This window comes from Apus apus, chromosome 13 (genome assembly GCF_020740795.1).
Source record: "Apus apus isolate bApuApu2 chromosome 13, bApuApu2.pri.cur, whole genome shotgun sequence".
In the NCBI taxonomy this organism is placed as follows: Eukaryota; Metazoa; Chordata; class Aves; order Apodiformes; family Apodidae; genus Apus; species Apus apus.
Genome location: NC_067294.1, coordinates 6,778,771 through 6,847,869, shown reverse-complemented (window position 1 = coordinate 6,847,869; position 69,099 = coordinate 6,778,771). Strand labels below are relative to the sequence as shown.

General features: G+C 48.5%; 3 protein-coding genes across 8 annotated transcripts; 2 read left to right on the top strand and 1 right to left on the bottom strand.

Moving 5' to 3' along the window:
- Positions 1-19,201: 19,201 nt before the first annotated feature.
- MFAP3 (microfibril associated protein 3) lies at positions 19,202-26,749 on the bottom strand. Its single transcript, XM_051631080.1, has 3 exons — positions 26,659-26,749; positions 22,261-22,722; positions 19,202-20,921 (listed from the first exon to the last, which is right to left on the bottom strand). The coding sequence occupies exons 2-3, from the start codon at positions 22,538-22,540 to the stop codon at positions 20,176-20,178; spliced, it is 1,026 nt and encodes a 341-aa protein (XP_051487040.1). The 5' UTR covers positions 22,541-22,722; positions 26,659-26,749; the 3' UTR covers positions 19,202-20,175.
- FAM114A2 (family with sequence similarity 114 member A2) lies at positions 26,506-36,466 on the top strand. Of its 5 annotated transcripts, XM_051631076.1 has the most exons (15): positions 26,800-26,839; positions 27,467-27,620; positions 27,754-27,965; positions 28,181-28,280; positions 28,721-28,816; positions 29,098-29,210; positions 30,158-30,292; positions 30,456-30,614; positions 31,224-31,347; positions 32,338-32,417; positions 33,105-33,233; positions 33,404-33,543; positions 34,324-34,396; positions 34,958-35,011; positions 35,631-36,466. In XM_051631076.1, the coding sequence occupies exons 3-15, from the start codon at positions 27,756-27,758 to the stop codon at positions 35,730-35,732; spliced, it is 1,515 nt and encodes a 504-aa protein (XP_051487036.1). In that variant the 5' UTR covers positions 26,800-26,839; positions 27,467-27,620; positions 27,754-27,755; the 3' UTR covers positions 35,733-36,466. The 5 variants fall into 5 exon arrangements, with proteins under 5 accessions (XP_051487038.1, XP_051487037.1, XP_051487035.1 ...); XM_051631078.1 differs by lacking the exon at positions 26,800-26,839 and adding an exon at positions 26,506-26,562 and having other exon boundaries at positions 27,467-27,965; XM_051631077.1 differs by having other exon boundaries at positions 26,784-26,846; positions 27,467-27,965.
- A 16,037-nt stretch (positions 36,467-52,503) lies between these two features.
- LOC127390092 (LON peptidase N-terminal domain and RING finger protein 3-like) lies at positions 52,504-66,982 on the top strand. Of its 2 annotated transcripts, XM_051631263.1 has the most exons (12): positions 52,504-52,982; positions 56,720-56,838; positions 57,295-57,417; positions 58,011-58,142; positions 58,868-59,009; positions 59,788-59,881; positions 61,527-61,641; positions 62,280-62,401; positions 62,620-62,778; positions 63,628-63,790; positions 63,882-64,028; positions 65,166-66,982. In XM_051631263.1, the coding sequence occupies exons 1-12, from the start codon at positions 52,592-52,594 to the stop codon at positions 65,361-65,363; spliced, it is 1,905 nt and encodes a 634-aa protein (XP_051487223.1). In that variant the 5' UTR covers positions 52,504-52,591; the 3' UTR covers positions 65,364-66,982. The 2 variants fall into 2 exon arrangements, with proteins under 2 accessions (XP_051487223.1, XP_051487225.1); XM_051631265.1 differs by lacking the exon at positions 57,295-57,417.
- Positions 66,983-69,099: the final 2,117 nt, after the last annotated feature.

Here is a 69,099-nt window from a genome sequence, read left to right as displayed (position 1 = left end):
AAGGCTCTGACCCACCAGGGCTCCACACAGAGACATGCCATTTTATGCCTCTCAGGGTGGATGCTGGCAGATAATTCACCAGCACAAGAAGTTCAGGTGGTTTGGGATAAATCGTGTGTGCTGTGTTTTAATGCACCTACCAAGCTGCTCTGCTTTTTTACAGAACTGCTCAGAAACCAGCATTTCTGAGTCTGCAACTCATAACTACAAAATTTCCCTAGCACAAGAATTATCAATGTAACCAACAGGAAGCTGGTGTGTGTGGCACTGCCACCAGCACCTTGTGCCATGCTGGGAAATTTCTGCTTTCCTGGAGGGTTTGCTCAGGTGTCCAGAGCTGAGGAGTTGCTCAAGGCAAGATCACTTCACATCCTGCCGTACACAAAGCTGTGGGTGTGCAACATCACTGGCATGACCTGGACTGAGTCCTCCCATCTCCTCTCTTCCACTGTCCTCACTGCTCTGCATCCACGGAGGCTCCACATCTGCCTTGAGGATGCTCTAATTGCTGCCACTGTTTCCAGAAACTGTCAGCAGGGAAGAGATCAATGCTGCTTCCCTCCCAGCATCTCCAAAGCAGCTGATGCTGCAGCCACTCTGTTATTGTGCCTAATCACATGGAGCACTGCTGAGGGGCACAGTTCCTGCTGCTTGCAACACGAGCAGCAAAACCCCTCAGATATTTATCCTACCTCCTGTATCTGCAGAGGCTGCCCTGATGGCATGTTCCTGGCCACAGGTGCCCACTCATTTCCAACAAGTGTGTGGCTCTTGTTTCATAGTCCCAAGCATGAGCTGAGCCCTTGAACATCTTATTCTTAATAAATCAAAGTACTGTGCTTTTTTGGGAGACCCTCTAACACCAAGCCTCACCCTTCCCCCTTGCTGCTTGCACGTTTCATTAGGCAGCGGGTGCAAAGGCTGCTGAGACTGTTGGAGATCCTGCAGGGCCCTTTGGGGTGGGAGGGTGAGCCATGGGTTTTATCTGGATGATGATGGCAACCAGCCTGGCACTTGCTCACAGCTCATTACATCCCTTTCCTGCAGAGGCTGCTCCCAGCAAAGGTTCTGTTTCTGCCTCTGCCTGGCTGGAGCCTTCTCCTGCCTTGGAGAATTCAGGACAATTTGCAGATTAGACTCACACACATAATTGGAAGGAGTTCAAGGCATTGATCTGCAAAAGGAGCTCCAGAGGTTTTTGTGTGCTGTTTAGTCCTCTTCTAGATAGAGCTCAGTATCTTCTGGCAGCCACTTGTGTGGCCAGGAAAATGTTGGCATGAGAGGGGTGCTGGGACAAAATGAGGGCTGAGGAGTGTGTTTGGGACATAGACCTGCATCCCACTGGCAGTAAATAGGCCCTGGGCAAACTGAGCACACAGCACTGAGTCTCACCTCTAACTCAGGATAAATCCAGGCTACTGACCCTAAGGTCTTAAAAAATATAAGCAGATATAACCTCATCTTCCTCTCTTCTCTGGCTTCCAAATACCTCAGGAGCACAGGAGTGAAGGGCTGTGCTGTACCTACAGCAGAATCCACTACAATGATTTGCTCTGTGATTAGTGTGTTATGCTCCATTAGGAGCAGGTAAGTACTTTCAATGACCACATTAGGATTTGCAACCTGTTGGCTGCTGCCCTAGAGAGCAGGGTGTGGAGTGAGTGCGGAGCCCTCTCCTCTCCTCTCCTCTCCTTTCCTCTCCTCTCCTCTCCTCTCCTCTCCTCTCCTCTCCTCTCCTCTCCTCTCCTCTCCTCTCCTCTCCTCTCCTCTCCTCTCCTCTCCTCTCCTCTCCTCTCCTCTCCTCTCCTCTCCTCTCCTCTCCTCTCCTCTCCTCTCCTCTCCTCTCCTCTCCTCTCCTCTCCTCTCCTCTCCTCTCCTCTCCTCTCCTCTCCTCTCCTCTCCTCTCCTCTCCTCTCCTCTCCTCTCCTCTCCTCTCCCCTCCCCTCCCCTCCTCTCCTCTCCTCTCCTCTCCTCTCCTCTCCTCTCCTCTCCTCTCCTCTCCTCTCCTCTCCTCTCCTCTCCTCTCCTCTCCTCTCCCAGCACCATGAGAGGACAGTGGCTCCTAAGGTCACACCATTTACTACAGCCAAACATTGATGGGCTCATAACTCATGGCTAGTGGAGTGCAGCACAGTCCTAGTGTGTTACAAGGTGATCAATAATAAGTAGAATTTAATGCAGTGGAAATGATGGATTCAGAGACAGTCTAGAGCGTGGCTGCTTGGCTGTCAGCTTTGCTTGCCCTCATAGGGACAGCAGGGCAGCTCCTGGGTCACAGGCAGCTTCTGGGACTCTCCCCTGCATTTCTCTGGGCTCTGAAATATGTATATCATCTCAGCTGGAGCCTTCCTGGGAGTCTGGGGCCATCTGCCTGGGATGATACAGGTATAATGAATCCTCACCTTGATGCACCTCACACCAGGCTCCCAGGTGGAAATACAAAGCTCAGGGATCAGCTGGCTGGAGTCCAGCATGGACAGAGCAGCCTTTCCCTGGCAGCAGGACCTTTGCTGCCCTTCCCCTGGACTGTGGCACAGCCTTTGCTGCAGCAACTGCACAGTCCTTGGACACAGCAGGACAAGTCCTGACTCTGCACTGTGCCGAGCAGAGGAAAAAGCATCAGCATTTCCTCTCCTGCTGCCATAGGAGCTAAATGTTACCCTAATAATCAAATGGCTTTTCATCCCCATAAACAATGTCCTGCTAAATCTTCCTGCAGACACAGCCCAGAACCCATCCTCCCCCACCTGACTTGTTTTCTGCTTAGTCTGCCCTTTTACTTCCTAATACATGATGTCTGATTTCATCCTGTCATCTGCCTGCAAACCTGCCATGGCTGTGGTCCTCCCCTGGGGCAGTCACTGTCCCCAGCTGGCCTGGGCTCCAGCCACTGCAGGAGCAGTGTTGCTGAGGGGGGACAGGAATGAGCAGAGGGGATGGAGCCCCAGCAGAAGCCTTCCAGGTCCCTCCATTAAGGAGTCAGGAGAGCCCTTTGATGACCAGGTCCTCATGCTGGAGAGAGAGGAGAAGTTTTGGAGTGAGCCATGAGCAGGAGATGATCTTTCTCAGCCTAAGATTACTTTATTGAGATAAATAAATACATATTGAGATAAATGAAGCCACATTTTGGTCATACAGCCAAAAGCAGTGAGTGATTGGCACTGATGGCAACAGAGGCCATGGGTCCATGGCCATGTGTGACAGTCTGGGGGACTTCAGCTCTTGGGGGTGATTAGTGGCTTCAGAGCTCCAGGAAGGGCACAGCCATGGTCCCTGTCTCTGTGATGCTGACTGCCATGGGCACCCTCCTGGGAGGCACAGGAGAGGTGAGGGTGCAGCACCCACAACATGAACATCTGCAGCACCCCATTCTTTCCATGGCTGGGGTTTGCCAGCATTGCTGTCAATGAAGCAGCAGTTTCAGTCTCTCCTCCATCAAAGAGAGATGCCTCAGATCCCTCCAGCAACATTTGCAGCCAGCAGATCCAGGGGGTCACCCATTTTCAGCAGCTGTTGAGATGAGGAGCCTGCACGATGCTCCCTCCATCGTCTGCCACGGTGAACCTGCCGGCTCCAAATGTCACCCGTGAGCTGGAGAGAACAGGAGCTCCTTTGGCAGCCTGAGCCCATCCTCCCCCTTTAATTGCAGTGTGATAAACACAAAATCTCATCAGGGCTGCCAAGGAAAAAGCTCCAAATTACAAATACCTGCCATTACTGTAAGATGGCCAAGAAAACAGCTTCTTGCACCAGCACTGCCTTTTAAATATTCTCAGCCGGGGGCTGATGCAGCTTCTTTGTGTTTGTCTTTCAAGAGAGAAAAACTACTCAATTTTTATCTTAAACAGTAAAATCTTGGCCACATCCCAGCTGTACTGCTTTCTTGTTGATTCAAACACCTTTGGCATGATGAGTGCTTTGGCCAGGGAGTGAAAAAAGTACTTTTTTTTTTATAGGAAGGGTGGGTGGGTGTCTGCTTCCCATCCCTGCTCCCCACCCAGACCTCCCCAGCATGTGCTGGTGTGCATTGCTCTGCTCAGCTCGGCAGCAGCGCAGTGGTGAGGTTCCCCCCAACAATTTAGTGCATAATAGGACTGGTTCAATAATCCCATTACAGTCTGTCTTCAGGATGCCAGGACTAATTGGCAGGCACTGGGACCTTCATCCCCAGCTGGAATTTTATTGCTCATCACAATTAACTGTGATGCTAAAGTCTCTCGGCTGCACATGTGCCATTTGCTCAGCCTGGGCACATTTTGGGCCCCTCTGCACCCTGTCCCCAGTTTCTGGCAGGGAAAGTACATGGTTATTGCTGAAACTGATTGGCCTTTACTTCATGCTGTTTGCAGCTTAATGGGATTTATTTTGCGCATGTCCAGTTGGAGCTGCTTGCTGCACAAAGTGCTGGCTGGAAGCTGCTGTGCTGGGGGAAGCTGAGGACAGCCCCAACCTGGCACCCGGCCATGGTGGTGGGATGGGGATGAGTGACCTGAGCTGCTGGTCTAAGGGGCTGCCATTGGGCTGAGCCTTTGCTAGTTCAGTCACATCTCTCTATCTCAGCTCTTGGCTTCTCCAAACTGTCGCTTTTCAACAGAGCACTTGACATGTGCTTCACTTTGAACATGGACAGAGGCTCATCTCACTCCAGTGCAATGGGAACATTTGTTTAAATGTGAGTTGTGGGGATTCTTTCCTGATCTAAAGTTGTTAAACAGCAATTGCAGCTCATCCTGGTGGTTTGTTTTCAGCTGCTCTGGGATGTGCCATTTCTAGGGCCCCGGAGAGAGCAGAGGGTTGAGGACAGACTCTGATAACGCCGCTGGTGACAGATTTATTTCCTTGTAAGCAATTGAGACTTTAGAGACTCTGCTCCCACTGTGGCACTTTGTAGTGATGAGGAGTAAACTCTTTGCCTCTGGGTTCATGTTTCCCATCCTCATATGTGACTCAGATGCCAGTGCCACAGACTGAGGCTTTGAAACCACATGGACCTCCACTCACAGTGTGCCCTTCAGCCAGAGACTTATTACCAGAAGATACTGTGAATGCCAACACTTTGCAAGGCTTCAGAAAGTGATTAGACAAATTCTAGGAAGAAAAATATCCATCAAGAGCTATTAAGAACAGAGACAAACTCTGGGACCCAGATGGTTTGATGCCAGGGAAGTGTCCCTCAAGTCTGCCTGATCCCTCCTGCTTCTTGCCACCACACCTGCTTTTGGCCAGGACCAACACTGGGATGCTGGGCTGAAGAGGCCTTCTGGCTTTGAGCTGCCTGCCCCTGCCTGCATCCAGGGAGGGGACCTGGAGAGGGGCAGAGGCAAGTGCTCGACTCCTGTCTACTTGGATGGTTTAAAGCTTTGATTCTAATATAGAGCTGTGTGTTGGGGCAGTATTTCATGCTTGCCAGTGTTGGCTGATAAACCTTTGATTTTCACTTCTGGGAATAATAGCACAGTAATGAATTATATTCACAAGAATAACTGTAATAGTCATAAAACTGCAAATAGAAGAAAACTGTAAATCAGTCACCCCCTTGTAATGTGCTTACTTCATCTGAATCACCCTCCCTGGGCAGATTATCAATTTTATTTGGCTTTTCCATCCTAAACTTTTATTAAGTGGGGTGCCTCATGCGGAAAGATACTGAGCACAAGCCATATGTTCCAGGGATTTATCTGTTTATTTTGCCTGCCTTCCCTCCCTCTCCCCTCCTGCTCGAGGCTCTCCGGACCTGCAGGCAGCTGACATCGGACTGTAAAAGACACACGTCCCTGGTGTCATTTACCTTTATTATGCAAAAAAATAAGCTGCCGGGTGATGAACAGACCTTCCTCCATGCTGTGCAGAATTACCCAGACCCTGCAGCATGTTTAGACTTCCATGTAATTAAAATAGAAAGCCATTAGCATAGCTCCAGGGTAATCAGAGGGCATATCCTGGTCCCCAGCACGTCCTGAGCTGCAGCATGAAGGTTTTGCTGCTCCCAGTTCACTGCATGATGCCTGCCCCCAGCTTTGTGGGTAAACCAGGGCAGCCCCTGGGCATAGGGAGGGGTGTGAGGGCAGCTGGGGCATCATGGGGAAAGGACAGTGACAATTTACTGCTGCACTGCTGAGACTTGAGCACAGATGGAGAAGGTGGTTTTGAAGGCAGAGATGTGACACCAAGTGCTACCGGGTGTCTCCGCCACAGCACTTGTGCTTTCTCCTGGCCACACAGGGAGGCAGCAGCAGAGATCTTCTGGGCCCAAGCATCTTCTCTTGCTGGGTACAGCATGGTAATTTTTAGCAGAGTCTCCATCTTTTCTCTTTTTATTAGACAAACATATTAAAAAAATCCCTTTTTGTTTCTCTCCCTGCTGCCTCCCCATGCCCTTTTCCATGTTTCCTATCAGAAATCCACCCACCGCCCTTGTGCTACAGGGGTATGAGGCTGGTGTGAGAACAATGTTGAATCAAAGCTGATGGAAAAGGCATCAGAGCAGTCAAATGAGATGGGAAAAGGTGCAAATTACAGCAAAATGCAGCTGTTTGGTTTGGTGACCTTTTAGAAGGCAAGCCACAAGCTGGAGAGCAGTTTGCTTCAGCTGGACAAGAACTTGCCAGAGCCTGTGCAGTATTTCATGGCTTTTGGAAACACTGGCTGCAATTTTCCATTGTAATGCAGCAGGGGAAAAAGGGAAAAACCACAAACCGTGTGATTTATGAGATGCTTCTCTTGGATATTTCCACCTGTGATCTGAAATAATCAAGCAATATAGAAACCCCAAATTGTTTCTCCAGCTACTCCCACTGAGTGGGCTCACACCATGATTTTTCAGGCAAGACAAGTTTCTTCTCCCCTGTGTTCAGCAGCCTTCATGGCCTCTGGCCATGCCTCCTGACCAGCAGCCTATAATGGTCAGTGCATTTGCAAAAAAGTGTTCAGGTGGCATTTGTGCCCATACAGCTCATCTTTGAGTCCAAAATCCAGATTTCTTGAGTTAATGAAAATCTCTTTGGCTAGTTAATGACAGCTAATGGAGCTGAGTCCATCTGCACCCATTGAGGACACTTGGCCAGTCTCTTTACAGCTTAGGAGGACCTGAAACACATCTGTTGAGCAAAGGATGTGCTGGAGGTGAATGTTTTCTGCTCTGGCAAGTAGCTCCTTGCAAGCCTCAAGCTGTTTTCCTGCGCAACCTGGTCTTGGCAAGCATTTCATGGCTCTGTGTGTGTTAGTGCAGGCGCCATCCTGGTGGGCTCATCTTCCAACACTGCACACGTGGACATCACCCAGGTTTTCATTAGTGCTCAGGGATGACCAGAGAGGGCTCAGGGGGCTTTACCCAGCTCTCCCATTCCTCCTTGCATTGTTTCTGCCAAGCACTTGGGCCTGAGCCAGCCTTGTAACCTGGTTTTCCCAGTCTCCCTGGAGGAGATTGTAGTTTGAGCCTGGAGACATCCCAGCTCACCAACTCTTCCCTGGCTGCTGCTGGATTCAGTCAGGCTTTTCCAGAGCTCCTGTTTGGCTTCATCTAAGGAAATTCAGAGCCTGCCAGGCTTTCTGCACCACCGGGAAGGCTCCAGCCCTGCTGTGCAGCTCAAACTGTTGCCAGCTCCAGCAGAGCTGGGAAACAGGCTGAAAAAACCCAAACTGCAGAGGTGACTGAGCTGGAGTGTGGGTGGAGGACAAGCAGAGAGCACAGATACTGCTGTGACTCATGTAGGTGCTTCACTCAGCACTGAATGCATGGTGTTATTCCGCACCTATGTGATCAAAGAGGCTTGTCAGGGGGAATAAACAGGAGAAGGGAGAGCCATGGAACTGGTGAGGGAAGGCTGGAGACATCATAGCATCTGCTGGAGGTTCAGCCCAAGAGATGTTCCCCAGAGAGGGTCTCACTTGCAGGCTCCAAGTAACGAGTTGACAGGGGCTCTCCAGTCTTTTGTTTCCAGAGATTCCAGGGGCTCAGGAGCCCAGTACAACCAGCATAGGAGCAGAAAAGCCCTTGAGGGTGTGAAGGAGCAAGTTGCTGCTTGTGCTGTTTCACAGCACTGCAAGCTGCAACAGAGCTGTGCTTGGAAGAAGACAGGGGAAAAACTCTTTTTGGAGTTTGATTTTGAAGGCAAATTCAAAGTTCAAAAGTAGCTGCTATTTGAAATAAATCTGCTTTTTGCAGCCAGTTAGCAAAGCTAGGAAAGCAGCAGGAGTGTCTCATGCTTTGACAGCATTAAAAAGTATGGAAACTAAACAGCATGGTTTGAACATGCCACATGATCTGCTGGCAGCCCCAGAAGCACAGCAGGTCCTGGGGACTGGTGAGGTCCCAGCTTGCCCATCAGAACCAGCATCCCTGCCCTGCCTGCTGGGGTGGTACCAGCAGGAGAAAACAACACATTTTTGCTGAATTCTAGCCCTGGGAATTTTGTGAGCAAGGGTCTGTATTTATACTACATGGTCTTCCTTTTTTTTTTTTTCTTCTTGGGTTGAAGGTTTTCTTGTGTGGAAGGGTCTGGTTTGGGCTGTCTCTGCTGTGAAGGGGGCCAGTGTAGCAGGAAAGCTCTGGCTGTCTGGCTCTGCTCCCTCGAACAGACGAGTTTGCAGCTGTTTCACTCTCCCAGCAGAGTGAATTGATGGGTCTGGCTCCAAATTAATTTAGCAGACTTGGCCTTCAGAGAGTTAGACAGACCTGGCACAGATTCCAGGGCACAGCCAAGGCAGGGCAGAAGGTGAGGGAGACCATTCCCAAGGGAAGGTGAATCCTGCCATGTGGGCAGGGGATTCCCTGTATGCTGGGTGATGGATGCTCCATTGTCCTGAGGATCCAAGAAACAGGTCCTCAGGTGATTACTCCAGGGCCAGTGAAATGTTGAGGCTCTCAGTGAGGCAGATTTTGCTTCTCTCTTGATTAATGAACAGTGAAAGACTCCATGTCTGGTGTCTGGGGTTCACACACACAGATGGAGTGCCTCTGGGACCTGCTCTCATCAAGACTCTCATGCAATCCTCTCGTGGTTTCCCGGACAAAACAGACTGATGGGATATGCTACCGTGCAGGTGTGTCCACGGGTACAGGGATTCAGGGTCCTCCTAGCTAAGGCAAGAGAAGGGTCTCCAGACACTTTCACATGTGGCATGGATATAAGCAAGCAGAAACTAACCCCTCTTCATTTTAGCACCTGAAGAAAGCGGAGACCTCCGTGGGTCACCCCCAGAACTTCCTGTCCCACTGACGAGAAACATCTCCCCTTCCTGTGATGCTTCCCAGACAGCAGCGAGTGGCAGAGCCAGCAGTTTGGGTGACAGCACTGAAAACACACCTCTGCTCCTGGGCCAGGCCAGCGTGGAGCCCCACAGCCCCGGCCGCAGCCCCACCCGGCTGGCCCAGCTCTCGCCCCGTCGCTGCCGTCCCGGCTCCGCTCCCCGCCCGTGCGGAGCAGCAGCGCGGGCAGATCACGAGCCGGCAGCGAGGGGGTGGCGGGGGCTGGAAGGTGGGTAGGGGGGGTGATGTTCTAGGTGACTCACTGCCCCGCTCCCTGCTGCGGAAGAGGGTTTTCAGTTTTGGAGGTGACTGCTGGAAAGCAGCTCCCTCCTCTCCCCGCTCCTTCCCTTCCTCCCGCTCCTCACCCTCCCACCCCCCACCAAGCGGAAAAAAAAAACTGTGACAGTTTGATTTAGGGCTGGATAATGAGGCAATTGTGAGGAGGATGGGTTCAGCGGGAGCCTGCGCTTGCCAAATCGTTCGGCTTAATTGATCAAATATTTTTATGCATCGTTTATTCCTTTAAGGCGACAGTAACCCTCCTCTCCTGCTGCACTGAAATGGAAAGAGCAATGCTGGAAATCACCCAGGCTGAGCCCCGATGTGACAGAGACGAGTGGGTGGCTGCCGAGGACCTCCTCGGCCACTGAGGACTTGCTTGATTGCCGGCTCTGCCAGTGCTCCCTGTGTCCAGGGAGGGGTGGGTGAGCAGCTCCAGTCTCTCCAGGGCTCCCCAAGGCAAGCAGCAGGATGGGGCACAACTGCAGGCAGCATCCATCTGGCAAGGCTTGTCCTGAAGGCCCGGCCGGAGCAGGGGTGCAGCCGTGCGTGTCACCCAGGCTGCGAGTGTCCCTCCCTAGGGCTGGCTGTGTCCCTGGGCTCTTGGGGCAGCCCCCCCGGCTGGTCGTGGTGCAAAGCGAAACATCCAGTGAGCCAAGGCAGACACGTAATTGCTAGGAAATCTTTTCCCCATGCAATTAAGTCGCTGTAATCACTAAATCCCTCAGTCAGAGCCAGATCTGTTAATCTACAAAGAAAAGAAGGACAAACCAAATCCGTTCCTCCTCAGCTTCTATCTCCCACCCTCCTGCCTGCAGGATGCTGGTAGCAGGGAATCGCTCTCTGCAGGGTGCTGGCCCGGGTGCAGGCAGGACGAGGGGGCACACGGCTCTCATTCCAGCCTCCGCCCTCGGACATCGTTGCTCCCAGGTGCCAGCTTCAGCTCCCTGAGCCCCCGATGTCCCCTGCAACTCCTCTTGCCTGGGTTCAGTCTCACCAGCACAGTGCTGAGGGTCCCCTTGCCCACCCAGTCTTTAACATGTATGTGCCCCCACGGAGAAAAGCCACTGCTGAAGGGGCTGTCGGCCCCCGGGGGGCTATGGCGAGGGGCATTGGCGGAGGAAGGGCCAAGTCCCAGGAGAGGCAGGAGCTGCCCGTCCCCCCTCCCTGCAGCGCAGTCCGTCCCTGAGCTGCAGCTCGGTGCCTGCAGGGTCCGGCTGCTTTCTCCATCCTCAAACCAAGAGCTGCCTCTAGCGGTACCTGAGACACCTCGGGGCTTGTGCGGGTCTCCAGGCGTTGAGCATCTTTCCAGCCTTGCCATGGAATCTGCTGTCAGGCTGTGATGTGTCCCCAACAGCCAACAGCCAGCTGGGGCTACACGAGAGGGACCCTGCAGCTTCTCAAGTCATCCACTCTCTTCCTTACCCTGGTCCCCGCCGTGCTACTGCCCCTCTTGTCAGTGTCACTGTCAGCCCAAATCCTGGCTTTGAGCTCACCTTACGTGTTCTTGCTGTTTGGATCCAGCTTGGCATGTAAAAAACTTGATCCAGGCTCCCTTTCAGCCACCCAAATCAAAAGCCTTGGGCTGCCAAGGCAAGAGCAGCAGCAGCAAAGACACACCTGGGACTTTGCTGCATTTATCCAAGGCCAGTTTGATGGGAAGCAAAGTGCTCACAGGCAGGAGAGAGCAGCAGGGTTGGCTGGCAAATGAGAAGACATGTGGACCAGATGGGTGCTTCTTTCTAGAGGTGGTTTCACTGGTGCACAGACAAGTCAGGGCCTGAAGAGATCTGCCCCACTGGCCCCACGCCTCATACATCCTCAGGGTCATGCTCAGCGCTCACTCACACTGTTCCCTCACACCCTTGCTGTGTCCTGTCTTGCCTCTAAGGTCACCTTAACATGCCAGGGGATGCTGGAACATGGCTCTGGCATAAGATCTAAGGGCAGCTGATGGGTACAACATATCCCAAGATGCTATTTTGGACTCTTCTGAGTACCGAATTCTGTTTCCTTTTATTCAACACCCCTCCATGACAAACTTCAACAGACTGTCCTCTGACTTCTCCTAGAGAGCTAGTAGATGGAAAGCCTCATGGTTGTTTTGGTGCTCTCCCCTAGCTGGCCAAGGCTAGGTGAGCTCCATCAGCACCCCTGGGAAGCAGAGGCCTCTTCCCTGGTTCCTCTGTGCAGCTGGTTCCTCTGCACATTTTCCTTTGTTCAGATCAAGTTGAATGATGTAAGATTTCCTTGATCACATACACAGGGATGCTCCTCTATACTCCTCTACACCCCTGTGCTCCGGGGTTGACTGTGATGCTTGAGAAAGCTGGTAATCCTGAAGAGATCTGAAATGAAATGCAGGGAAGAAGACAATGAAATGGAGGTGAATTGAGAGCCAGGGCTGAGACTGTCAGCCCAAACTCACAGCTGGTCTGTGCTCCTTGCTGCCAGTCGAGGACACTGTGGTTGAGGCACGTCAGGAAGAATTGCCATTCTTTATGACCACTAATAGTATTTGCAGCTCTGCATTTAAAGATGATGATAAAGGTAATCAAAGTGTCAGGAAAAAAGACAGATAGGGAGCTGGCTGGAGCCAGCAAGGGATTCCCTGCTTTCAGTTAACAGCAGTGATTTATATTTCATTTGCACCTACGGACTCGGAGCAAGGAGCAGGGCAGCAGTGCTTTACAAAAACACTGTAGGGAGGAGTACAACAGCCACTGAATTTATCTACACTCAAGCTTCTAGACCTGTTTATGCCTTCTTTAGACATCACCATGAAATACTGCAGGGGTTATAAACTTCTCCCAGAAAATATTATCGTGACCAGAATTTCCTGATGAGGTAAGAACTAGTAACTGAACTTCCTGCAGCCGGATGCATCCCCTCAACCTGTGGCTCCCCTTTCCCTTCCTTCTCCTCTCATGCAAGGTTTTGACAAGGTCCTGACAGCAAGCACCACAGTGCTTATTATCCATCCAAGCTATGAAGTACGTGGTTCTTTCAGAAGTACAGGCTGCAACAGCAGCAGTGGGGTTGAGGGAAGGGGAGTGAGGTGCAAGGACTCCCCAGCTGCATAGCCATTAACCTTGACTGCCAGCAAGGGCCATATCTCAGATCTTTGATGGCTGTGGATCCCCAGTAGTTCATCAGAGACCTCCTTTCTTCCATCTTCAAATGTTGTCTCTTTTCTCATCTTACCTTTATGTAGCACCATGTCAACAGCAGGGAAGCCAGCAGCCCTACTTTCCTTGTCACACAAAGCCATTCAACACAGTGCTGCATCTGCACCGACACTGTATCCATGCAACCTGTGTTTCAAGGATCGTGTTTGCTTATTTCTATGGATCAAGAAAAACCCAAACAAAACAGTAAGAAAACAGCCTTACTAAGAAGAGTTCTAGCAGTTAATTAGTTTCAACATTGAAAGGGCCACTGCCCAGCAGCTAAAAATCATCATGTTCGAATGGTGAATTAAGTCAGCCAAGCAATAAATCTGAGCAACAAACCAGTCTCTTTAGCTCAGAGTTCTCCTTCATCAAAACACTGATAAATGACTTTTTCTGAGAGCCCACAAGGTCATCAAATTAATAAAGCATTTCAAGTAATGTATGGAAGTGAAGTGACACCCTGCTGCAAGAGATGTGCTGTTAAAGCCAACCCTCTATAACAGAGTGTGATGCATATATAGGATGTCCAAAACAAACCCATCCTCTAATTTAGGACAGTTGTCCAAACTCCTTCATGTCTGTTCTGGTCCATTGTCCTCCCTCCTAGTAATTACTCAGGAGAGTTAAGCTTGAGAACAAGTCACAAAAGAAAAAAAAAAAAGAAAAGAAAAGAAAAAAAAAAGAAAAATGAAAATGTGGGATTCTCCTATTGACCAGACAAGATACTCAGAACATTTACCATGAAGGAAAGTGAATGCACCAAGGAGGGAAAGTAAGTGAAATGCTGAAAAGCTCTTGATATAATGATGGGACATGCTCATGTTCTTTGCAGTGTCTGCTTTCCACCCCCTACCACATGCACATATGAAGCTATTACAAGGATGCTGCACCCAAAGAACCGGGTTTACTCATCTGACATGAATGGGGGCAGCAACTTTCATCTGCCAGCACTGATGTCAGGGACATTTGCATGATTCAGCACAGTTAGACAGCAGGACGGTCCAAAGCCCAAGAAGCCATACTCAGATATCCAGGCATTTAAAAAACAAAAAGGAGTTGCACATTTAGTTAAGTTCTGCAGACTTAGCCTGACCACAGAATGATCTCAACAGACACAGCAGGCACATAAAGCCAAGGATGGCACCACTTTATGTCACCCTCTGACTCCCGTCCCGTGTGTTTGGGGTGGCCCTGGTTTGGGCTGAGATATGGCAGCAGGAGGCACAAATAGCACGAGATGGATGATGAATTTAGAGATGCTTGGGAGCAGGTATTAGGGAAATCTTTCCAGAAGTCAGGGCAGTTCAGCATGGGAGCAGATTGCCTGGTACAGGTGATATGTCTGCCAGTGGCTGTTTCTAGGATGGTATGGACATCTGTGACTGCAAGCATGTTCTGGGTGGCCTCCCATGCTCCCTTCTAACCCAGGGCTGTTCTCAGTGCCCTTATCTTTAGAGGAAGTGAGCATGGGACAGAGTTTTCACTTTTGTCTCTTGCAGTCAGCCCATCACCAGGCCCTATACCAGAGGCAGAGAGAAGGAAAGGCAAGGGGAACTGCAGCCACCTACCTCCAACTCTGCTACTGAAACTTGGTGTGATGGCAGCCTCTCCCTTAAACTTAAGGCTGAGTATGTCCCTTGGCTTCCCGCTGTGATGGCTTTCTGCAAGCTTCTATTACACTTGGAAGGCTTTAATATGAAATATATATTTAATAATATGGTATCACCAAGAGGCGTTGAACAGGACAAACATAAACAAAACAGAGCTATCAACAACCTCTGCAATATTGTATCCACTGGGTGCCCTTCTTCATGGAGACCTAGCACAGGTTTCATTTGCCCTTGATTTACTCTGAGTATAAAGCTCCTAAGATGGTCTCTGGTACACTTATCCCCCCCAGTGCTCAGCCCTTGAGCCACAGCTATCTATCTAGATACCTATCATGACACAGCATGCAGAATTACAGCTGTCTGCCCTGGGCACACTTGGTGCCATGGCCAGCTGATCTCCAAGGGGATGCACCCGTGGCAGCTCCAGCCCCCACCCGGGGCTGACATCCAAACCCATGTAGTACACAGGCAGCCACGGCTCCAGCCTCTTTGCAGGCTCATTGACATGCAGGAGAAAGCCCTGGTGCCATATGGAGTGTGGAGGCAGATGGATGGACATATGTATCATCTGCGGGCAGCTCTGCTGATATAAACATCCCAGCACAGGCATTCACACTCCAGGACATGGTTTGTGTTTGGGGTGAGAGAGAATTTTTCTCCCATAAAATAAATAAAATACGTTCTGAGTATCTTGGGATGAAGCCATTCTAATCCTTTAATTCTTTCCAAAGGAAAACGATTCCATATTCAGGGCACTGTGCAAACAATTAATTAGCCTAATGAAAATGAAAGGCCTAATTGCTCAGTATTATTATGATCACTGGTAGCCAGGCGTGACCAAAGAATAGATTCTGTCTTGCTAGGGATAAAACACAACTTTCCAGCTTTTGGGACTTTTTTGAAATCTGAATATCCAGCAAAACAGTTTGGTTGGTTTGGGTTTTTTTTGAGTGATGGTGTAGTTCTCCCTTCCACATGCAAAAAAGCTGGCAGCATTTGGAGGCATCGAATGAGCTGCTATACACTAAAAATTGAGGAGAGAGACCCAGCTGGTGTGAAATGACCTGGCTGAAGGGAAGTCAATAAAGCTGTAACTTGCCTGGGTTGAATGACATGCTGGTGTCTTCACTGCACGTCCCTTGGCAGGAGATTCAACTTTCAAGACAAGAATGCTGCAACATGATGAAAAAATCTATTCTTTTAAGGCGCACACCTGAAATTGCAGTACAGTCATTGTGGATGCAGCTTCTTTTTCAATGACCAGTTGTTATTGAACTGGAAAAGTGTTTTGAATTCATGCAGATGAATTTGTTCCCTGTGGATGGGATCATGACGAGTCAGGTCACAGGAGCCTGAAGAAACTGAACTATTATCACATCTCCTAACACGGAGACAGGAAGCAGATGCTGACTGAACATTGACCTAGCCTGAGGAGTATGGGTCAAATAATTCTTCCTTTAAGCAGCCGATTCTCATCAAGAATCAGCTTTAACACTACGATCTGCCTTGTGCAGAGGCTGGCAAGCAGAGACTACCCTTTAAAAACATGGGTGAAGTTTGCTCTCATTCATGCTTGCACAACCCCACTGACTATATGTAACAGAGAATTTCTCAGCAAGCTGGATTCTTGGTGTTGGGGGGGACTGCAGTTTAAACTTAGAGGCACTTTTACTATGTACTTCAGGTTGGCACCCAAAGCTGCAGGACATGCCCACCATATAGAAGACATCCATTATCATGCAACATCAGGCACTCCATGGGAAACACAGCTTCCTGTGTAACCAGTGGTGATAGGTTGGTGCCTGACTTAGGGGCTTGGGATCCTCCCTTGGCAGTGTCCAATACTCTGAATTTACTGCAAAGGATCAGGAACCCAAGCCCACACACCAAGATTAGGTGAGATGGCCTCTGCCTTCCCATTCTCAGGATGCCTAGCACAGCTCTCCAGGGGATGGTATTCCCTCCCCATCTCATTTAACAAACTGCTGGCTAGCAAAGAGCAAGGATAAAGTCAGATCAACATCTCCTCCAGCTCTTGGAATGCATGCTTCCCTTGGTGCAGGTGTGGAAATTTATTTATGCCATCTCAGAAACTCACTGGAAAAACAGTGACCCAGACTTGGTCACATGAAGGCTTTAAAAACTCTGTATTTGTGCTGTGTTGCCTTTTAGGAGTAAGTTGTGTCCAAATATACTGGGTTTTGAGGATGATTTTTTTTATTTAAAAAAAGAAAAAAAGGAGTTGACTGCAATATAGGATAGTACAATCCTGTGACAAATGGAAGAAGAGGAAATGTAGGTTTGTGGCTGAAGGTCATTTCATTTCACAATCACCCTTTTAGGTTGCAGAAATAAAACCAAGGAGAACTTCCCTCCTGAAATCATTTCAGCTCTGCAACCACTTGTTCATGCAGCTGGTAACAGTTACTGCAGATCCTGCTGGGGACTTCAAGACATAAAATAAGTGACAGATCCAAAGATGTGATAGCAGAACAGTCTGTCAGGTGGCTGAATATCCCAGCAACCTTTGTCAGGCTGGCAAACTGCATGTACTCTGCTTAGCTGAGTACAGCTGGTATTAACCCCAGATAGACAGGCACTCATCACCCCTTAATGGCAAAAAAGAAAACCCTAACAAAACCAGGCTTTTGTTTTCCATTTATTTTGCAAATCTACCAATTCATTTTATGAAAGTATGAAATCCTATGTGGTTACACTAAACAGTTACATTACAATCCAGGTAATACAAATAAAGGCTACAAATTCAGTTTTAGGTATTCTTGGATAACCAGAAGGTTTAACATTATTTAACAGAAAACTTAGTAAAAAAAAAAAAAAAAAAAGAAAGAAAAATAGCCATGTGATTGTCAAAGAATTTTGTTTAAAGCAAGGGAACCACTGCAGACTCTCCTTGCCCTGCAAAAATTGAGAGAGAAACACTGATGTCTGCATCATCGTTCAATGTTAATTTCAATGAGATGCATCAAATTTAAGTGCACACATCTACTCATGATAACAAGAATAGTTCACAAGTTGTTTGGAAACCACTGTCAGGTTTCATTCTCTGGAAATTACATTTACAGTATAACATCACCATCCTTGCTTTCAGATGCATAAAAATCCTTTAATATCATTTGTAAAATACACTAGAGCTTCAAGTCTTCTTTAATTGAATTCAGTGGGAGTAGGATCAGTTCTATATTTAATAAGTAGTCCTGATTTACTGAAATACTTACAAAACAGACTCTTTCCCAGGAATGAAATTAATTTAGTGAACAGAACATTGTGATAATTCAGGAAAACTCTTCACTTTTACACTCTCTGGTAATTGACACTGTAACTACATTTCTGAGGACCTTTATGCATGATCATTCTTTCCTCTCCACCAGCAACAGGACCCATGAAGACAAGTAACTGCACTTAGTAAGGACTCAGAGCTATGTAAATAAAGTATAAAAATCAAAGAACAGGTTGAATTAATCTAGAAACTGCTCCCCTGACACTTATCTGACACACCTCTAGTGTCATTCTGCTGCCTGTAAGCTGCCATTTCTGATGAGACATCTGTCAATCATGATTGTGTAACTGCTTCTTGAGAAGCAATTCAATGGAGCTTTGACTTTGCAGCTGCATCTCTACATTGCATGTGTAGTTCAGGACAAAATGTCCAAGATGCCACTGCCACCTGTAATGCAGCAACTTCACAGAAGCAAGGGGGCTGTTTATGGGGGAAAAAGGCAGATACAGGTATCCTGGCAGTCGGTGGCACAGAGATTAAAACAGTTCATTCTTCACCTCTTTCAACTAGGACATCCAAAATACTGCAGCCCCTCAAATCTCCACTCATCCATCTGCAACAAACCTGCAGAACTCGTTGTAGAGCAGAAGTGAAGCCAGCAGCATCTTGGCAGGGCTTCTCAAAGAGCTCTGCATTTACCACCAGAGTATCTTTTAACACTGATCACCTCAAAAAACATAAAGAAACCAATCACAGTGCACAAACCTACACAAACTTAGCACCTTGACTTAAGTTGCCGGCAAACTATGGATGCAAAAAAGAAGTAACTGTTCAGGGCAGCAGCTAGTGAGTGTCTACAGAAGGTTTTATTCCTCTGAAGCAAATGAAGTTTGCTACAGTCTTGGAAATGGTACCAAGCTGGTGAGAGTGCTGCTATAACCAAGGCTGGCAATTTTTTCCTTCCTGACAAACACTGCTCTTAACCAACACTCCAAAACCAACTAGGCTACATTTACTGGTGGCTAACTGTAGAATTTTCCCCAGCAGGCAGTTTAAAATGGTAATAGATGCTTCAGTTTCCCATTCTTGGATATGATACAATAAATATAGTTTGTTCAGAGCCTTTGTTATGAGTACCTATTAAAACAGCTGGCCCCACCCTGTTGTTACCACTGTGCCTGCTTGTTTTCCAGCTACTCATGTAAATGTAATGTCAAATCCTCTTAAGAATCATGAGGAGCTGTCCAAAATCACTTGTTCAACTGACATTTCTGTAAAAATAAGGAAAGGAAAGAGTTGTGGGAAATTAAATGGTGCTCCTGTTGCCAAGTTGTTAAAATTATATGGCAATATGCTTCCAGTAGTTATAAGAAATTAATTTGTGGAGTGCTTACAAGCCTTACATCTACTAAATCTCAACAGGATAGAAAATGCTATTTAATTGATACAACTTGCAAATGTTAAGGAGAAAAAAAAAAATAGCACCAAAGAGTGAGAGAAGAAACTAGACTCTTGTCTGCACTCTGATTCCTCCAGGCTGGATCTCTACAGCTGAGGAAGCCATGCAGGAGATCTTGAGGAAGTACTTATGTGTGTATGTGTCAGCACCTGCACCTCTCCCTTCTGCTTTCTGGAAGTATCAGGCAGAGCAAAGTGAGTGTCACCATTTTTCACCTTTATTATGTTGTTCAGGAAGAAGTGCCTGAGACACCTGATCTGTTGACAAACTAATTTTTTAATTATGCCACTATGCGATTACCATCACTGCTTTCTCACAACAATGTCAGATACAATATAAAACTTTGGATTTTCTGCAGTGAGTGAAATCAGCAAAATCACAAGGAGGAGTTCTGGCAGGGCTGTTCCTGCTCCCTCTGGAAGTCAGAACCAGGGTAAGGCGCTTTGGCAATCAGCACCAAGTTCAAGAGAGAAGCTTTGTATCAACAATTCACTCCCTGCACATTAAAATACGCAGAAGTTTTCTGCAGATGCATGGAAAACTGAGACCCCCTGGTTGTTCTCCAAGCTGCTTTGAAACTGCAATTGGTTTAATCCAGCAGCAGATCCTGGCACTATTCTTTTCCCAAGCACAGTACATGTGGATAGCAACATTAAAGCACATGACACAGAACAGATTTGCTCAAGCTCACCACGGTTCTGATGGGCTACATGCACCAAGAGGCAATTCCAAAAGAGCACACAACTCAAGTGATCAGGACAACAACACTGACTCCAAGGAATTCCATCTCCATTTTGTGAAGGGAGAAAGTTCACAAAGGAAAAGATTTTATTGCAAGTTGTACTGCTCAGCTTGGCCACTGCTAATTCAGATCAGAAGTATCAGAAGCTGCCGAAGATAAAGAATTCCTGTTGTGTAAATACTTTAAGTATAGAAAGCTTGTTTTAAAAAGAAAAGCCACCGTACAATACTCCAAATGGCTTTCTCTCACAGACTTGAAATTGTGTTAGATCAACAATGACAGAAAACACAGGTTTCAGTAGCAGTTCTGGCACCCTGCAGTTTGGAAAACTCCAGTGCATACAGGACTGAGGCAGTTTGTGTGCAGACTCTTCCTCCCAGTATCCCAGGGTCACCCCCGCTTCCCTCACATCAGGGTGTCCCTGGACTCAGCAGGTGCCTTCCTCGGGAGGCACAAACTGGCAGCTGTCGTGGGAGACAGTGTCAATGCTCTGCACCTCTGACTGCGGGTGAATGGACACCTGGACAGCTATCTCTTGACCTTGCTCATTCATGGACCCATCGTCCGAATCCCCAGCTGGGGAATCGCTGCGCTTGATCTCGGGGTTGATGGGGTATATGGCAGCTTGTGTCCCGCAGCCTGGGGGCTGTTTGGCCTCCTCCCCAACTTCATCGGGATCGTCAACTCGCACTGCCTCGAAGATCTCCTCCATGAACGCCCGGCAGTTAAGGATCAGTGGCGGAAGGGGAATGCTCCTGGCAAGCTCTTCAATGTACCGAGCAAACTCCATGGTCTTAAACTGAGTGACTTTGGCCAACTCCAGCGTTTTGGCAGACGTAATGATAGGGATACGCTTGGCTATCTCAAAAGCCTTCTGAAGCTTCTCAGCCCCTTCCGTCCTGAAGAACTCATTGATCGCCTTCTCTGTTTTGCGGAGGTGGCTGCTCATCATGCACAGACGGGTTATGTTTAAAATGAGGGTGATAGCAAAGGCAATGAGGCACACAATCATGTAGTAGATACTCATGTCTCCCGAGGTGAAGATAACCCTCAGGGTGACTGTGTAATAGGAGGTGTCATTATGGTTAACAGCTGCACACGTGTATCGCCCCCGGTCAGCAAAGTTGACCTTTGTGATGTTAAGGGAATTACCAGCAATCCTCCACCGTCCACCTGGAGATTGAAAAGAAACAAACTGAGCTCATGGAACAAAAATCACTTGGTAAACTAGACACGTGCTGTTTGCCCCATCCACAGGAAACAAGGTTGGAGGCAAGCAGTCCATTTCTAGCATAATACAAACAGCACAGCAAGGATTGAAATTTCATTTTCATGCTTGTGATCCAGAAAGCCAGAACCCAGTTACCAATCCTGATGCTTAATGGTAAATTATTCTGCACGCTTGCTACGCTGTGTCTTCTGCTTTCTCTCATCTGTACTTTCCTGTGTGCTCTTGGTCTGCTAGTTCCTTCTGATAGGGAACCTAATTCTTAACTAGTGCTTCTCACCCACTGTGCAACACTATGTTGAAAGACTGTCCTCTATAAAGGCTAATTTTCCTTACATTTGGAGTCAAAAGTCAAGTGACCCATGAAAAATATCAGAGCCTGTAAATGGCTCTGCTGGCAAAGGAGCCCAGGATTTTCTCCAGACACAGCTTTCTGCTGAGCATGCAGTGCTGATCCACAAAACCCATATAAAAAGAAATCAATAAAAGAAGCTAGCTTTATACAGCATTTCCTACACATCCATAACTTAGGGGGAAAACTGTTCATAACTCATTCTTCTAATTACTCTACATTGAACTAATCTCCAGATGGCATTCTTACCACAAAGAGGTCGCTTAATACTTAAGGCAAAGAGATGCCCCCACAAGAAGATCCCACCAATTAGTTCAATGACCTTCATTAATACTAACAGAGAAAAAAACACATGCACATCTAAAAGACATTATTTTTTGAAAATTAAAAACTACAGAGACAGAGCCAACAGCTAAAAAAATCTATTGTCCTTCTGTACAAAAGGGTTAAATAGCATGAATTTCATTGTTGGCCATTATGAACTGTTAGTCTCCATGGTCTCACTGGGGCATAAACCATAAAATAAATGTACTCAGTTACCCTGTGCTTTAAAAAAAATCCTGTAACAAAATTAAGGCACCAATTACCATCTGGAAAGGGTCACAAGTTGTGGAAAATTGTGTTTAATTCTTATGTTTGGAAAAATAAAATAAACCAGAACAATAATAAATTAAAACATCAGGTAGTATCTTGCAGGATGCTGATTAATGTCTTCTGTAGTGAATACCATGATGCCTCTTGAACACACTGATTCTGTGGGTATAATTCGAATGCCACATGCCAGAGGGCACAGGGCTCTCTCTTGCTCTCTCCTTATCTTTCAACTGTAAAATAGGAGGATAGGAAGAGAAGATAATAATAAAGTCCCAGAGGTTTTCAGACAGTGCATAAAAGGGGAAGGCTGAAGGACAGAAAACAGCAGAAAAGCTCACCTTCATCCTTCTGCTCAAGCAGGTGTCCTCTGGAGTTATACCAAAGAATATATTCATACTGGCTGATGTTCAGTTTACATTCAATTAAAATACTGGTCCCTTCTTTGGCTATGATATCATGATGTGCAGGAGAATCTACTAAAACTTGAGACACCTGAAGAAGTGATGCATTGAAAGTCCCAAAGGCAACTGTCCTATTAAAGGCTACATTTTCCAGTGCAAATCCAATTGAAAGATCAGTGCTAACAGTCAAAATTAACAGGCAATAGCTGAGCTTCATGGAAAGCCAGAGAAGATTATTTTTTCATTTAATCTGGGGATATGAGGTCATATGACAGTAAGCTGTCTGTATTGCTCCGAGACAGGAGAGGAGGCTCTTGATTTGTTCGGTGATCGAAAATGTCTTTGATCCAAATGTGCTTTCAAGAGCATCAAAATCAGAAGTCGAGACAGGAAATCCAGCTGAAAAAAAAAAGATAATTAAGTTCATTAATGACAGCAAGCTTATGGCATATTCAAATTTCATTTCAGTTAACAGATTTTGATTAGCATAATATAAACAGTTGAGAGGTTCAAAATCAGAGCTTTGCTCAGAACATAGTAATGAAAGGAGGGTAAGAAGGCATCAGCAAAACCTTCAGTCCTCTAGATATTCAACTTCCCATCAAAATAAATAATCTCAGCAACAGTAATCCTTAAGGGGAAAAAAGGTTTTTTAAAAAAGAACAAATTGTTTGGTCTATTCCAAATGCACAGGTCTCTTTAGGGTCAGAAAGTGGATTCTGCATTTGTTAACAGAGAAAAAGCGCTTTCTTACTAGAGGAAGAAAAGCAAGAAAGAGGATATAATTTCTGCTTCCCTCCAGTATCAAAGTGCTTTTAAGGCCTAGGTTTTTTCTAAAGTCAGTCTTTCCTTTAGCATCTAGACAAAAACCAAAGCACACACACACCTGATCTGAAGCATTTACACATCTACTGCCCTGACTTTAGAGGCACAGTCGGGGTTGGATGTCTAACTACTACATCATATCCTTACTGACTTGTGTTGGGAAAGCTGTCCTGGCGCTTATCTACAGCCAGAGGGGAAGTCCATGTCTGAGTATCAGGATGCTGATGTCTAAACATACTTCTTCCTTTTCTGCAATCTCTCTTGCTGATGCTGCTCTATTTTCTAACTCTGCCTCCTTTTTTTTTCTTTTTCTTGTTTGTTTTACAAAAAGCTCCTGTTGAAAACCTTTCACTTTGTGCTGTTACATCGCAGCGGTTTTATCGTCTTTAACATCTTCTCTTCCCAAATGCTGGCCCATATTTCAGAGCAATTTGAAAATTTGTTTTGCCTAAGGACAGTATTCACATTCTTCAAATTCATGTGCATAAGAGACATTTTAAGACATTAGGACACAGCCTTGAATTTTATGTTCTTTGCACGCAAGAATTTTCCTTTTTTAAAAGCCAGAATAAAACCAACTTGTAACAACATGAGGTGACACTGATAAGAGAAAATCAGTAACTCATTTTCCTGGAAGACTGATCCAAGAAAATTTTTAATCCAATATGCATTGCCTGAAGTTATGATTCCATCTAGATTGCTCCAGAGCCCTAAAAAAAAACAATTTAAAAGGCACAGAAGCCACAAGCTAAAATGTTGTCTTAAAGAGTATCTCACTTCACTCCACTGACTGTGTGACTTCAAATTTATCATCTTTACTTCCACCAATAACAAATGCTGATTGAGTTGAATTTCCTACACACAACACAAAAGAACACTTTTTCTTAATAAATAATGCAGACACTTCTTGTCTTTCCAGAATCACTAGTTAACACTGCCTAAAGCAGACAAAAATCCTATCAGTTATGAAATATAATCGCATATAAATAAATCCAGGTCATGTGTAGCAATGTTCTTTTCAGTTGAGAAAAAATAAGCATATTCAAGAATGGGAAAGTTTGCTGATAACACACTACCCAAACTAGGAATTTTTTTCAGTTAAAGTTTAATTGTCAAAAGTCAAACCAGATTCCAGACTTGACATGTGATGAGAAATGTGTATGTGCCCCGTTTCTGCTGCAGCTATTGCCAAAACCAGTTTAACAAAGAAGGGAAAGACAACAGCTGTGTCCAGCTCTTCTTCAAGCTTGATGAATCCTGCAAGAGAAACTGGATAACAGGCCCTCCGCTCACTTCCCTGCAAACAGCAACTCCTTCACCTGCCCTCTTTTTTTTTTTGTCATTGGCCCCACTCTGTTTTCTGTCATGCCTCTTGTCCTTTCATTTAAGATGAGAACAGCACCGAGACCTCAGTTATGCTGCTGCTCTGAAGAAGCTACTTTCCCACAACTGAACAGTTCTAAAATTCCCAAGGCCTTTTTTGTTCCTGTTTTCCACCAGTTACACTTTAAGGAAAGTGTTACTGAATCCTGCTGCATCTAGAGAAGAGCATCCCTGCCACACCAGCTGCACAGGTCTGAAAACAACCCCAATACTAAGGCTGCTGCTGATCAACAACTATTCTTCCATTGCCAGGACTGGTTTCAGCCTTTCTTTTGCAGACCCCTAAGATTTTCCAAGGGTTTCAGAGCCTTCAGAAGGCTTGAAGCAGCTACAACTGAGGAAAGCTCTGCCATGAAGACAAACCCATCTCTTTGGTATTGGATCAATTGCATAGCACTGGATCAAATGCAGAATTACTTCCAGTATTTCAAAAGAATAACCATCCAACTAATACTGTTTTAGATTTATCAGAGATTAATTCCAGTACCTCCCGTACTTCGCCTGTGTTATTGTCATTTTAAATGATTAAATTTAAATTGTTAGGTTTCCAAGTGTCTGTAACACTCCTCCTAAAATGACATTAGGAACCTCAGTCAATTATTTAACACAAGAAATACACAGCAACATTTCCCCTCATAAGAATAAGATAATTATCTTCAGTAATTGCATATGCTTTCCACTCTATCTGCACTGAGCTTGCATAATGTATAAAACACTGGCAACGGGTCATTGAATTTTACTATTAAAGCCTTCAAGGTCTGATTTATTAGAAATTGTTTGTCACATTTTGCTTTTGGAAAAGCCATTATTGCTAAGCAGACAATGATCTCTCACTGTCAAGTGCTGGGAAAAATAAAATGATTCTTCGACCATTACACTTATGCAAAACAGCTGCTAGGGCTGATAAAGGCTCCAAAAAGGACAAAGCATGAGCTGTGCCAACAGCACAATTGTTCAAGAAAGCATTCAGCCCAAGCACGATGAAATGTGCAGAAGAGAAAATGGCTATTTTATAACTGAACCTGAAGTGGAGCTCAACATATTTAACCTTTATGAAAACATAAGTTGTAACAAGCAGCAGTGGAAGGATAAAAATCCATGGTGCATCCATTTGCATGAGTCATCTTTGGCTCTTATCCTGAAAAAGTGTGTCTGGGTTTAACTGACAGAACTAAAAGTTATCCCACTGAGGTCAATGGGGGTACTGATGGTACTTAAAATTATCCACATTTATAAGGCACTGCAAAATTGGGGCCCAAGAGGCTGTGAGTTCTATGGCTTTACACTCACTGCTCCTAACATCATTTTACACCTAGAGAAAAGCAAAGTAATAAACTGAGACACACCTGGCAGAGCTCAGCCTGCTCTGACTGCCACTGCTGGCACAGGAAACCTGTTGTTGGGCATTTAGAATAAGGTACCTGATAATAACGTGAACTAAATAGATCTAAACGGGTCACTTTAGCTCCGAGCAGGCCCTCCTGCTGGCAGTGTGGGGTCTTCCAGAGATAAGGCTGCTGTGGTCATCCCTGCAGGCCCCTCTGACCCTCTCCGAAATCTGGGAACTGCACATGGCAGAGCCCTGATGACTAACACTAACTCCTGGGAAACGTGTGAAAATCGTGTGGTCTTGAGGAGTGTTCCCAGCACGGGAGCAGCGGCGCCAACGGCCGCAAGACGCAGGCAAGGAGCAAACCCGCGGGAGGGCCGGGCCCAGCTGACGGGCCCGCCGCGCTCCCGGCCCCTGTCCGGGGGTGACCCGAGAAGGACACGGGATCGGCTGGCACCAAAACAAGGGGGTTTCTCCCTGACAGCTAAAGCCGCCCCGGGGCCGGGAACCCCAGACCCCGCCTTCGGCCCTGCCAAAACCCAGCACCGCGTCCCGCCACGCTGCCCTCGCCGCAGCCCCGGGAGCCCGGCGGCCTGGCGTCACCGGGCATGACGTCACGGGGCATGACGTCACGGGGCACGACGTCACGGGGCACGACGTCACCGCCCCCCTTCCCTACCCCCCCGTGCCGACCCAGCCAGGTGAGCCACGCGCCCCCCCGGCTTGTCCCGCAGCAGCCGCTCTCCCTCGCTCTGACGTGGCGGGGTAAGCCCCGGGTCCCCGCCAGGCGCTCTCACCGGGGAGGTGCTGGGCGGCCCGGCCCACCCGCCGGCCTCAGGCCTGGGCCCCGCTCCGCCGCCGCCGCCGGCCCCGCCGCCCGGACCCGCTTCTCAGGGCGCCCTTCCGGGCTGGGCCGCACTTCCGGCGCCACCCGCTGGGGCCGCTCTGGCCCTGATCTCGATGGTTTTGGTCCGCCCGGTGAGCGGTGCGTGGCGCTGCGGGGCCGCCCGGCGGGTGAGGCGGGAGCGGGGCCGGGGCGGCTTCCGGGGGGCCGAGGCACAGGGGGCTCAAAGTAGCCTTCGGTGGGTCGTGGGGCCCCAAAGGGAGAGGGCCTTCGGGGCGCCTGGGGGCCCCCCCGTGGCACTTGCGGGGCAGGAGTCCCATGCGGGGGGGCCTTGGGGGTCCCCTGTGGGCCAGGCAGCCCCAGATGGTGGTTGTGAAGCTCGGGGGGGGCTCCAAGCGGAGGCACAGGGCGGCCTGCAGGGCTGGGGAGCGTGGGGGGCGCCCCGGGTGGGGGCGGGGTCCCCCCGAGTCCCAGGGAGGGGTTCATGGGGTGCGGGTCCCCAGCCTGTCCCCCCGAGATGCCCTTTGCAAGAGGGGCTGCCCTCCTCTCCCGTAAAACCCCCGGGCTGGGAGCAGTTGCTCAGCCCTAAATACAGAATTCCTGCCTCCCTGTCTGCCCGGCTTTCTGACAGCAACCCCCTCCCTTGCCCAGCACCCCTCAGCAACAGCCATCCCCAACAACTTGGGTTTGCTTCTGTTTGGTGAAGCAAGTAATGGATTTAAGTATCTGAAGGCCGTTTGCACCTTTCATTTGTTTTTCAGAGTTAGCAGCCCGTCTGTTTCCTGCAGAGAGGGCGTGTCTGGGAGGTAAAGCCACCTGTTTCTGTAGGACTTTAAACTTCCAGGTGTGACATCTCTTCCAGTGGGACGTGACTCCGTGTGCATGTTCCCTTGAAAACCTTCTCTCTTCATGCGGGTATGTGTGGCAACATGAGAGGAGTTCTGTCTTAGTTGTTTAATTATTTAAAACACAAATGGGATGCTTTTGAACCAATGTCAAGGTGTACAAGGGAGGGATTAGTTTGCTTTGCTTTCTGTGGATGTCGTAGTCATGTCTGAGAAGGACAGCAGTGAAAATCTGAAAGAAGAAACGTCTTATGAAGATGAGAGAAGTCAGAAAGCAGAGGAACTTGGCTGTGCTGAGAGCAGTGAAGAGAGAGAGCAAGACCCTGAGCCTGTGCCTATGACTCGGAAAAGACCTGAGCCCAAACCCCCAAGCCAGCCAGCTGCCACAGAAAAGCCTGCAGCTGAAACCCTCAAGGTATGTTGCTGTGCTAGCTCTGAAGAAAGTGTCTGCATGTTTCTTGGCTTTGAGCAGAGTGTAATTCTGATCATAAGCCCCACTCCTCTTCTGAAAATTCATATTGCTGTTTCTCTGAAAAGAAAAAGCTGCACAAAAGCTGCATGTCACAGACTGCCTGTGTTCTTCTGCCCTCTGTAATGCCTCCATCACTCTTCTGCTTTTCTTCATTAAAGGTCTCAGATTCTCCTGCTGCAGCTCAGACAGGATGGGGGTACTGGGGAAGCTGGGGCAAGTCTCTTCTGTCAACTGCAACTGCTACTGTAGCTACTGTAGGTAAGGCTCTTTTCTGGTATTTGGTACATATTTTAACCTTGCTTCACATCTCAAGCTAGTGCTTTTGAGCTTGTTTCTAGAGCAGGGGATTTCTGTTGTAGAAGCAATTAGTGGAAAAATGTCAAGAGGATTGTTCAGGTAATGGGTAAAACTTGTACCAAAAGGTACAGTGAAATTAAGGAGATATGCACAGCTTTCAAGTTTTTAAGATGTTTGCATAATATTCAGCTAGGATTTACAGCTTGATGTAAAAGCTGAGATGAAACCCAAATTCATTACATTGGTAAGCAAGCTGCATAGTAGTGACTTTTAATGCTGGGTACAATGTCTTGAACAGGAGGAATCAAGAACAATGAAACCCAATATGCAGCTCTAATGCTGTTTCTGTTCTGATTTCTCTTGTATCTCATGGTTAAAGTCGTACTGCTGCTCTTCTCTAGGTCAAGGTATTTCAAATGTCATAGAAAAAGCAGAAACAACCCTTGGGATCCCCAGTCCTAGTGAAATCTCCTCAGAGACGAGAGATGCTACAAGAGGTCAGTTTTCACTGCATAAAAACAACACTGAAACATTCTTATATGCAGCCCCAAAATAGCATCACCTTACTCTGCACCTTGCTTATTGTGGCAGGTATCTGTGTGCTGAAATCATACTCTCTTGCTTCCTTCTGTTAGATCTGAGAAGTAGGTAGGAAAATAATCCCAGTTCTATCCCTGCTCTTGGTTGACACTTGCTGTTTGTTAATTTTCTCCTCTCTGCAGCCAACAGGATCTTTTTTTTGGGAGTGAGGAAGTTAATTTTCTGCCTTCTAATGCAGGAAGTGAGAATCCTGGTGCTAGCAGCCCAGATGCAGTTGATGATGGCAGTTCCTTTCCTATTGCTGGGGCTCTTGGAGTTCTATCAACCATCTCTACTGCTGTCCAAAGCACAGTGAGTGAGTTGGGAAGTCAGGGGAAGATGGGTTTAAGAGAAAATTGGGTTTCTTTGCCTTGCATCTAAAGCGTTGTAACAGGAAACTTTTCATTTTGCCTGGTGATAAACTGTGTAAACATTCAGACAACATTTATTATTCTGTGTCTTGCTTCTAACTGGCACTTAACTGTGTAAGTTGTCTTGAAATATGATACTTTTGTATTAAATGTTGATACTTAACAAAAGAAAAATCCCAAACCCTAACAGTGGTCTGGGTGGTGTGAGCATTCCCCCCCACTTCACCTCTTGTGCTCTGTTGTCTCTGCTCCCTTCCTTTAGACCATTCAGGTAAATGCAGGGTCAGACTTATTCCTGGAATATTTTCACTGATTTCCACAGAACTGTCTAGAGGTGAAATCCATTCTCCTCTTCAAAAACTTCTGTGAAACTAGCCCAAATTGCTTGGAAATCACCTTGCTCCTTTGACCGTGAGAAATACACTTCAAAGGAGCCCATTACCCTTAGAAACTGTGCTTTTATGGTCTGCTGTCTTGTCAATTTGCCTGTGAATCTGAAGGACCCTGCAGATGGAAAGCTTGCTGCTGTTTTTAAGGCTTGAACAAGAGTTAGTAACCAAAAACCCACAGGTCTAGTGTTTTCTGATTGGAGGGATGAGAATGAAACCCCTCGATACTTTCATGTGCTGAGAACCAGCTTGTTCACAAAATGAAAATGTATTTCCCATCAGATTGCTGCAGCTGTCTGAGTGCTGAATTAAAGTGTTGGATGACAATGTGTCATGGCTCTTTCTGTACCCTTCTGCTCTCTTTGTAGCAATTAGGGTGGAATTTTAGGGTAACAAGGACCAATTTGGCTTGATATGAATCCCACAATTCAATTTCTTTCATTTTTTTTAAGTCTTCTGTGAGTTCTGTGTGCTGTCTATATCCAAATCTGTTTCCTAGGGAAAAAGTGTTATTACTGGAGGTCTGGATGCCTTGGAATTTATTGGGAAAAAGACAATGGATGTAATTGCTGAGGGAGACCCTGGATTCAAAAAAACGAAGAGCCTAATGAACAGGAACTCTACGTTATCTCAGGTATGGCAGTTCCATATCAACTTCTCCTTGATTTCTCTTATGCCTTCTGCCTTCTTTTGTGGTCTTGTCATTAAGAAACCATTTACTATGGAATGAAAAGCCTTCTCCTCCCATATTCTGTGTAGTCTGACACTGACCTGAGCCCTCTGCTTTTCTTTGTCAGGTTTTACGAGAGGCAAAGGAGAGAGAAGAGCAGCAGACAGCTACTGAGGTTGCCATGGCTACAGAGAAGAAAGCCCATTATGGGTTACTGTTTGATGAGTTTCAGGGTCTTTCGCATCTGGAGGCCTTAGAGATGCTTTCCAGAGAGAGTGAATCAAAGGTAATGGCCTTGAGCAATTTGCCTTTTATTTTGAGCTCAGCTGAGCAGTGCAAAAAAAGATTAGAAATATATTATATATACATGTAAAATCTTGTGCTCAGGACTCACTATAAAATGATTGATTACACAACTTCACTTTGACCCCTGCATTGTGGTCTGGTGTTGGCTCTGTCCTGCCCTCAGCTCCTAGAGACATTCTCTTTCCCCAGTCAGCCTCAGTTCCTGTGTGTCTTCAGCAGCTTATAAAAAGTTACTCTCATCATACCCACTTGTTTGCTGCCTTGGTCTGGAGAAGAGGAGAATTTTGTAAGCACAGCAAAGATTGCCCTCTGTCTTGGGGCAGGGAGGAGGGCAGATCAGCATGCAATTTTAGAAGTCATTAACTTTTTTTTTAATGAAAGGAATTTGAGTAACTCCTTAAGAATCCATAATCATCAAATGGTGCTTCAGAAATAGGTCTTTTTCCCTTTCCTCCTTCCCATAGGATTTGCTTTCTCATCAACATCAGTCTGTGATGTTTTGACAAGCAGTGTAAAACAGTACTGCATTTTCCATCCTGTTTCCTGTTGGATTTATGATTCTCTCTTTGTCTGTGATGCCCCTAACTAGGTGAAAGCAGTTCTAAATACCTTCTCTGGAGATGAACTGGACACACTGAAGGAGGAAATGGAGCAGCTCAAAGAAGCATTTTCTTTACCTGAATTCTTTGAAGAAGAAGAGGAAGAAAAGAAAGGTAAGAGACCCCCAGGTTCTGGGAGGAGAAGCTGGTTCTCAATGAAATTCTCAGAGTAGAACCAATCAGCCCTGAGATCACTGGCAATGGGCATGGTGCCAAAGGTAAGTTATTCTTTAGCTGGATGATTAATCCTGAAGCTGTCTATGGCCAGGAGTATGACAGGTAGCAATCCTCTTTATCTCTGGGAAGCTGCTGTGCATTAATTCTGTAATGGGTATGATCTCTCACCAGAGCAGGTTTAAAGTTGCTTGACTCCTGGGCAGTTCATCCGACTGACCTTGAGCCAACATGCAAATTCAAAGAGATGCAGGGTTTTCCTGACCATGAGGGAAAGACTGTGAATAGTTGTCCAACCTGTGGGGAAGCAAAAAGCCTTCTAATTTCTTCTTTAAAGGGGAGTTAGCCACACAGACCAGAAGACTCAGGGGTGCCTCCATACATGAGATCCATCTGATTCTTGAGGATTATGCAGATTTAAATGTAAATTTCTTGCATTACTTTTACCTAAATGGCTCATCAGAGAGGGATTACACACCTGTTCTTGCTATAACTTAACATTTAATGTATCTTTTCTATTTGCACATGATGGATCTCACAGCCTTCCCCCCACTGTTAACATCTGCCCTGCAGTATGTAATAGGAGAACCGTCAGCTTTAAGTGATGTTTCAGACTTTGCAAGGTGATGTGGAATTTAGTGCATTCTAAAATGCTGCCTGTAAAAAGAATATTAAAAAAAAATTACCTTAGCTACAAAACAAGAGTTGAGAAAGCAAAACTAACCTCTGGGCACTGCTGTCTCCACTTTTTCAAAACTTACCTTATAAATTGTATTTTAAAAGACCAGGCTTGATGCATTCTTGCCTGAGGTGATGATTAAAAGAGGAAAAAAAGGAGACAGTGGACAGACTTGTGCAGAACTAGTTGAAGTGCTGCTTATTCCTGTGACTGTCCTTTGTGTGGATTCTTTAACCTTTCCTGTCCTTCAGGAGATGAGGAGTTCACAAAAGAAGTAACAGAGTTGTTTTCAGAATTGCGTATCTCCTCCAAGCCAGACAAACTGATCATGGTGAGTTATTTTCCATCTTCTAAAAGCTGGAGAGTCTTCTCACAGGAGCTGCTTCTCAGTCCTGCCTTGCTTGTGGAAATTGTTTCAAATGCATGAAAACAAGCTGTGTTTTAGATCCTTTGACAATGCTAGGCAAAAGAAATGGTCCTTTTCCTTTGGCTTTTTGTGAGTTCCGTAATGTCTTTGGCTCTCAGACACCAGCGTGTCTTGGCCCCATCACTGTAAAATCACTGGTGGCAGAGATAACTGGGACCAGTAAGCTTTCAGCCACCACAGTGAAATCAACTTACAGTCATGAATGGAAGTCCTTCTTTTGGTACAAAGCAGCTGGTTCAGAAGTTGATATGTGGTAAAACTGCCTTTATTGCCTTCATTTCACTACCCTTCAGATCCACCAAGTGGCAGCAGCATTCTGCAGTCATGTTTTTAAAGCACCAGTCTTAGTCATGGTCTTGCTGGTAAACTCCAGCACCTGGTGCTAGAAAAATGACTGTCCCTCAACTGCGTCAGTGCAGCCAACCCTCTACAAAGTTCTGAAGGCACTAGAATAAATTGTCCTGGTTCTCCTCACTAGCTTAGGAGTTGTAGCTATTTCATTCCTTTAGAGAGATCTGATACTCTTGTGTTTTGTGGTGTGCAGAGGGACTTCATTCCAGTCATTAAATACTATGGCACATCTTCATACAGGTGAGGACATCTGCTCATGAATGGATAGCACAATTCAACAGTAGTCTTCCTAAGGAAGAAGAAGAGAGTGAAGGAAACAAAGAAGTAGAACCCAGACATCTTGACCATCACGCTAAAAAATCAGTAGAGGTAACTGAGTATTGAAGGAAGAGAATATCTGACAACAGATTGTTTATCTGGCTGCTAAGTTACAGCTTCCCAGAATTTAAGGACTTCTATTTCTGTGTGATTCACTTGTTTTAAATAATAAAAACGTGCTAGTTTTTGTATAGTATGAGGAATCTGTTTAACTCCTGCAGGATATTCACGCGTTTGCCATAAGAAGTCTGGCTGAGCTGACAGCCTGCTCCATTGAAGTGTTTCACAAAACTGCAGCTTTGTTTCTTCATGGTCAGAGACAAGAGGTGACAGCCACAGACAGAGCCAAGTCCCTTTCACAGTAAGCTCATCTCTTAGTAAATGTGTAGTATATAATTACTTACATACTGATTAAGCTATCTAATTCTTTGCAAATCCATGGGATGTAGGGCTCTTGAATTCTGCATATGTGCCCAAGGTTGCAATGGGTGGCATCACTATCTTCCAGCAGAATTCAGCAGTCTTTTTGCAGCTGGAAGACATTTTTTGATAAGAAGGAGGAAACCCTTCTTGAAAGCTTTTATATAGCCAAGGGAAAGGTTTGCCCTAAGCTTGTGCTAGTTCATAGATACACATTTAAAATTTGACAAAGCAGTTGTATAAAAATTATTCTTAATTACCTCTTTGTTAATAATTTAGTATGTTAGGTGTGTGGTACTGTACAATTACTGCAACTAATTAGTAGATTGGTTTTACCAATAATGCATAACACAAGGTTTTTCTGTCAGGATGTGTTTGGCAAGTGTATGAAATATGCAGGACTTTCTAATTCAGAAAATGATGCTTGTCAGGAAAAAAAAAGGCAAGTTAGTACTGTTCCTTTCTGAATAGATGTCTCTGTCCTCTCAGTGCTGTTTCAGATGTTCAGCTTGAATTATTGATTTTTCAATCTTTCCACTCCCTAATTTATTCGGGGAACTTCTGGATCTCCATGCACTGTTTATATGCTCTATTATAAATTTTGCTTTAATTTATCTTCATGTGCATGGAAACAAGGTACTTGTGTTTTAAAGGAATGCTATAAGAAAGCTGTTATTTTAGGCTGTATTTACTAGGTGTTTTCCCCACTCTTCTTCTGCAGAATGACGATTGTGCTGTGTAAAGAGCTGTCAACTTTCTCTAAAGAGTTTTCTATGTGCTTAACGACTGCAGGGGTAAGAATTACACCATGTTTCTTAAGAATGAGATGTGGTTAGTTGATAGCAGCCTTGGGATCTTCACCACAAAGTGCCTTTTGTGTTTGCACGTTTATATATGCAGTTTTTTGCCCTGTGAACTGATGATCTTCTGTGTCACCTGAATGTGTGCTGAGATTTTGAATGCTTCCTGCTGCATTCAGCCAGGCACAGAGCGGGGGTGGGAATTGATGCTGACAGTACTAAGGGAACAGCAGAAAATAAGCTTTGTGATCCCACTGTGGAATATCCAAAACACTCAGGTGTTATTGAAGATAATATCATTATGTCTAAATTCCCAGCTGCCCACAGTTCATTTGAAGATTTAATGTGTGTGTTCATACACGACTTGTGTTGGGCATATGTGGGTTCCTTTCCTCTTTGTATGCTACAGGGCAGGTCCTCTGCAGCTTGTGTTGTAGCTTTCCTTGAGTCAGGGGAGCAATGGTGATTTTAAACCTGCTGAGGATTTAGCTTTATCTTGCCTGAAGAAATGTGATCAAATTTTCAATCAGGATAATATATGTTTGATCTCTGCAGGTCAAAGAGAAAGCAGATGTGCTTAATCCCTTAATCACTGGAGTGTTTTTGGAGGTCAGTTATGCTAAAGTTAAAACATTAAGCTAATATTTTTAAAAATGCACTTGGAAGTGTTAATGAATGTCTGTAGATTTGCACAAGAGGTGGGTTACTTAGTGAAGAGTGAGCCTTAGTGGTCTCAGCTGACAGTTACGATGGGTCAGATTACACGTATCTGCTTGTTCAGCAGTCTGGATTTCTAGAATTTTAATGTCCAAAGTCAAACCTTAGGCTTAGTGTCCCAGCACTTCCCAGCTGTTAAGTTGGTTTTCAGTGCTTGTAAATTTCTGAAGTGTTGCAGGAAACTGGTGTTTCCTGTTGTTGTGTTCTTTCTTCCTGCCACACCATGCTGTGCTTGACTTTGAAATAAATTCTTCTCATCTATTATTGACAACAGTATCCTACATTTGGATTGTTTGGTCTTGTTTGGCAGTTTTTAAGCCAATTGCCTTTTTGCCTAGTGGCTTAGAGCCCTTCAAAAACTTAACCCTAAATTGATTTCTAGAACGAAGCCTTAAAAATTCAGCAAACTCTAGGCTTCTGTTTATGTGCATTAATCAATGCTGTTTGATAGGAATACGTGAATACTAAAGCATAATTATTCATGTGTGTATTTTGTTTTTTGTTTTCATAGGCTTCAAACAGTGCTTCATATGTCCAAGATGCCTTCCAGCTCTTGCTGCCTGTGCTGCAGATCTCTCTTATTGAGGCCAGAACGGGACTATCGCAGCAATAGAAATCCTTCTAATTAAGAACTTTGTGACCTTCCCACTTCATAGTTTCCATGCTGGAGAATGATGTAATGGCTGTTATTAAAGGGAAAAAGATTAACTCTGATCTCTGCTGCTGCAAGGACGGTGATTAAATGCAGTCTGGCAATGACAGCTCTTACAGCACATTGTGAGATGTGATTAGCATAGTCCAGGCGGGTGGACAACGTGACAGACTTAAAGGGCAGATTTCTTCTCTGTTTTCATGGACTATCTGGATCTTTTCACTGAAATCCTTCTGCTGTATGTGTTAACAAGCTCTTTGGAGAATCTCTCTGGACTGTGAAGACAATGCTGGAGAAAAGAGTAGCAGCTGGCTAGTTAAAGAGTTAGCTAAAATCATGGTGTGATATTTAAGTCAGAGAGACCATAATTAGGTTCCTGATAGCTCTGTGTTGAAGTGAATATTGAATAGGAGGTGGAAGAAGCAGCAAATATTTAGTATTATAAACCTTGCAGTTCCTAGGCTGTAAAGAATAGAGCAGAAGGATTCTTTATTGAGCTGTTGCTGAAGAGAAGCCCTGGCTTCCTGAAGATGTCTGTTAATGACTCAGGGATGTGGGATGGGGACTCTCACTAGGGTGCTGTTTCTCATTCTCTTGCAGACTGCTTGCTTCAGCACAAGCTGGGAAAATGCTGATCTGGCCCTAAGAATGTGGGTACTTTTCTTTATAGCAATAAAGGAGAACTGGCTAAAAGGGATTGATTTGTTTTTTGGGCAATTTAATGAGATAATTTAGCAGGAGGACTCCACTTGGCTTGACATGTCAGCCACAGACCCTTCACAACCTCTGATACTGATCCTCTCTGTTTCTGTCTTAAAACACTGTAACACAATGTTTATTTTTCTTGGAAGGCATAAAGTAGGGGAAGAGGAAGTAATTTGGTTCTGTTAGTGGGAGGCCTAATTTGTCTCAGAAGCTGCTCCACGTTCAGTTTCTGTTTCTTTGTGCTGTGAAAGTTCCCTGCTTTGTTCAGTTTTGCAATTTCTATCTTTTGAGCCTGCCCATTGGGAGGGAGAAGCCTCTGTTAGAATCACAAGAGCAGAAATACACAGCTAAAATGGAGCTTCAAGAAGTCCAGAATAGCTAAGCAGAGGTGACAGTGTCACACTTGCCTCTTTACTTGCTCATTGGTAACAATGATGCTCAAATCCTGTTTTGAAAATCCTCTGGGTTTTACCAGGTCTTGCACATCTCTGCTGTTCTGAGGGCTTAACTTTCCTCTGCTCTATTTTTGCAGTAGAGAAGTGTTTTTATTAATAGAACACCTTTTGGCTAATGCTCCTTTGATTTTATATATATGGAAAAAGCCTTGCCTTACTCCTGGTGCAACTGATCAGATCTCTAAAGGAAGAGCCTATTTTGGCATCTTAAAGAAAACTAGACTTGAAAAGAACGTGTCTGGGGTAAAATCATCTGCCCTACAATAAACTGTATATTTTTTTCTTCTTTACATTGATAGCATTATTAAACAATATATTTGTTTTGACAACCTTTTTAGTTAAAAGCAATCAAGATAGCAGTGGGAACAAACAAAATGAGCAGAAAGAACTGTGGGGCTTTTTCCTTCTCTACCCTGTTTGTGGTTTGTGGGGCAGGGCTGGGAGCTGCTCTGGGGCCAGGACAGCTGGGGCTTTTCTCATGGCAGGGTGCCATCTCTTGGGAAAGGGCTCTGAACCTGGGCTGGGGAGTGAGAGCTCTCACAGCTGAGCTCCCAGTTCCTGCATCAGTGCAAAATGGCATCTTTGCTCCTGCCACAAAGCTGAAATGTCAGAAGAGAAGAAATGAAAACAATGGCATCTTATGAAACAGCAGCTGCTTTTCTTGCAGATAAATTCTGCTGACCTGCGGTGCATTAGTGTAGAGTAGTTTAATAATTAAAGGAAATTGGGTGATTTGGGATTTTTGGAGATGCAGACAGTAATTCTTTCAGCCACGTGCCTGCCTGGATTTTCTCGTAGCAGCCAATAATCAAACGTGCACCGTTTTCACTACTGTGCCAGTGCAAGGACTGCAATGGATAGCAAAAAAAGGTAATTCAACAGTTCCTGAAATCTTTCTACCCAAAGGATTCATCAGAATCCAGCATTCAACTGTCTGGAGGTCTTACTGCTTGGCCTTGCCTTGCGCATGCACCTTATGAGAGCTGGCAGTAATTTGAGCACTTCTGATAGTGTTTGGGGAGTTGAGAGGTGGCTGAGAATAGATAAGAGTCAGCTAAGATGCTGACAGTCACTTGGAGTGGGGGGAAAAGAAAAAAGCCTTCCACAATTATTGTCTTTCCTTGGGAGAGATTCTGTTACTTGCAGTTGCAAAAGCTGCTTCCTGGCAGCTGCAATGGAAAGGTTTAAAACATAAAAAAGGCTCAATGGGCTTTGGGACTTGCTCCCAGCCCCTGCCTGACCAGCTTCTTGGGGAGTCATTTTTCATTATTAAAACAAGCACGTGCACCAGCACTAAAACCTCTGACACAGGCGGGATGAGCAGTTGTCCTCATTTGGAAGAAGCAGCAGATACATTGCTACTGGTGGCCCTGGGCAAGGGTACAGCTGTCCTGGGTCACCCACAGCACGAATTAAATGATGTGACTCAGAAGCAGGAAAGGGAGGAGGAGAGCTCTGGCACTTCTTTCCCAGGTATGCACAATGTATCCTAAATAAACAGTGGTCTACAATGATGTCATTTAAGCAGAAAGGTTGATCTTCTGTAGCCAGAGGGTCCTTGACGTTGAAACGGGTGACATAAATGCCCAGTTCTGTGCTAACGTTTTCTGGGAGTTTTGTGAGCCCCTTGCAGCTTCGCACTTGGGCAGCAGCTTGGAGGAAGCCAGGAGCTGACAGGTTGCTTTCTTCCACGGGCAGCTTCATGCTCACTGCAGGGTGAGAGCAGAGCCAGTGCAGTTTGTGGGCTGGGACCTAAAAGTGGCTGTGCTGCCACTCTGCTGTCCTGCTGGGTGGTGGCAGCCACCCGTATGCTGGAAGGTGCTGGTGGCTGCAGCCTGGCCTGATGGTTGGGACATTCCCTAAGAGCCAGTTCCCTGGGGTGGTGCTTTGTGTCCCCTTGTCCAGGAAGTGATGGCAGGGCTGTCCCCTGGGCTGCTCTAACTGGAGGATGCTGCAGGCCTAGGTCCCTCTCATTAGAGTACTGAGAGCTTGGCTGGGGCTGGCAGGAAGCAAGCAATGAGGTCACGAGTTAAAAAGAAGGCTGAGTGTGGGGTTTGTGAAGGAGGAACCTCCTAAAGGGGTGGCAGGTGCTACTCAGAGGAGCGAGGTTGGATGCCAGCTGCTCCTGGCACCAAGCAGCTTCCCTGGATCTGGCTCAGGGCCCAGTGGTGTGCTCCCTGTACACAGCTCCACTGAGCTCCTGTGCCATAACTCGAGTTCCCTGGCTGTGTCACCAGGGGAACAGGCAGGATTGCTGCCATTGCTTACCTGTAGACTGAGTGCTGGCTGCTGGGAACTTCCTGAAATACTTCTCTGTGATCTGAAGCATCTCTGCTCAAAAGCACCGTCACCATTTGATTGTAAAATTGGCAGCAATGGGGACTCTGCCACTGAGCTGCTGAACTGCTCCAGGGTTTGTGCACCCTTGGCATTAAAACCCTTCCCTTATTCCTGATCTAAGCTTGCCAAAGGGGCTCTTGCTCTCCATTTGGGGCTGGTGCAGGCTCCAGTGGAGGTCTGGAGCACATATGGCCAGGTTTTTAGGGTGAGTGACTTCTGTACAGCTGCTTGCTCCCTGCACGAGTTACACAGGGCGAGTCATGCTCAGTTGGGAGGGGGTTCCACGTATGCTGCAATTACTGTATATTAAAGTAAAATGGCTGTGGGAGCAGCTTAGTTGTAGAGTTGAACGTTTTAAATTGGGCAAACCTTGTGGGAGAGGTAATACCTTTTATTAGGCAGAGAAAACAAATTAGCTTTCAGGTACACAAGCCCTTCTTGACATTATCATTACAGTTAGTATCCCGTATTGGTGCTGTGAGAAATGAGGGCATTGCATTGGAGGGGAAGCACATTATGCAAGTGTTTAGACCTGCTGGTAACTGCTCTCTGCTGACAGGTATTTGCTTAATGATATGTTGGAGCGAAAGCCGGCAGCAAGGACAAGCATCAGATGGAGCTGGGAGTGCTGAGCTCCGCCTGCTCTGGCCTTGCCTGGACCTCCTGGAGCCAGATGACACCCCCACCAAGAGGGGAGCAAGAACCTGCTGGAGGTTTTTCTCACTACATTTTTAAGGGCACCCCCTAAATCCCTTCTTCTCTACTTCTAGCAGAGTCCTGACCATAGCATGTTCCCAAATTGAGTCCCCAGTGACCTCTCTGGTCTCAAGGGCTTGTTCCTGTGGACATCTGCAGCCTCCAGAGCTGTCCTGGCTTGCTTGCAAAGAGTCAGGAGGTCTTTGTGCTCCTGCCTATGCTAGAGGCAATACCTCTTGCAGGTACTGATGTGACTGGTCATGTTCCTCGTGTCATGTGCTGTCCATGGTGGGTGGCAGAGCCAGTTTTTCTGCTCTGAAAGTGGGACTGGGGAGGAGACCGAAACGCTCAAATACCCAGATCCCTAGTAGCTGCTAGCCAGGCATCGAGGAGGCCACTTGCTTTTTCATCCCCAGGTAAGGCACTTTCTGGTCTCTTTCGTGTCATCTAGGGTATTTACAGACTCACTTGCCAGTTCTACAGGCTGGAGAAGCAGAGCAGGAGGGCAGGGTGAAGCAGTGCAGCAGGAACATCCCTGGGACAGCTTACACTCCATGTCATCTTGGCCATGGAGATCGAGCATCCTCCCTGGTGTTTCCTTGTGGGAAGGACTTCAGTCCCCTGGGTGAGATGTGAGTGAGCACAAACACTCTGACCTGTAAGCCCATTGTGTCTGGGGGTAAGGTGGTCTAGGCTATTATACCTGGTGGGGTATGAACACACAGATTTCCTTCGCCAGCCACAGGTTGGATCCACATGCACCTCATGTGTTGCTTGGACATAGAGAAAAATTGCAGTTTGTGAGTGGGATCCACAGAGCTGGTTGCTGGGTTTTACTGGTTTACCTGCCTGGGCTTTAGGGAACCAGATCATCTAGAGGCAGGAGACTTGTCTGAAATGAAGCTCTGAAGGAACAGGCAGAACTGGATCTGTAGGGCTTGGATAGGAAGAAGAGCTGAGCATCAGCAGCCATCGTCTGAACCACCACCTGTGGCTGGGGGCTGCACAAGTTGCTGAGTGACACCTCTGGACAGGAGCATGTCAGAGCCTCCCCCCACCTCAGAAATCAGCTGGGTTGATCCCTAGGGACAGGGTTATTGGTATTGTGGGGAATTTAGGGGTTGTAACCACCCACACTGGCCTTTCTTAGCACACAGTGGGACAGCACTACCCCTTGCCAGGCACAGCTGCTGGGCTTTTTTTCTGGCTGCCCATGTCCCAGTGCAAAGCTTAAGGGCCACCTCTCTGTGCCTTGTGTCTTTCCTATCTGCTCACTCTCTAGCAGTGAAGCCACAAGGCAGGGACATCTGTGGATCTGTGGCTGAGCACATGCCATGGGAAATGCAAGGCAGCTTTAGTGCATAGGACCTGGGGTCAAGGCACCAGCTACACCTTCTGGACCTTCCCACGGCCTGCTTTTTGTTTTTTTAATGTTTGATTATTTTTAAGGGTTTTAGATTTACAAGTAATTATTTTCAATTAGTAGTTGCTCTTTTTAATTATGGAGATGAATTAGATTATTGGTTATTATTAATTAGATTTTAACTTTGCACCCCTCACGTCTTTTATCAGCCACTTCCCTGACTCCTGTCCTCCCTTCCTGTCCAACCTGCCTCTCCCCTAGTGCTGCCCAAAACCCCATTGCTTCCCACTGTCCTGCAGCATCCTGAGGATTTAAAAACTTCTCTAGAAAATACAAATCAATCTTATCAGCTCAGAGGCTATGACTAACTCTTAAAAATCCAAATACCAACCAAGTGATGTTATTTTGTGGCTAAAGAAAATTAAAATAAAGCATTAATATCCTGCTTCCCTCTACCAGTAGCTGGAAGATAAACTGTTCTCTAATTACCTGCTGTGGCAGGGGAATGACCTGCTTTTGCCTGTGAGCAGAAGGGACCCGACCCCTTGCCCCTGCTGCCTTCCCTCTGCCCCTGTTTCATGGACATTGTTTGGTCCTGCTGTTTCTAAAGCAAGCTGTCTCCCATCTTTTCTTTTAATCTGTCACCTTTGGGGCACCTAATCAATGCTCAGAGTTTTCTTGCCTTTGCTCTTGGCTTCTCTTCTGCTCACTGCTGTCTGTCTCCCCCCCTGCCATTGTTCTGCCCCCGGGGGAGGTCACCTTTCTGCTGAGGCTTCCTGGGAGCCCCACTGCCTGCTCTCTATTGACTCATCCACATTTAATGTTAAATATTTCTGTAATTTGCACCTACTCACAGAAGCTTTAAGGTATCTTCCTGCACATTTGCTCTGATATTTCTCTGTCTGGCTTTTTCACTCTCCCCTTGCTGCCCTCCCAGCTGGGGGGCAGTGGGTGCTGCCTGGGTAGGCACTAGGTCTGTTCCTTTTTCTTTTTTTTTGGAGGCCACAGACTGCTTTATCCCTTTCCCTGCTGTTTTGGGGGGGTTCGAAAGCACACAGGGCTGCTCTTCCTAGGGAGAAAAGGGAACAGTGAGAGCTGGGATGGCATCTTCATCCCTGAAAAGCTCACCTTATTTTACCCTCCAGTCACTTTTTCAGGTCCTTTCTGTGCTGTAGGTGTGACGGTCTCGTGCCCCAGAGCTCTTTGGATTTGGTGAAATGTCGACAATCCTGAAATGTGAGTGTTTGGTGTGAACCCAGGGGGACCTGCTGGGTCTGGATGCTGTATGCTGGCAGTGAACCTCCCTCTCTGCCCTGTTGTAGGGTTTGGACGTGAAGAGAAGGAAAAGGTCAAGGAAGAAGAAAAGGAAGAAGAGAAGGAAAAGGCTGAGGGAGAAAAAGAGGACAAGAAGAAGGAGGAAGAGGAAAAGGTAGGGGAATTATAGTTTTCTGCAGATCACCTGCTGAACCATTTCCCAGAAGGTTTCCAGCCCCAAAGTCTCCAGCTCAGTACTCAGAGTGAGCTCAGCACTTCTCAAACCAGCCAATACTGGGGGCCGCACAGGCAGCCATGACTAGCAACCAGAGTTTGTAGGGTATTAGAAGCACCAGCCCCAACTGATCTATGTCTTGGCTGTGAAGGGAAGCTGTGCCTGAATTCTGGCAACCCCTGCCATCCACAGCCTAGAAATCATGCTGTGTGCATGGCTTGCCCACTGACAGACAGCTATCCCTTTGCTCCCAATGTTCCCAGTTAGTTCTCCTTTCTTTTCCTCCTATTTCAACCCAAATGAGACGCTGGTGTGGACAGCAATGCTGTCTGCACTGCACACACCACTGCAGCCTTCCTCTGGGCCATGGTCACCCATGGGTGCACAGCAGCACCAGTGGTGCAAGGCCTGGCTGAAGATGCCCACAAGACCAGATATTGCTCCAACTCAAGTCCCTAAGTCAAGCAGCAGACAGGGTGCCAGAGTCCCCAGTGACACTTGTCCTTGTCTGTTTACCCCTGCAGGGAGATGGGGAAGAGGACAGGGGCAGCAGCAGCAGCTCCAGCAGTGTCTCAGAGGAGGTAACCACACCACCAGCTCTGTGCTGGGGCCTGGCTGCCCCACTGCCCACCAGCCCCGTGGGGTTTGCACCTACAACCCCCCCCTGCATGGGAGCTGGTTGTGGGTTGTATTGAGTACCTCAAGGTATGTTGGGATGGGACATGAAACACACCTAGCACTTCCCTTATGTGTTGTCCCTTTCTTTTTGTTCCTGCCCTAGGACCGTGGCAGTGACAAGGACGATGAGAAGGCAGACAAAGATTAGCCTTTCCATGCTGGAGGACCCTGGCTTGGGCCACTTTTAGCCAAATAAAGGTGTTTGTGGGCTCCAAAGAGAAATGCTGTTTATTCATCCTCAGTGCTATCTGCCCCCTGAGAAGGAAAAAGCCAAGGAAAGACAGTCAGGGGGGAGCTGGGATCTGGGTGAGCACAGGTACGTTTTGTTCAATGGAAGAGTCTGGAGAGAAATCTAGGGGCTCTGGCTGCCTGGCTCTGCACAGTCCCCCCAGCTTCCCTAGTACCAGCATCCTTCCTGTCCCCTCCACGTCGCTTGTGCTGGAATGGAGCAGCCTGAGCAGGGACAGACGGGCTGTGCAAAAGGTGGCTCCAGACGCCTGGGGCTGTGCTGAGCTGTTACAACCGACTGCGATTTCAAATTTATCCAAAACATACGAAAAGCCGTTTCAGGGGTGAAGGAAACCACTCAACAAACCCCTCCCTTTCTACAGTGATGCTGCCAGCGCCGGGGGCTGAGCGTGTGCGCAGCCCGTCGGGGGCTGGACCCGGGCGCAGAGCCAGGCAAAACAGGGTCAAAAATTAGAAAAAAAAAAATGAGCTGCCATCGCCATCTACCGGGGATGGGACGTGTGGCAAGGGGTTCCCGGGTTTCATAACCGCTCGGATGTTTTGTAAGGCTCCGGCAGCGCGGCCGGGGGCAGGGAGAGAATCGGGGACGGTTCAAGGTCCCCGCGGGGTCCATCCCTGCAGGGACAAGGGACCCTAGTGAAGGAGATTGTGCCCTTGAGAGCAGAGCCTGCACCCCGACCCACCGATGCTGCTGACACTGCTCAGCCAAGCCCAGGAGTCTCCCTGGCAAAAAAAACACTTCAATGCCAACTTGAGCACAGACTCCCTTGATTTGTTTTCCTTTAAAGAGTAATTTTTTAAGGGTATTTTCCTGAATAATGAAGATTTCAGACAAACTCGAGTTTAAGAGTCAACACTGTGGAGGATTTTACTTGAAACCAGAGAACGTGGCTCTAGATGTTGTTTTTATGGAACAAATGCAGCTGGCTCTTGTATAATCACAACAACCAGCAGGAAAGATGCTGAGGAATGTTGTCTTAATTATCCAGCACAAAGACTAAGGGGAAAACATTAAGACAGGAAAAACAAACAACCCCAAAAGCTAAACTGGGTTTCAATGCCCTGGTTTGGCTGCAGCAGGGGAAGGCCAAGTCTAAGTGCCTTATTGCTTCACGAGCAAGGGTGCCTTAATGTAAAATAACCCCATGGGGCCACCACAACCTGCCCTCCATCCAAGTACAAAGGAATCTTGCATAAGACACAACCTACTTCCAAATAGTATGTTGAGTTGCAGCATTTTATAGTCCGCTTGGGCCATGCTCCTGCAGGATGGGAGTCTCTTGGATTAAACTCTCTGAATATGGATACAAGAAAGGGAGGCCCTCCCTCCTTAAAAATCAAGGAGGCCCTTGATTTTTTAAGTTAAAGGTAGGAGACTTTTCAAGCATGCTGTGCTGGACTCTATTTTCTGAGATCAAGCATGCCTTGAGATCCTCAGTTGGAGCTAAGAGGTTTGCACTTCATTGGAGTGAGACTCTACTTTTCAGCTGGTGGCAGATACCTCACCTCACAAGCTAAAAGCCCTAAAGTTGTCCTCTGTGCCTTGTGCCCCAGCTCCTAAATTTGTTAAAGCTTGCAAATGGCTGGCTGCAGCTGACCCCATCAATGTTCCCTCACACTGCCTCACATCTCAGCAGCTTCATGTCCTTGGAGCCGGTGTGGGTACACTCTGCACTGCTGGGTGATGGTGAGCTCTGAGCAAGGCAAAGTTTTACTGTTTGTTGGTTGTGTTTTACAGTCCCTGCTTCAGGCCACTGCTCTCTGTGCAAATATAACATGTGCAGCCAGACCCCTGTGGCACAAGAGGAAAATGCAAAACACACCCACACTGGCTGGGTGACATTCTCCTCTGGCAGCCGAGAGGTTCTTGGTCCTTCCTTCAGCACCTTGCCCCACATGTAGCTCTCTCCTCTCTGTGTCTGTGTGCTAACCTTGATTTGAACCAGTCAGATTTCCTCAGAAAGCTGCGGGGGTGAAAAGTATTTCAAATTATCTGGCATCCCTGAGTGCTTGTTGCATCTCAGCCATGGCTTGAAGCCAGGCAGTGCGAATGGGTGTATAGCACAGGCATCCACACCAGCTGCGTGGATTAGGGCTCTAAAACACTTAGTGGAGGTAGGACATTTGGCTTTTGGGAATGCTGAGGACCCTCAGATGAAGGGACACAAGGGATGTCCTGTGGGACACATCCCCCAGCACAGCCTCAGTGTGCCGAGATGGGTGCTTGTCCACAGACATGACAGCCAGCACTGCCCAAGAACTGCTGGGTGTGAGTGAGGTCTGACTTCATCGGGGTGTTTAACCATCCCATTTGCTTGAAGCATCTGTAAGGTTCAACTTGAGGATCCTTGGAACTGATGTACCTTCAGCCAGCTGGGAGAGGAGTGTGGACAGAGCTGTGCTGAATGCCTATCACATCAGACTTTGGAGGGATGGAGTAGGAAAAAACCAGCAAGAGAAACTGGCGGCTGAGGAGTTACTTAAACAAGTCTTGTTTACACACACATTTACTCCTCTTTATATAATAACCTTGGCTGGTCCTCCAGGAGCAAGAGGGATTGTGCTGCCTCTGCTCACAGCATCTGGAGGGACATGTAGCATGTGGCCATCAGGAGCCTCATAGCAGTGGAGATGCCAAGAGAGCTTAGGTGTGGAGAAAGAACTGATTTCCACACCATTTCATGCAGAGATGCCTTTAGAAAAAGCCATTTTTCTAGAAATGCCCACACTTTTAGAACACAAAGTCTTGACCTTTATTTTGCCATGAACATTTTCATCTTGTATCTAAGACCTTTATGATAGATAATTTATATAATAATATACTACTATATGTTATTACATAAAGTGTCCTATAGGGGAAACAAGCTTCTTTAAGGCAGAGGTCAAAAAGAAATACTTCCTCTGTTCCCAAGTGACCCTCTTCATGGAAAAATTCAAGCTGCTTTTTCATTCCATTAAAGAATGGAAACAGAAATCTTGACTTTCCCAGAAAAGCTGATTCCTGCAGCCCTGCTTATGATCTGCTAATCTCTGTAAAGCACCAGGCAGAGGTTTCCTGTGAAACTGCTCTGGTTTTTATGCTGAATCATAAGAAAAGCAAAACCCAAACAGAACTTGATTCTTGCAAGTGAAGGATGGTTTGGAAGGTCAGATCCCTACTTCTGCCCCTGTTCCCTGCAGAGCACTCACACTTGCTCCTCTCTGGGCTGCATCCTTCTGCAACTTGTCCTTTCCTTCTGAAAACTGGCAAATTAAGGCTTCTTGCTATGTTGATCAGCAGCTAAAAGTTAAAGCTGAGCTTTATTCACTGAACTGCTTGGAATTCATTTTCATAAATATGACTCTAAGCACACACAATTTTCACAGCACCCATCTCACCCTGCAAGCCCTTCTAGAACTCCTGCATTCACTCTTTCAGAACAGCAGAACGGGCTCTTTGCTCCCCAAACCTCCCTGCAATACATTCCTAAAATCCAGACAGAAATGGTGCCAGGTTTCTTGCAAAGGGAAACCTGCCCTTTGCTCTGGCAGATCCACCAGGACAGGTTTCTGGGTGACAGATCTTCTGCCGAGTACTAACAACTTGACCTCTTTAAAACTGGTGACGTGTGTGTGTTATGAAAGGGCGCCGGGCTGGCGAAGGGCAATGACTCACTTACCCAAACACAATTCACCTGCCGTGCAAAGTGCAACAAGAGCTGGAGGCAAAACAGCCCGTGAAAAACATAAGCCATAGCCAGAAATACTTGTCCTCTCCCTGAGCAGAGAGCTCTGTCCCAGCCACCACTGCTGCAGCCAGCCAGGGAGCCCACAAGCAACTATTTATAACTGTGGGAGAGACACAGCCCTGCTCATCCTGCCTCAGCTTCAGCCCTGGGCCTGTGTTTAGGGCTCTGAGGAAGAGGGGGAAGACCCTGAACCACCTTCTGCACTACTCCCAGGTATTCAAGGAGCTTTGTTCTCCTCCATGGCCAGACACGAGTCTTAGCTGGCATTTGAGCCACTGGCTTTGCAAGGCCTCTTTTGTCCTCACAGGGGACACTGAATTATTAGGCTGCTGGTGGTGGACATGCTGGAGCTGAAGGAATAGAGCAGGGTAGAGGATGAGGAAGCTACACATAAAAGCTCATTTTAAAAAAACATCTGTACAGAAGCCAACACCAAGAGCAGAGAGGGGGAAAGATCTGCAGCCTCTCAGGCATGGCAGCTGGGACAAGCCCTCACTCAGCAGCTCTTGGCCACTGAGGAAGGGAATATTTATGGAGAGGATTCTCAGCTGCAGGACCTCACAGCCTACCCATACTTGCCTTGCACCCAGACAACCCCACTAGCATCAGCAGCTTCACTCTCAGTTGGTGCCTTGGGAAGGAGAGCTGGGCTCCTCCACCAATTGGCACCCTTCTGTAACTCATAAAGGCATGGGATGAGCAGGAGATGCTAGACCCTGGACCTGACCTGACCACAGCAGGATAGAGGCATCTCTGCAGACCAGGCTCTGCCACCTGCAGAGGCCACCTGTTGCCACTTCCAGCCTCCTTTGGGAAAGTGAAAAGGCAGTGCTGGGTCCCTGCCAGCCCTGCTGGCATCTCTGCCAGGTGGGTGGGAGCTAAACTGGAAAAGTAAAAAAGGAAGAAATGAGGGAGGTGGCACGTACTCGTTTCTTGCTGTGGCAAGGAGCCAAGGCCACATGGGCTGGTGAATGAGCAGAGTGGGGCAGCCTGGTGAGTCCCCAAGCTGCCAGTGACAGCTAAATGAGCCACACTGACTTTGGGCCCCTCCATGGGGTCTCCTGCAGATGGAAGATCTGCTGCTTCCCTTGAAACATCACTGAAACAATTGCAATGAATCAATGGAAGCTTATAGCAGCCTGCACCACAGAACATGGTCTTGTCACCCATTCAAGGGTTTCTCCTCAGATAATGGGGACAACCCCGACCTTACTTTTAGCAGCTGTACTCCCTTCTCATGAGTACAGGGCCTGAACATGACTGCCTGTGGAAAGGGATATCTCTACTCATTTTATGTGGGACTTGCTTCCAAGACTGAGTGATAATGTTCTGCCAACATATTTAACAAGATGTTTGGCCCAAGAGAAGTAAAATAAGCCAGATACGAATCTGGGCTCTCCCCCTGTGACTCTTCAGTTTCCAGGAGTTCAGACATAAGCCCAGTTACATGAGCAATGAGATAACACTACATTGCAGCTCTGTGTCCTGCCAATCCATGTGATAGTCAACTTGTTTCTCTAGGAATGATGATGCCTCCGGCAAAGCCTGTATGACTCAGAAGGGAAAATATTGAAGTTTTCTTTAAAGGAAAATATTAAAGTTTTAGTTCCCCAACTCTGTTTACATCTGGTCCTCCCTACTGAGTCAAGGCCTCTCTGAGCTCTCAAGCAGCAGTTTCAGGACCCAGGAACAACATGCAGTTTATAGGATTGCTCCCTGCCCAACACCTTGAATACCAAACATCAAGGAGCAGCATGGCAATCTGTTTGCCTCTGCCTGAGAGAAAACCAGGCACAGAGCAGCTCCCCTTTTTCATACAGAGACCTGAAAGAAAAGATGTCTGTTATAAAAGACGAGCTGTGACTGCAGACAGTCTCCCACACCACCTGCTCCAACTTCCTTGTGCTTCACTTATCAGGACTGGCTCTGCACCATGTGACAAATGGAGAAACCTGGTGGTTGAATAACATCCCGGATCTATAAATATTATGATGCAAAGAAACCAAAAATTCCAGGAAGCTGATGTGTTTGTTGACAGTCTGGGAGGGGTATGATGCAAATACCTTCCCACATGTTATTTGCACGTACTGAGGTGTAAAAATAATTCCTTAGGCCAGCTCTCAAGGCATGCAGATGAGCAGGGATACAGGCACAGCACTGCTGGAAGGGTGCTGTAAACCATGGGGGCAGGAGAAGGTCTGCACAGATGCTGAGGCTGGTTTTGGCCCTGGTTCTTTGCCTGATCACCCAAGCAGAACAAATCAACTGATCCTGTGCAGGCTGCCCTGGCTCTCACACATCTGTGCCACCATCAGCCCCTTGCTGATGGCAACACTCCTCCTCAGCTGGGGTGCTGACACTTTCCTCCTTCCACTGCTTTGGTAACAGGGAAACTAGTTTTACCTTTGTGTAACAGGACTTTCAGGTTTGATGGTGACAGCCTCACCCACGAGGGAGGATGTTGGTGGGCAGAGCAGGAACAGGTGAGTGTAAGAGAGGTCATGACATTCCCAGTGCATATTCCTGTTCAGCAAGTGCTTGTGCTGCCTTTGAAGACACTCTGAGGAGCACACAAGCCTCTTCTCTCTGCACAAAAAAAGGCATCACTGGGAAGGTGCTGTCTCCTCTGCTCCACTCTGTAATTCCTAATGTGTCAAAATCAAATCTCAGCAAATATTTATGCACTAGAACTTAACAAACATAGCCCGTGTGAAATCCCTGATCCCCATACTGGGCTGTCAACAGTCTGGACCACATTAGTGGGGCTGTACTTGAGCCAAAGCACAAGCACGTGTGGCTGGGAGCCAGAGGAGGAGCTGGTTTCCCCTGCAGCAACACCTGGAGCTCCTCACCCTGTACTGACCCTGGGCTGTTTCCCACATTTCAAGCTAAAAAAAAAAAATAATAAAATAAATCTTGTTGAGCTTTGCAAATATTTGCTAAATACAGTGTGATCTGTTCTGCATTATGCAAACCCCAAAGTCCTCATCTGGCCAGCAGAATGGTTAGCATTAAGCATCTAAAGCTTTGGTTTTTCCTTTTTTTTTTTTTTTCCCCCAGTTATGTACTGAGTCAGCAGAAACACAGCAGTGACAAGAGAAAGCATTTGGAGTTCAGAACCAGCTCAGCTCTGCATGGAATGAAGAAAACAAATGGTTCTTGTGCTGGCTCTAATGAAGCCTGGTTTCCAACGGGCTCGTGTGTCGCGGCTGATTGATTTTTAACTGCATTATGCAAAGGCAGCGGCAGGTCCTTGCTGCTTAGGAGGCGCTGGAGAGTCCACACACGTGAGAATGGTTGTGGAGTGAATCAGGAGGTGAGGAAAAGAATGAGGTAGGTCCCAGAGAACAGCCCAATGTCTCCCAGAAATGCTGGCTGGGGAGATGAAAAATACTTCTTCACTGATGCTGGCTGCTGGGATGGAGGGCTGCAACTCCCAAGACACACAAACAGGTTGTGGGAGCAAACTTCAAGAACATCACTGCAAAGTTGGCCACAGTAGCTAACATCACCCCTGTTTCACAGCTCAGGAGCTACGAGTATGTCCTCTGTGAGGGGTAATTGGAGGTATGACTGGTGAAAACTCCCTGGTGGCAATCCTTTGTTTTAGTAAATAGCCTAAATACAATAATACAAGAGACTAATCCTGCAGATGAGAAACTTAGAAAATGCTCCTGGGGTGACTGCTGTCTGTAACGCCACGTTCAGGAGGTGTTTGGGGCTGTGGTGCTAAACAGGACCTGACATTTCTCCATTTTAAAGGGATCACCTAAAAAGATAACGGAGCCATCAGTGATGGCCACATTCCAAGCCCACATTAAATACTTAGCTGTTGAACTTTTAAGACCACTCATGAGTTGTTTAATGTAGTCACAACAGATTTTGAAACAAAACCTGCTCCTCAGCCCAGACCTCCACCAGCCACTCCCTTGGTGGCACATGGGTTTCACCAGCACTAACATCTTACTGGTGATCTCCCTCCCTGAGCATCCCTTCCAGTGTCTGCCTGGGTTCAGACTGTTTTTCGGGACACACAGGAGAGCCCTCAGGGAATGTGCATCATCCTTACATAAAGTCTGATTGCAGAGTTGCCAGATATCAGCTGTTTTTCCCAGCACCTGCTATGCAAGAGCTGCCAGCCCATTGCCATATGGCTGTGTGGCAGGAGGCTGCACGTCCCTTGGGACACTGCCCATCCTGGGGGTACGAGAGCTCGGAAGGGAGTCGTTCCCATACAGAGTCTGAACTTGTTGATTTCTGGCTAAGTAGAGCCTCTGAGTGAGATGCAGTTTCCCACCTACAGCGGAGGGATAACCCTTTCTCCCAAAACATCCTGTCTGCGTGCTGGAGTCTGCAACTTGGTGTGCTCCAGCCTCACTAGCCTGGCTGCTCTAGAGCACCACAACACCCTGCACCCCTGCTCTGCTCTCGAGAGCCTCAGCTGGCTTAGGCACCCTGCGCCCCGGGCTGCTCCCAAGCACCTCCGCTATCCTGTACCTCAGCCGCTCCGGAGCATCCCCCCCCGCCCCGTGTCCCCCGGGCCTCGAGCTCCAGCCCTTTTTCCGCAGCACTCCAGAGACCCTGGGCAGCCCGTACCTCGGGACGGCTCCAAAGTGCCCCGGTCCCACTCCGGGACACCCCAAAACACCCCCCAGCACTTTGCACCTTGGCGCTTCTTTCGAGTGCCCCAGATCCCCCCGGGGTCTCTGCACCCCAGCCGGTCCGGAGACCTCTCCAGCACACCCCGCACTCTGCACTGCGGCTGCTCCGGAGCCCCTCAACATCCCCACGCCCCCTCCGGCACCGGAACGTCCCCGCACCCCTTGCCCGGGTACCCCCGGTCCCGCCGGCTCCGTTACGAAACGCGGGCGGGGCGGCGGGCAATGGCGGCTCTGGCAGCTCCGCTCCCGGCGCCGGAGGGGCTCGGGGGTCCCGCCCCGTGGGCCGTGCCGGCAGCCGGAGCTCTTGGCCGGGCCGGGCGGGGCGGGAGTCCCGGAGAGGATGGGCTGAGCGGGGCGGGGCGGAGCGGGACAATGCGCGGGGCCCCGGCGGCGGGCGGGCGGTGCGGGCAGCTCCGGCCGTAGGGGCAGCTCCTCTCGGTCGCTGCAACTGCTGCCATGAGCCGCTGCTGCCCCAGCCCGCCCTCCGCACCCCGGGGGGGCAGCCCCGCCCGGCAGCCCCTCGGCCCTGGGAGCGGGGCCTTGGACATGCTGCGCTGCCCCTCCTGCCTCCTCCTCCTTTGGGAGCCGGTGACCGTGTCCTGCGGTCACACTTTCTGCAAGTCGTGCCTGGGGGTGGCCGTGCCCTCCCGCTGCCCCCTGTGCCAGGAGAGGCTGACGCTGCTGGGCGTCGGGGCGGCGAGGTGCAACGTGGTGCTCTGCGGCCTCCTGGAGAAATGCGTGGAGCGGAAGAGCCGGCTGGCCTGGCTGGTGGCCCGTGTCCGGGACTGTCTCAGCCATGGGGATGCTCGGGAAGCGCTGAGGATAGCTCAGAAAGGGATCGAGCTGGGTAAGGACCACCGGGCCCGAGGGGCTGGCGGGGCGGGCTGGGGTGCGGGTGCTGGGTGCGAGGGGCAGCCCCACAGCTGAGCTGGGGATGCACGGGCTGTGCTGCTGGAGCAGGCGGGTACCGATGTGGGTCACATTGTCCCAGCGCTGCAGTGCCCTCCGAGCCTGCACGGTCCAGAGCTGGGAGACCTGGGAAGCTGGAAGTGTTGGAAAGACAGGTGGGGATGGGGAGCAGTGATCCAGCTGTTGGGTAATTGTCCCGTGTCTGCAGGTGTCCCAGGGTGATGAGGGGGATGGGTGGCTGGGCAAGCCCCGATGCTCATCCCAGCTTCCAGGGCTGGAGGGAGGGCAGGGTGCAGAGCCCATGCTTCTGATGTTACCAAGTGGCCAGAGAGGACAGAGCCACAAACTGCCTCTTGCGTTTTGCCACCAGCAATATTTCAGGGTCAGAGGAAGAGCTCTGCCCAGGGGTAGCCATTATGTAAAGCGATTGGGACTTTTCCAGTCTGGAGCAGACACAACCTCCCCCCAGAGCCTGGCAAGGACACAGCTGTGGCTGAGCTACTGTGCCAGCCCTACAGCACAGGGCAGGGTGTGTTGTATGTTCCTCAGCCCCCTTCTGCAACTGGCTCTGGAGAGACATTTGTCTGCAGGGTGAGGATCAGGCACAGAGGGGCTGATCTGCTTTAATGTGTGGCTGTAAGGGGATTACTTGGAGAGTCATGCTTAAATAAAAGGAATTATATAATGTGTCTGAAGCAGGGCACGGAGGTGGTGGAGGCAGAAGGTCCGTTCTCCACTGGCGTTCCTATGACAGCAGTCACCTCTCCTACTGCTGTGCAGACACTTATTTATCGTCTGCTGTGAGACAAGTGCCAGAGGTTCAGGGTATTACTGGAACCAAAGGGCTGAGCAGGGCAGCCGATCCTGGTCTTGGCAGAAGACCAGCAGAAAGCAGGTCCCTTTATGCAACCTCCCAAGGTGTCTGTCTCACATCCTGTGCACTTGTTCTTCAACACAAATGCACGTGCTGCTAGTACTCTTTTCCTTATTACCCTCGTACTCTTTTCCTTATTGTCAGGCTTTGTCTGATTGGGATGTATGACTATGTGTCTCTTTTAAAAAGCCTCTGTAAGTAGAAAGAGGAAATGTTGCAAGCTCTGTCCTTGGTCTTCCCTGTGCTTTCAGTTCCCCAAAGGATATGGGAAGTCCATCTTAGGGCAATGAAGAAATTGCAATCACAGCTGCAGCTCCCATAAACCTGTACTTGCTGCTGCTGCTCAGGCTCAGCCGTGTAGGTGGTTCTTTCAGGATATGTTTTCCAACTCCTGCAGGCTGCTTCTTAGCCGCTCTCCTTAGCTTTCAAGCATAACCACTGCTGCATGTTCAACCCACAAGAATGGCTATTTTGTGTGGTTCAGTGTCACACGATGGGCTAATTTGCAGTACCCCACTCAGCCCAGCCTGCAGAACAACTCTCTTTGCTTGGGGGAAAAGAAATTGTCAACTTTTAGTCTTTTGTTTTTCTAAGTGAAAAAAACCAGACTGCTCTGTAACGCGTAACACAGGAGGCCTCCCAGCGTGCCAGGAGAGCTATCAGTCACTCACTCATCAGCTGTCAGGCTGCCAGCTGGCTTATGTCCCTGATGTCTAATGATATCATCGATCAAAAATAGCTGCAGCAGAAGAGAAATGTAGAATTCATAGCCCCATTCTTGTTTCCATCAAATCAGTTGCTTTATTGCCAGGCTGTGCCAATGATCGTGTGGTTTGCCCGCATGGAAAACTTTGTACCCATTTGTTCATCTCTCCCTGTTGTTGGGGGCTGGAGTATTCCATCTCTGGATGTGTGCTCGTGGGATGGGGTACCAAGCAGCAAGTTTCCACATTTCCTAACTTGAGCCCCAAGGTCCTGACTAATGTTGTAAATGAAAATAAGCTTTGAGGGACCATATATTGCTCTGCTGCACAACTTAGCATGGCCAGTGCAGGAGCAGCTGGGACTGGGCTCCCTGCTGTCCTCCAGGTTATGGTGGCACCTTGAGCCTCAGGTGGAGAACAAGGTCTCCCTGTGCTCCATGCTGGACATGGGGACAAAAGGAGGCGATAGCCATGGCAGAGTGTCCTCCTCCATGATAAGATGTGGTGGGTGCCTGGGCATGGTGGCAATGGAGACAGGCAGGGGTGTGAGCAGATGCTGGCTTCCTGTGCCTTGCTGTCACCGGGCTACTAGTCCAGATCTGCTGTTTGCTGGCAGAGGTGCATCAGTGCTATGTTTGAACCAGGGCAGGAGGAAAGGCTGCTGGAGTTGAGATCATGGGAGACATTATCAGCAGCAAAGTCTCCCGATGGTCACACATCACCTGCTGGCCAGCTCCCTGGACCAAGCTCATCCCAGAGGGAACTGCTGGCGCTTCAGCAGGTTGATGTTGCCAGTCCTCCTTTGCCACAGTATATGCAGCAACAGTGCCTGCAAATGCTGCCTAATTTATGAAGGTTGGCCTCTGAGCCAGCATCGTGCAGGGCCAGCCCATGTACTATCCATGCTGGCCTTTCTATCATCACACAGGGAGTTGGGAGCCAGGAGGGACCTGTGTGACACTGGAGGTGTCAGAGGAGCCAGGGAGCAGTGGATCTCTAACTCCAGCCCTCAGCAGCTGTCTGGTGATACTCTGGGCAGGGACACAGGGCTGTGAGCACAGACCTGCTGCCTTAGCTGGAGCACAGGATGTAGGTCACCTCCATGGCAAGCTGTGATATAACGGGGTGGGTCTCGGAATCTCTGCAGTTCAAACCCACAAACATTACCACACCTGGTTACTCCATGAGTGTGGGCTTTTGGGGTGATTCTTGCTTGTACTCACTGGCATCCCCCACTCCGATTTTCCTGCTGGCATTGCTGGTTGAAAGGAAGGGTCTTTATGGAGTCTCTCTGAGACAGGAGAGAAGAGGGTCTCACTGCCTGTTATTTAGGAGCAGCATGTGAGGCACCCAGCACTGTGACACTTGGGGTGATGCATCCTGCATCACCTGCAGGAGCTGTGTCTCCCCCACCACTGAGATCTCATCACTGATATCTCACTGACAAGGAATTGGGTGCCTGGTTCCCTTCCTCCGTTTGGGGAAATCTCAGCCTTTTTCATACTTAGAAACCCCAAGCCACATAGTGGGGGCAGATCCTTGCACTCCCAGCTCAGTCTCCCCTCTGCCATGGGAGAGTGGTGGCAGCCAGGTGGGTCCAGGAGGCTCCCTGGCATTTTGGGATCAAAGATCTTTGCAGCTGCAGGCTTGTTTGATAATGAGTTATTGTGGCTCTGCTGGGTGAATTGCATTGCAGAGCCTCCCATGGCAACAGCCTCCATGGATAGTGCATAAATGGTACAGCTTTTTTTGCTGCATCCCAAAAGGATGGATGAAAGCCCAGTGAGACTGAGCCAGTAAGTGCTGGAGCTGAGCCCCAAGACAGTGATGGGGCCCCTTGGCTGAAGGTATTTGGGGGTAGATGGGTAACAATCAAGGGAAGAACCACAAAGAATTTAGGACTAGGTATTTAGGGAAAATAACTTCCTTGCAGAGTGTCTCAAAGGCAAGTGACTCCTGCTGAAGAGGAGCGCAGGAGCTGGCTGTGCTCAGTGCGAGACAGAGGTGTAAGGGCTGTCCCACCATGGTGGCATCTCCCTGGCTTCAGTCTCACCACGCATGGACTCATCGCTCAAGTGACAACATTTCCCTTTCCAGCCCCAGATGCCAACTCCCTGCGGCTGTGCCGGGCAGAGGCGTTCGTGGTGCTGGGGCAGCACCAGCGGGCATTGGAGGACCTGGACGCCGTATGCAGGGCTGAGCCTGGAGAGCATGAGGTGAGCAGAGGGGAGGCTGCAGAAGCTGGTTGCACTTAGACCCAAATCTTGCTGTATGGGAGCAGTTCCTCCCTCTCCTGAGTTCTCCCAGCCATTGGATTAATCCTGCTCCAAAGCATACTCGGCAAACCCATTAGGTTGCAAATCCAGGCTGCAAGCTCCGCGTTGTGCTGATGGGAGAGGTCCAGCACCATGTCTATGCTTTGCTGGATGTGCAGGGCGTGAGGGCACGTGGCTGTGCTGGTGTGCAGGATCACAGCTGAGCACTCAGGGAGGTGTTGGACAGAGGCTGAGCTACCCCAGGAGAAATCAGCCCTGGGAGCTTGCTCACTGGCATGGGATGGGAGCACGCAGGAGGCTGGAGGGAGATCACCTTGGGGCTCACATGGGAGCTGAAGGGGCTTATGCTCAGCTGGTCACTGTCTCATAGTCACCACAGGTTTTTCTGCTCTGCAGGGTTTCTTCAGGAAGGGGAGGGTGCTTCTGGAGATGGGACAGAGAGCTGAAGCCCTGCTGGCATGGGAACACTGCCTGACACTCAGTCCCCATTTCCATCCTGCTCGGAGAGAGATGGAGAAGGTGTGTGGGCTGTACTGTGGTAGCATCCTGTGCCTTCGCATCACATGGGGAGGTGCTTTTGTCATCTGAAGGACTCATGTCCATCCCATTTGTGCTGCTCTGGCCAGCAATAGGATCAAGTGAAGTTGGGTCCTGGTCCAAGAGCCTTCCCATTGCTCTAATGCAGGTTTACCCATGAAGGAAACTCTCCTTCCTAAGTCTGTGTCTTCAGATCTCAGATTTTGCAGAGTTTAAATCCTTACATGGCATGAGGAGGGCCTTGAGGCAGCATCGGTGGTCACCCAAAGCAAAGCAGCCAGCTGAAAGCTGGCTAGTCAGTGTCTTTTCTGCAGACGGTTTCAGGTCAGCACCCACCCATGTACCAAAGTCATTGTCACCAGTGGGGCCTTTGGCGGTATCCCAAGCATGGGGACTTCATGCCATGAATGAGCACTTGTCCTCTGGGAAGGAAAGGACAGGGGAATGGTGAACAACCTTGTGCCCTCCACAGCTCATCCCCTTCTTGCTCTTTGGGGAATGAGGGAGCCTGGCAGCCCATCCACGTCCCTGCTTCCATCTCTCAGCACCCATTGAGCCCCACTTTCTCCTTGCAGATCCTCACACGAGAGGATACTCCTCAGCCATGCATGGCTGCTGCACTCCTGGATGATGCTGATGGGGGCTTGGCTGGTTCCCAAGTCAATGGAAGGAGCCCGGTGCTCTCTTCGTCTTCTGCACAAGCTCAGGTGAGAGAGCCTACAACAATCTGGGTCTGCAATGGGACTTAATGATCCTCTGGGACATACCAAATGGACATTCTCCAGTGATGGGAAAGGAGGTGTGATACGAGGAGGCTGTGCAGGACCATGGCCACAAAATGTGGTTGCATGCTGGGATGAGAAGCTACGGTTAGTGGAGACAGAAAAGATGCCATTGGAGCTGATGCTGTGGAGATGGGAGAAAGAGAGGAGGCTCTTTCTGCCTTTGTTCCTCTCCCAGTTTTATTCTGCAATATTTTTGGTTAGATTTTAGATTCTCATTGTTTTTAAAATACCCAAGTCACATCACATTCAGCAAAAAAAGAGAAGTCAGTTTTAATGGTTTTTTTCATCCAAAAACCACATTTAAGGACAGTTCAGACCTAGCAGCTATTAAGGAAAGCTTCTCTTTTGCTCTTTGCCATTTAGAGATGAATTTGACAGGTTTGGAAAGAGGGGAAAATCAGAGACAATGGGCTCAGATACACCCAAATACCAGGTGGTACATCTGGACAGAGTAAACCCATGTTTTAACTGTGAGATGAGCAGGGATGTCTGTGAGGGCCATGCTCTCCTGCTGTCCCTCATATGCAAGATGTTCATGTACACCAGCACACTGGAAAAACTGGGTGCCATCAGGCTAGGTGGGGTGGGTGGCAGTGTATTCAAAGAGGAAGAGGTTTTGGGCTTGATTTTGTCTTTGCTGTGTCTAGGACCAGAAGGGAGAACCTTTGGATAGCAGAGAGGATGCTGGCTCTGATCAGGACCAGGGGACAGCCACCCTTTCCCAGCTGGAGCGATGGCAGGAACCGGAACTGGGGACTTTGGCAGAGAGGCAGGGCCGGAGTTTGGCAGGTGAGTGTTGTCAGAAGTATCAAAATCTCATCTCAAGCTAAATAATTGTTTAAAATCTATTTTGACACTAAAAAGAGTGTTGGTGCTGAGTGCCAGCTCAGTGAGCAGAGATCCCAGGGGCACCTGATGGGGCAGCTCAGGCTGGCACATCTGCTGCTTGCGAGGAGGATCTGATGTTCCTGTGTTGAGCTGCTGAACATAAACCAAACCTTTAGGTGTCACTTTATGAAAACTTCTTGCCAAAGACAGACATCCCTTGTTCACTTTGTGGAGCCAGGGAAAGGCTTCCTTGGGTTTCTGTGGGATTTTGATGAGAACTTAAATTCCCTTGTGAGGGACACAGCATGCCATGCCTTGGGGCAAGTGGCACCTCCATGGGCATTAACTTGCCATCAGTGTCCAGCAAGATGGCTTCCATGTATGTGAGTTTTGCATAAAGCAGTAATAATGCCTTGTGGCAGGTCTCCAGAGACCTCCATCTGGGAGCTTCTTAGGCCACTTGGCTTCCCAGTGCCTCATTTCCTGTGCCTGCAAAAGGAGGTAGGGAGATAACCACCTTCCTCTGCCACGTACCATGAGAGCCATTGGTGGAATAACTATGGATGAACGTGGATGTGTTAATAGGGAGTTTTATGTCACATTTCATAGCAGTTTTGTTTTAACCTTCAAAGCACTTTGTGTAGCAATTACCTACTTACACCTCAGAACAAAGTCAGAAAGCAAGGATTAATGTTCAGCATTGAAATGGAAGTTCTCCTTCTTTCACCTTTGCCACTAGGTAATGCAGAGGAAACGGAGGCAGCAGAGTGTACCCAGACATGCCTTGAGGAGCTGCTGAGCCTATCTGACTTGGAGTGCTCCCTCTGCATACGGTGAGTTCTCTGGCAGGAGAGCTTTTAGGATGAATTAGCACCTGCTGGGTGATCTTACCTAGTGTGGATCTTTCTTCACATCTTAATAGCAAACTCAGTTCCCAGTACTGCTGAAACATAGGTTTCAGTAGAGATAAGAGGGGAGGACAGGGGCATGCTTTGCCCTGCCAGGTGGTGAGAGCTTGGATCACCCTGTCTCAGGCCGCAGCATCGTTAGATCTGTATCACTTGCATCAGAGCCAAGGTGGGGCTCTTCAGGGGGGTCAAGGACTGAAAGTGGTGGTTTCCCTTTGTAGCTGCAGGCTGGAACAGGAAGGTGTTGCCCCAGGGAGATACCATCAACAACAGGGATATTGCACACCCAGAGGGGAGCATTTCCAAGCTCTGTGCCTAGAGATGGAAGAGGGGAGATGGAAGAGAGGACGAGGTAAAGCTCTCTGCCAACGCAGGTCTGGGGAAGGGCTGGGTGCTGCCACAGGGCATGCTGAAACCAGGCTGTTATTCTGGCATGTGTCAGGACCTTGAGCAGTTGTGCAAGCAGCTGCTGGCAGAGAGCTGAGCATTGCACCACCAGATCTGCAAGACGGTCAAGGTCTCCTGTGCAGTGACTTTTCCCAGGTCTGGCCATGGCACAGGGGAAGGACACAGGGGAGAGAGAGATCAAGGCTGTATCTGGTCTGAATTAGGTCTGGTGAATCTATCTGGTGAATTTAGGTATTTTCTGAGAGCAGAGAAACATAATGTTTAGGAGTACTTGGGGCTCAGTGCTGAGCAGGACTTTCCTGAGTCCATTTCATTTCTGATCCTGGAGCCTCCTGTGAGCAACCCAAGCATTTGCTGCCAGCTCTGCCCTTGAAGCAGGGGAGAAGGAGGCACTTTTCTGTCTGCCTTTTGGGCTACACATTTCTGTGGATGTCTGGGGAACCACAACCCTGCCAGGACTGAGAAGTGCCATGTGTGTACTGATGGGGTCTGTGCAGGGACAGGGAGCAGTTCTAAGGCCTTGGACTGTTCTCATCTACATCATTGTGCAAGTCTGACAGTCTGAGCCCTGGCTTCTAATTAAAAGAATAAGCCAGTTAGGAACCTTTGCATTTAATTACCAGGAGTTAAGAGCAAATCTTAGCCAATTCAGCACTAGAGAAGGTGAATTGCATAGCCATGGGCTGCCAAGGATTGGAAGACACAGCCTGAAATAGGTTTCTGTGCATCGCATCTCTGCAGCATCACTGTCTTCAGTGCAAAAGGTGGGTGGAAGCAGCAGATTTCTCTTGAAATGGTAGGAGAGGACATGGGAAAAGTCTTGTTCCTGCTGTTCCTGGAAGCAAAATCTCTTGCTCACAGCAAGGTGATTCAAGAAAGATGGGGAAAGCCAGAAGCTCCACCCGTGGCTTTGCCTGTCCTGTTCTACTCAACCTTTGCAGCACCAGCCTGGCCCTCTACAAGTCCTTGAGTGCTTTGGGGGACCCTCCTGTCATGGGGCTGACACCAGCCAGGTTTTCCAAGCTAGGTTGCTGAGCCAGGCCTGGAGAATGACACCTTTGAGGACACCCAGCCCTGTGAACAAGTCTCTCTTTGCTGGGCTTCCCTGTGCTCCTTCCCCCGTGTTTCTCTTTGCAGTCCATTGACTTTGGTCCCTTTGCAGGATGTTCTTCGAGCCGGTAACGACGCCATGTGGACACACCTTCTGCAAGGAGTGCCTCGAACGCTGCCTGGACCATCGGCCCAACTGCCCCCTCTGCAAACAGAGCCTGAGAGAGGTGAGGGCACACATCCCGTGGGAGAGAGCCCCATGGAGAGCCAGGATTGGCTCCAGCTGGAGGCAGCAGGCCCAGGGCTGGGTGGGAAGGTGCGATGCCCTTCTGTTAGCAGCTCCCTGGCACAGCAGTGTCAGCTCCACTCGCATGGGAAAGACTAGACAGTTGATAATTAAGACCAAGAGATTCATTTCCACAAGATGCCACAGTGTTTTAGGGAGATTGTAAACAGGACTGAGAGGTAGAGAGAGAGAAGAAAGAAGAGAATGCTAATTACTTTAAAAAATGGAAATGGATGGAAGAATGCTAGCCTGGAGATTTGATTTAATCTTTAATGAAAAAGGATTCGGATGAGACAGTCAGGGAAATTAGGTTGTCATACAAGGACTGCATCACTGTCAGAGGCAGAACGCTGCACTGGATGGGTCCTGGGTTTGAGCCATGTCTGGAGGTCTCAGTGGAGCTGACATCCCATCCTACTGGATGTCTCAACATTCCCCCATAGGATTTATCCCTGACTTCCTCTGATCTAAAATTACCCTCAGCTCCAATGAAAGTGAGTGTGATTCAGAGCCTGGCAGGGCCTCAGGGCTCCCCTCCCTGCTCTTCTCTGACCTATTTCTGGGTCTAATTTCTTTTAGTACCTGAAGGCTGGAAGCTACAGTCCCACCATGCTGCTGCAGGACATCATGCTGGCCACCTTCCCCTCACAGCTGGCCGAGCGCCGGGAGCTGCACCAGGCTGAGATGGCAGAGCTCTCCAAGTAAGCAGGGACCTGCTCCAGTGTGTCTGGGGTGTGTGTGTGTGTGTGTGCATGCATGAGGGCTGGATGAGCCAACTGGAAACTTCGGTATTGCTCTACACTGGAGCATCACTTCTTGGGGTAAGAGACATTTGGTTTGGGTGAGCAGGTAGTGCAGAGCCCTTGGGATGGGATTTGCTCTAGGAGGTTTCATAGTGGCCTTTTCTCCTGTCCCTCAGCCTGACCAAGAACATCCCCATCTTCGTATGCACGATGTCCTTCCCAGGCATTGCCTGCCCTCTGCACGTCTTCGAGCCTCGCTACCGCCTCATGATCCGGCGCTGCCAGGAGACGGGCACGAGGAGGTTCGGCATGTGTGTGTATGAGAACGGGAAGAGGTGAGCTCCTGGGCCGGGCAGCTTCCCTCTGCCATGGCTGATTTGCCCCTCTCTGCCTCATCCCCAAATGTCTAAAATCCTGAGTAGTTTGGAGGAACAAGGTGGAGTTTCCTGTCCCACAGCACGCCACAGATACAATCAGCAGAGAATTGGTGTGTTCACCACACCAGCCAGGCAAGGAGTGGGGCCAGGGCTGGAGCTGGGCAGAGCCAGCAGTGGCTGTTAAATGACAGGCTGGGAACAGCTTCTGGCTCAGGACATCTCTGAGCTGCATGGTTCCCTGGCTGGTTCCTCCAGCTCCTTAGCCAGCACTTTAAAATTGCTATTTTGCATACTTTGTCCTTAACAAGCTCCAAGAGGACAGTAGGCTAAATGGGCTTTTGTTTGATGCAGTGTTGCAGTGTGGCCATACTTGTGTTCCCAGTGGCACCTCCAGGTCTTGGGTGGGCTCAGTCTCCAGGCTCCTAACCCAAGTACTCTGTACTTAAACGCTTGTATTTAGATAAAAGTACCCTCCCCTTCCTCCAGTCCTGTTCAAGTGCAATGAGATTTTCTGGGCTTTGGGAAGATGTCTCTGCAAGGGATGGTGTCTTCAGGAACACTGGACATCAGGACAGTAAGAGGACCCAAGCAGCTTTTGGATAAGGCAATCCAAGGGAGTGCAGGCAGTGTGCTGGCTATTCCCTGCCCTCTTAGCAGCAAGTGATAATTCAACAGAGTTGAATGAATCTCCCAGCCATCTTGTTCATGGGCTTTTTCCTCCTTGGAGATGTTGTCTTCAGGAGAAGCAGCTCTCCCTCCACTGGTATCCCAGCTCAGCCTCACTTTTCTCCCCCTGGCTCCCTCCAGTTTTGCTGACTATGGCTGCATGCTGGAGATTCGGCAGATCGAGCTGCTGGCGGACGGGAGGTCCTTGGTGGACACCATCGGCAGGCGGCGGTTCCGGGTGCTGAGCCGGGGACACAGAGACGGCTACAACACTGCTGACATCGAGTACCTGGAGGACAGGAAGGTGAGGACAGAGCCAGGGCAAAAGGCCCTGCTGTGGTGGGACAGAGCCTTCCCATGGAAACCTTCTGTGTGTTCCTCTTCCATCCATGCAGGTGGCTGGGGAGGAGCTGCAGGAGCTGCAATGCCTGCATGAAAGCACCTACCGCTTGGCTCAGCGGTTCTGTGAGCACAGGGACCTGGCCTCCAGGCACACCTTGATGCAGCATGGACCACTGCCAGAGAAGGAAGAGGACATTCAGGTAATGCCCCAAGGGAAGGGATGCACTAAATAGAGAAGATAGCAAAGAGCCTCTGAAGCAGTGCCATTCCCACACTGACCACCCTGCTTCCCTGCTCAGCTTCCCCCCAAGATGAGCAAAACAAACCATGTTTTTCACTCGCATTTCTGTTTATGGCATCTCTCACTCAGAGATATGGTAGGCCTTATTTCTTAGAACTCCTTAACGTTTATTTATGGTTTTAAACTGTTCTTGGAAACAGAATGCTGAATTTTAAAGCTTTCTTAGAATCTTCTCCTAAATGAGAACCAAAAACCTGACTGTCTGGATTTTAAAACACTTGGGAAAAAAAAACAAAAACAAAATAAAGCCAAACAAATGGGCAAAGAAATGAACCCCACAGCTCAGTGAGTCTGCAGTCTCCTTTCTCATTGTGTTCTTTCAAGACAGCCATAGTTGACCAGAGGAGAGGAGCTAAGAGTTTGCTTATTAAATTGCTCTTAGAAATTCGGATTCTGGGGGAAGGAAACAAAAACAACCCAAACATTTAGTTTTCACTCCTTTAATGAAGTGTTACCTGTCTAGATCATTATAAATATGCTCTTGCTGGCAAGTCCCAGGCTAAGGCTGTCCTGGCCAGTGGTTGCATCAAAACTGTGCTCAAAATTACCAAACAACTCATCCTCCTTCCATTGAATCAAGCATTTTATGTCTTTGTTTGTCTCAGGTTTTAAAAAAGCTGGTTTACAAAAGCCCTGCCCAGCAGTTGTGCCTGGCTGGCCTGCGCCTCCCCTCTTTGAGTGATGAAAAGGCAAATGCCCCAAAAGCCACTAACCATACAGGTTGGCCCGTGTTTGCAAAGAGTGTTGCCTTAAACAGAAAAATGCTTGAGATCTTTCTTTGTCTCTTTAGTATAGATTTTTCCCTGGTTACATCTGTGTCTGGAGACTCCCTGGGGACTGCTTGTCTGGAAATTAAATTAGTTTATCCAGCAATTTTGAGCCTGGACAGACAGAAGGGCTGTTCAGAAGAACACCTTAGCCAAAGCTGGCATTGCTGTCCCGTCAAGAGCCTGTTTCCCACCAGCGACGCCGCCCAAGGGCCACGTGTTCACCTTGCAGTTCCTGACATGGAGGTCTCTCCCTCTCTCCCCTTCAGGCTTCGGCAGATGGCCCGACGTGGTGCTGGTGGCTCATCTCCGTCCTGCCCCTTGACCCGTCCTACCAGATGCACCTCTTCTCCACCACCTCCCTGCGCTCCCGCCTGTCCCAGCTGCAGCGCATCCTGGCCGCCCTGCTGCAGCCGCCCCCCACCCGGCACCTGCTGCCCGAGCTCAGCCCCCAGGGCCGTGTCTGAGCCCCTCGGCCCTGCTGTGGGGGAGACCTCCACCCCCTCGGGTTTCTCTATGTCTTGCTTCATGGTTTTGTGTGTCTGCCCCTCTCGGTGGGGCTGGTGCTGTGCTGGCAGTGACACTGCACTGTCCACTCCTCTGGGAGCTGTGCCATCAGAGGTGGGGACTGGCTTGAGAAGCTGGGTTGTATGTTGGGAACCAAAGTCACTTGCTGAGCTGCTTCAGCACTAAGGAGAACTCTCCTTAGGGCAGAAGACTGAGTGCCAGGATCACCTCTTTCTGTTTGAAGGACAATGTAGGGGTTTTGGTAGATGGTTGTGCTCTGCGCAGCAGATTTTGTGCATGGGAGAGGTGGCACTGGGAGGCAGAGATCCCAAAGGCTTCCCCAGCTTTGGGAGCTGATGGCTCCGCCTCCACTTGTGAGTTTGACTAAATTTCTATTTGAACGAGAAGAAAGGTTAAATTAAAAAATCTGAAACCCATCCTGCTCGTAACCACTTCCATGGCCACATGATGAGGAGATGCTGCTCTCCAAATATACCTGGATCCAAACATCCCCTTCCCACTGTTCTGCTTGGTGCTCTCCTGTGGTTGCTGTGCCGAGCTTGCCGGCTGCTTCCCAGGCTGGAGCCATGCTGGAGGCTGCTGGCCACTTCCCTGGCTGCCAGCTCCACTGCCATGAAGTGCCATGGGAAGGGGGATTTGGCAGCATTGGTGCTTTTCCCTCCATACGGAGGCTGCTGTCCCCAGGCCTGGCTACGTTCAGGTTGCAGGTTCAGACGTGGGGACTGGAAGGAGCAGATGGTGAGGAGGAGTTAAGCCTGGAAGTGGTTTTGTGTGATTTTCCTGTGTTCAGTGTTTCTTGTGAACTTTCTGCCTCCTCAGGAGAAAATTGGGATCTGAGCTGAGGCTGGATCATTGCATTTGGGACCCAGAACAGTTCAGGATCTCTCAGAAGAGCACAAAGTGAAGTGTAAGGGAGCTGAACCCCTGGAGAGGCATGGAGGGGGCAGGACCAGTCACCAGGGCTGTGAGCTCATTGTCAGGCAAGCAAGTGCCTGGCTGCTGCTTGTCTGTAAACACAGGGAAAGACTATTCCTCTGGTCAGACCAAGCTTTCTCCTGTGGAAGTTCTGAAGGTTTGAGATTTTTGTCTCACATCCCAAGCCTGATCTTGGCAAGGGTAGGTGATAGAGGGACACCTTGCATGGTGGTGGATGGGTGAGTGAAGGTGGCAGGATGCCACTGAAGTTTGGCAAGTGCCTTTCTTTAACACATGGTCAATGTGAGCTCACCCAGGGACCCCCCCCACCCAATCCCAAGACCCTCACCTACCCCATGAGTTGCCTATTCCTCTGGTGTCAGAGCTCCCTGGGCTGCTGCAGGTCCCTCCAGCAATGGAGAGGTACAGGGGGCTGCAGGGGAGCAGTGTGGGTCTGCGCCATGTCCATGCTGGGAGAGAGCTGGGGACCAGAACCACATCTGCCCAGCTGCTTTGGGAAGGGACCTTGTGCAAATTGCTCCAGTTTGCTTGGAGCACCTTTGAGGTTTGTATTCATATCTTTGCTCTTTGAATTATTTTTTTTTTTCCTGGTCATTGAAATAAAAGACCTTTTTTTGTTGTTGTTTTGTTGCTGCTGTTTAACTTCTAGCCTCTCATAGTTGAAAATGCATGGGAGATTTGGGAATGTGTGGAGAGGTGACACCCTGGCCTTCAGACAGCAAGTTAGACACAGTGAACAGAGCCCTGCAAAGGTAGGTGGTAACAAGAGGGGGGGGAAATGAAAAAAAGGAAAGGTGGTTTTGGTTGCAGAAAGTGAGCATGTGAGACCAGGCAGGAGGGACAAGCTCCTACCCATCACTGCAGGTAAAGGCTTTGGGGAAGGATGGGGACTGGGAAACCAGTCTGATAGAGATGGTGACCAGTGTGGGGTTGCCCTGAAGGGTGTCTGTGCCTTGAATGCTGTGGAGAGCATCTGTCCCTGTCACACTTTTGCAACTGTGGGCAGAGGGCTGGGAGCAGATTTGGTTTTGGCAACTGGCATTAGGGAAGACTGGCAATCCAGGGAGACATGCATGGGCTTTAAAATGAGAGCATCTCCTTGGATGAGAGGGGCATGGTTGTCAACCATGAGCACAGGCTTGTCCTACCAGGACAGCTATCAGCTCTTCTCTCTGCCTCCCAACTTTGCCATCCAAAACCAAGGGCTAGAAGGGAACTGTCTCTGCTTCACACCCTGCCTGGGAACCTGGAACAACTGGAGAAGCGGGGGAAAGAGCTGAGATGGTGGATAAGCCTAAAGAGGTCCCATGCCTCTACCAGGCCATTAATGACTGGCTCCCTTGAATTTCTCTCCCAGGAATTCTCTACAGGAACAACCATGCCCTGGTGAAGCCCAGCTGTGTGCTGGGGCTGATGCCAGCCCTTTTGGTGGCTCTGGCAGCCCAGGCCTTGTGCCCAGATGGGTGGGTAGCCCCTTTCTGCGTGTCTGGGAGTGCGGAGCCGGCACTGGATCCTTTGCCATGTTGTCCTGCTCCCACTAGATGTCAGGAAGAGGCTGAGCGTGGGCGAGGAGGAAGGCACAGCAGAGGGGACATGTATCATCTGCTGCCAGAGCCTGGGCCCTGCTTTCCTCACCACCAGCCCCAAAACCACCCCCACTGTCAGCCCTGGACTCTGCACAGTGAGTTGGGCTGCGCTGCCCCAAGCTCTTTCAGCACAGAAGTGAAGCTGGGGACCAGTGTAGTGTCTCTTGAGGCTACCTCCTCTTTCTCAGGTGCACAGGTGAATGTTGGGTTCACAGCACAAGAGCTCCATCCTGCCCACACCACTTTGCTTTGCGTCTGCTGCTCAGGTTTGTTTCCTCTTGAGCTTTTCCATTTCCACGTGTGCTCCTCCCCTGCACATCCCAACAATAACTAATAATGATTTCCTGCCTCTATGTAAACAGTTGTTGGAGCTTTTCAAATGGATGTGTGTGTGTCCTCTACATTTTACAGGCAGGATCTGGGCCTGGGAAGAGATAACGTGCCGCCCAGGGTCACCCAACAAGGTCCCTGGTAGTTAGGCGACCACTATCCAACTCGATCCCCCTTCACAATGCATTCGGCTCTCACCTCTGGGGATGCAAGGACATATCCTGCACCTGGATTTTACATCCTTGGGCAGTTGTAAACCAGAGCGAGCACTGGCCCTGCTCTAACTACCCAAAACCCACCCTCCAACCCCGCCCCCCCCAACATCATCTCCAGCAGCACCATTTCCTCCCTTCCCCTTAGGCACCTTCAACTCAAGATGTTGGTGACAACTTCCCTCACCTAATAGTGTGGGCAAGCAATTAGCTAAAAAGGCAAGTAATTAATACAGCAGGTGTCAGGCTGCATCTCATCTTTCTTTAACAAATGGTGCATTTCCAAACTAATTAGCCCAGCCAGCACTTGAGATAGTGGAAAATCAACATGAGGTTGTTCAAGCTTAGATATTTTTCTCTAGCAAAGCCACGCTCATGCTGGAAGAGGTTAAGGTTAATGAAAATGGGAAGAAAAAGGAGAAAACCAACACCTAATTCTTCTCAATCCTTTAGCAATACCAGGTGGTGCACATAAAATATGGATTGTATTTTTCCTGCTTAAAAAAAAAAGCCATGAAGCCAGAAGTGCCATCTCTGTGATTCTAGGATGCCAGTGACCTGCAACCAGGCAGCCCTGGATTTGGGGCAGCCACATGGGGCTGTGTCCCAGC

Bases quoted from the DNA above. Each gene is read 5' to 3' on its own strand.
- FAM114A2 (XM_051631078.1), top strand. From the start codon at position 27,756: ATGTCTGAGAAGGACAGCAGTGAAAATCTGAAAGAAGAAACGTCTTAT. The intron at 28,281-28,720 runs GTAAGGCTCTTT...GCTCTTCTCTAG, and splicing joins TGCTACTGTAGCTACTGTAG to GTCAAGGTATTTCAAATGTC. The intron at 29,211-30,157 runs GTGAGTGAGTTG...TCTGTTTCCTAG, and splicing joins CTACTGCTGTCCAAAGCACA to GGAAAAAGTGTTATTACTGG.
- MFAP3 (XM_051631080.1), bottom strand. From the start codon at position 22,540: ATGAAGCTCAGCTATTGCCTGTTAATTTTGACTGTTAGCACTGATCTT. The intron at 20,922-22,260 runs GTGAGCTTTTCT...TTCAATCTCCAG, and splicing joins GCTTGAGCAGAAGGATGAAG to GTGGACGGTGGAGGATTGCT.
- LOC127390092 (XM_051631263.1), top strand. From the start codon at position 52,592: ATGAGCCGCTGCTGCCCCAGCCCGCCCTCCGCACCCCGGGGGGGCAGC. The intron at 58,143-58,867 runs GTGAGAGAGCCT...TGCTGTGTCTAG, and splicing joins CGTCTTCTGCACAAGCTCAG to GACCAGAAGGGAGAACCTTT. The intron at 63,791-63,881 runs GTGAGGACAGAG...CCATCCATGCAG, and splicing joins AGTACCTGGAGGACAGGAAG to GTGGCTGGGGAGGAGCTGCA.